Source organism: Clarias gariepinus, chromosome 3, assembly GCF_024256425.1.
Source record: "Clarias gariepinus isolate MV-2021 ecotype Netherlands chromosome 3, CGAR_prim_01v2, whole genome shotgun sequence".
In the NCBI taxonomy this organism is placed as follows: domain Eukaryota; kingdom Metazoa; phylum Chordata; class Actinopteri; order Siluriformes; family Clariidae; genus Clarias; species Clarias gariepinus.
This window is the reverse complement of record NC_071102.1, coordinates 17,271,126-17,343,214: the sequence shown is the minus strand read 5'-3', so window position 1 is coordinate 17,343,214 and position 72,089 is coordinate 17,271,126. Positions and strand designations below refer to the sequence as shown.

Genomic DNA, 72,089 nt, shown 5'->3' with positions numbered 1-72,089 from the left:
AATGACTGGTGGTGTTACAAATGTGATCAGTTAAATTTTTGCACTAAGAGATTTAAAAAAGCACACTTTACTCATGAAAATACGTAGTACCAAAACAATAAAAAAAAAAAACTGTAAGTGCTTCTTTAAGTTCTTTAATACTCAGGTTTCTGTCAAAATAAATTTTAGTGTCATCAGCTTATATTGGAAATTTAAGTTTATTTAAAAAGTATTTTAGTTTTCTTCATAATTAGGATAACCGGATTTGTATAGACCTTTATAATAATTTGTAAAAGCATTTTTTATCTTGGCGGTATGGTCGCCTTGCATGTCTAGGGTCCGGGTTCGATTCCTGGCCAGGCCCGATTCTCGTCTTTGTGTGCATGGAGTAGGCATGTTTTTCCTGTGCTTGGTGGGTTTCCTCCTTCAGTCCAAAGATATGCAGGTTAGGCTAATTGGCGTTTCCAAATTGCCTGTAGTGTGTGTGTATGGCTTGTGCTGGATTGGCCAAGCTCCAAGTAGCAACTTCACTTCTAAAAGCTTTTTCTCCCTGATCATATTATGACTGATTTAACCACAGCAGACTGGTTTACTATTTTATTTGTAGTAAATTCATTATATTTAGTTTTTAATAAAAGCAGTTTTTTTGTTTTACAGTTTTTTTTACAGGTATACCTCCCATTCTAACTTCTTACTTTCTTTTTTCAAAAAAATCTAATTGTCTATAATGTAATTTAGATTTATGCCTATGTCATGAGTCTGGGACTACGGGCTGATGGTATAGCCGTGGGCTTAAAGAGGCGGGCATAAACGCAGAGGTCTTTTCAAAATTAAGAGTCTTTTATTTACAAAACCTAACTAAACACAGTGGAACTAAAACAAAACACTGGCTCTGTAAACACAACACACAAGGGTTCAGGAAACAAAACACACACACGGGAATACTGGGAATGGGCATACTTGGGTTCTGGGAACCCGTCACGGTTAACTGGCGCTTAGTGAAGGAACCTCGGCTTTCTAACACAGGCAGACATTTTGGCTCTAATACCTTGGACAAATACATAGGCTCTAATACCTTGGACAAATACATAGGCTCTAATACCTAGGACAAATACATAGGCTCTAATACCTGAGACAAACGACAAACATGCTCTGTGTTAGACACACGGCTGTGGCTAGGTGCCGTGACCAGGGCCCCAAGGCCCCTCTTAAATAAATCACATTAACTCAAACTCAGACAAACTCCACAATACTCACACATAAGACCAAAGCTCCTTGACGTAAACTTACCCCTGGTATGCATCTACGAGCGACTCACACACACCCACGCTTCTATGAGCTACTGTCACACACACCCTACGCTCCTATGAGCGGCTTACACACACACACACTCCTATGAGCGGCTTACACACACACACACTCCTATGAGCGGCTTACACACACACTCCTATGAGCGGACCTTACACACACCTGCTCCTATGAGCGGCATTCACGCCTACGCTCCTATGAGCGGCTTCCACGCATACCCACGCTCCAACGAGCGGCATTCACGCCTACGCTCCTATGAGCAGAACTCATACCCACGCTCCTATGTGCTGGGTGGGGGGGGGGGGGGGTGGGCGAGCCCGAAAGGCCGCCGAAGTCGAGCTGTAGAGGCAGCTGCTGGAACCCGTTTCGTGCCCCAGGCAGTTGAGGCAGCACTGGATCGCTGGCGTAGGCCGGGCGACGGAGGCAGCACTGAATCGCTTTCGCATATCAAGCAGCGACTACAGCACTGGGTTGTCCTCCAAGCCGAGCGGCCGATGCAGCAGCGATCTGTCCTTGCAGCCCGCCATCGGCGACGGCTTTCGCTCGCTGTCGAGGTGTGGCGATGGTGGACTCCTGCGGTTGAAGCCGGGTGGTGGAGGCCGTCCTGGATCCGCTTTGTGGCCCTGGCTGATGAGGCAGCGCCGGATCATGTAGGCCGGGCGGCGGAGGCAGCACTGCGTCGTTTGTGAAACTCGAGCCTCAGAGGCAGCGCTGGGTTGTCCTCCAAGCCAGGCGGCCGAATCAGTACTGGGGTGTCCTTCCAGCCGGTGCCTCCCCTGCAGCTCTGTGATTCAGGAGTCTCCTCTGAGGTTCTCGGGGGTTGAAGGGACCTTTCTCGTGGCTGTCTCGTGGGCCCCTCTGCTATGCCCTTGTTAGGGCCGAGCATTCTGTCATGAGTCTGGGACTACGGGCTGATGGTATAGCCGTGGGCTTAAAGAGGCGGGGATAAACGCAGAGGTCTTTTCAAAATTAAGAGTCTTTTATTAACAAAACACAACTAAACACAGTGGAACTAAACAAACAAAACACTGGCACTGTAAACTATGAGCTACTGTCACACACACCCTACGCTTCTATGAGCGGCTTACACACACACGCTCCTATGAGCGGCTTACACACACACGCTCCTATGAGCGGCCCTCACACAAACCTGCTCCTATGAGTAGCATACATACCTCCACACTCCTATGAGCGGCACTCATACCAACGCTCCTATGAGCGAACCTCACACTTACTTGCTCCTATGAGCGAACTTCATTCATTCACGCTCCTATGAGCGAACCTCATTTATTCACGCTCCTATGAGCGAACCTCACTCATTCACGCTCCTATGAGCGAACCTCACTCATTCACGCTCCTATGAGCGAACCTCACTCATTCACGCTCCTATGAGCGAACCTCACACATTCACGCTCCTATGAGCGAACCTCACACATACTCGTTCCTATGAACGGCTTACACACACGCTCCTATGAGCAAACCTCACACATACTCGTTCCTATGAACGGCTTACACACACGCTCCTATGAGCGAACCTCACACACACCTGCTCCTATAAGCGGCATTCACGCCTACGCTCCTATGAGCGGCACTCATACCCACGCTCCTATGAGCGAACCTCACACATACTTGCTCCTATGAGCGGCATTCACGCCTACGCTCCTATGAGCGGCACTCATACCCACGCTCCTATGAGCGAACCTCACACATACTTGCTCCTATGAGCGGCTTACACACACGCTCCTATGAGCGAACCTCATTCATTCCCGCTCCTATGAGCAAACCTTATTCATTCCCGCTCCTATAAGCGAACCTCACACACGCTCCTATGAGCGGCACTCGTAGAGCATACTAAGGCCTAGAGCTTTGGTCAAACACAGGGGAATACACACGAACGGCATTAACAGGAGTGACATGAAACAAAAGGACAATAAACACACGCAACATACTCACACATAAATGGTTTAACCCAAAATTAACTGAAACCCTTAAACACAGAAAACAAACCCTCAGAGCCAGTACTAACAAACCCCAACATACAAACACAACAAAACAAACCAATAGCCCACTAGACAATAACAATGCTCGGTCCAGTTTCCCAGAACTAACAGCTACTTATAGTGTCTCTAATTGGCTGCCTCGGCGCAGGTGAGCTCCTTCCTCACCTGACCGAGGTGCCTTCTGGGAAACTGGGTCTTTCCAACAAAACTACAAACAAACATAACACAGCCACAGTGCCCTCTAGGGACAGTCCCTTACAGCCTAGTAAAACTTATGATCTCGGCCCTTATATAAGCTTTAAATGCTTACCATTTTACTGAAAAACTTTTTTTTTTGATCAAAGTTTTTTTTAATTTATTTTTAAACTTTACAGAAAAAAAACACAACAAAACACAATAAAAAAGAGAACACAAAACCAAACCCTCCCATCCCCCCCAACACCAGACAAACACAAGGATGCCATAACAATCAGATGTCCATAAAAAAATAATAATAATAATAATAAGTAATCTTCACACACACTTCCTTTACGGTACTATATTATTTGTGTTTATAACCTCAGCAAAAGTTAAGAAAGGCTGCCAAATACTATAAAATGTGTCAGTAGACCCTCTAACTGTATACCTAATTTTCTCTAGTTTAAGACAGTACATCACCTCCCTTATCCAGTGGCTAAATGTTGGTGGATCAGGATCTTTTCATTTAGTCAAGATTAATCTCCTAGCCAAAAGGGAACAGAAGGCCAATATTTTAATTTCCCTTTGGTTAAAACTGGTATTTTCTGGAGGCACACCAAACAATGCAACAAATGGAGTTGGCTCTACTATCTCTCCAAATACTCCAGAAAAAGTCTCAAAAATATTGGTTTAGAACAAGTAGAGTCTTGGACAAGTCCATGTAATTTTTAGCAATTGGGGCAGCCTGTGGTAACTCCTTAAGGGAAAACGATAGTCTGAATTGATTCCAGATTTTAACTGAATGTATAACAACTGGATTAGAGGTCAAACCAGAGATTGGTATACTAGAGTAAATGGTATTTTAGAACACAATAATGCTATTAGAGAAGTGGGCCTAACTGTCATTATTTAACCAGAACACCACGCTCTTATATTGGCTGCCCAGTAATAATACATGAAATTTGGAAGTGCCATCCCTCCTTTTGCACGAGGTCTCTGCAGTATACTTCTTTTAATTCTTGGTGTTTTTCTGTTCCAAATAAAGATTGAGATCTGATTATTTAATTTGGAGAACAAAGATTTTGTTAAAAATAACGGAAGGCACTGAAAAATATTGTCATGCACACTCGGAACGCGACCAGCACTAGGACCCGGAAGTTAAGCGGTCGCGAACCAGGAAGTATAAAAGAGGTAAACAAACCATAGCACCTCGCTCAGTCATTGAGTCGCCGATGCTACGTCGGATTTCTTCAAACCGTGAGTACTCACCTTCTTGGTTTAAAATCCTGATCGAGTGTGTATTTATAGGACGCGGGTTAGATTGTGTCTTTCCCTTGCTCCCCATTCGTGAGAGTCCTTAGATCAAATAGCGTGATTATCCTGCTCACTCGTGTTCGTCCGCGTTTGGGTTTACCATTCACGCAACAAAGGGCTAACTGCTAAAGCTACGTCTTCTGGTCACTCCAGGTTAGTTCTTGACAGAATGACTGAGCCGTCTGCGGTGAACCCAGCGGACTACGCGCACCTCTGCGACGTGGTAGATCAGCACGCCAAGCTTATCAACACGCTAACCGGGGAGATCGCTAATCTGCGCCGGGACCTCCAAGACGTCGCGGCCTTGCTGATAAATGGGATGGCACGGACGGAAAGTGTAATGTGTTTTTAACATCGCTTGATCTGGTGTTTGAGTTTAATGCCACCAGGTACTCCACCGATCGGCTACGCATCGCGCTTCTGGTCTCGTTGCTATCCGGGCAGGCAGCTGAGTGGGCCACGGCAGTTCTCCGGGCGGATTCAGACACCGCGCACTCATATAATGAGTTCACCCGCCAACTCAGACTCACATTGGAACACCCAGCGGGCGAGGTGGAGACCGACACCAAGCTCTACCATCTGCGGCAGGGAGGATCGTCCGTGAGCCGGTACGCTGCTGAGTTCCGGACCCTCGCCGTGCAGACCGACTGGGGAGACGCCGCGCTCCGGACATCCTTCTACGAGGGACTGGCTCCACGTATCAAAGACGAGCTCGCCGGGCGGGAGCTTCCTGCTACCCTGGAGGGGATGATCCAGCTCTCCCTCCGCATCGACCAACGCATCCTCTCTCGCCCGAAGCCAGCCCCTAGGACCCTGCCGCCTGCACCCACCTTCTCCTACACCACGCCACGACCACCTACTGTTCTCACCACCCCCACTACCGGATCTGTCGGATCTCCACCTCCTGCCGTGGTTGACACCGGAGCCGGGGAACCCATGCAACTAGGACGCGCCTCCCTGACCGTGGCGGAACGCGAACGACGGTACAGAGAGGGGTTGTGCGCCTATTGTGGGTCAGCGGCACATCACCGGGCGAGCTGTCCAATTCGTCCGGGAAACGCTCAGCCCCAGTGAGTGCGAGGAGAAACTCACCGGGCCCTCTCCACCTCTCCACCACGATCAACGCCACCATCGCACGTCTCACGGTCCAGGTAACTCTCCAATTTGGCCACAAACGAGTCCGAAGTACCGCGTTCATCGACTCCGGTGCCGCTGGTAACTTCATTGACTCAACTTACGCCAAAGAATTGGGGATGAAGATCGAGGCGTTATCCCAGCCGGTTCACATCACTTCAGTCGACGGTCGGCCCCTCTCATCCAGTCCCATCACCCACCAGACCCAACCAATCACATTCATAATCGACCAACATCAGGAACAGCTTCAATTTCACCTCACCTCCATCTCATCTCCTCCCATCATCCTCGGATACCCGTGGCTGCTGCAGCATGACCCCCTCATCTCCTGGAACCAGAACCGAATCCTCCAGTGGGGACCGACCTGCACTGAACTTTGCCTACAGGCCCCGGCTGGGACGTGTTCCACGGAGTCCGAGGCCCCCGATGTCGACATCAACGCCATTCCACCTGCCTATCGTGACCTGGCTGGAGTCTTTTGTAAAAGGAGAGCCACCTACCTTCCACCTCATCGTCCCTACGATCTGGCCACAGAGCTCCAGCCGGGTTCAGTTCCCCCCCGCGGCCACCTCTACTCCCTGTCAGTGACCGAGACGCAGGCGATGGAAGAGTACATCACCAACGCTCTTCGCCACGGAACCATCCGGCCCTCCTCGTCACCGGCAGCCGCAGGATTTTTCTTTGTGAAAAAGAAAGGGGGGGAAATTCGCCCGTGTGTCGACTATCGGGGGTTAAATAAGATAACCATCAAGAACCGACACCCATTGCCGCTCACCAACTCAGCCCTGGACGCCCTCTCTGGTGCCACCGTGTTCACTAAGTTGGACCTCCGGAGCGCCTACAACTTGGTGCGCATCAGAGAGGGCGATGAGTGGAAGACGGCCTTCATCACCCCCACGGGACATTATGAAAGCCTGGTCATCCCATTTGGATTATGTAACGCACCCTCGGCCTTCCAGCAATTCATCAACGATGTCCTGAGAGACATGTTGGGCCGATGGGTGTTCGTTTACCTGGACGACATTCTCATCTACTCCCGCACTATCACCGAACACACCCGACATGTCCAGGCTGTTCTAAAGAGATTGCTCGCTCACCAACTGTACTGTAAGTTGGAAAAATGTGCTTTTCACCAGCACTCCACCACGTTCCTGGGTTTTGTCATCTCGCCCCAGGGTGTGGCCATGGACCCGCAGAAGCTAGAGGCTGTGCGTCATTGGCCCCTACCCAGGACGCTCAAACAGCTTCAACGGTTTCTCGGGTTTGCGAACTTCTATCGTCGCTTCATCCGGGGCTACAGTACAGTTGCCGCACCACTGACCAATCTGACCAGGCCCGCGACTCACCCCTTCCAACTCACTCCGGCCGCCATCTCAGCATTCAGGGAACTCTGCCATCGCTTCACCACCGCACCTATCCTTCTTCACCCAGATGCCAACCAACCGTTCGTTGTAGAGGTGGACGCGTCGGATGTGGGCGCCGGCGCTGTTCTCTCGCAGCGAGGTCCAGACCAGAAGCTACACCCATGTGGCTTCTTCTCCAAGAAATTTAATCCCACTCAGCAGCGATACGGGGTAGGGGACCGCGAGCTGTTGGGCATAAAGTGGGCCTTGGAGGAATGGCGTCACTGGCTCCAGGGCGCCAGTGAGCCATTTGTCGTCTGGACGGATCACCAGAACCTCCTCACCATCCGAAACCTCAAGCAACTCAATCCCCGACAGGCACGGTGGGCACTATTCTTCGAACAGTTCGACTTCCATCTATCATACCGCCCGGGATCGAAGAACACCAAGGCGGACGCCCTATCGCGACAACAGGAGGAAGACGCCCCCCGGGCGGACCCCGTGCCTGTCCTACCCACTTCACGCATCGTGGCACCTCTCCAGTGGGATCTCGAGACAAGGGTTCGCCAGGCTCAAGCTGCGGAGGCCGGGCCGGCAGGGGCACCGCCTGGACGACTCTTCGTGCCCCAACCACTAAGAGCTGAGGTCCTCCAGTGGGGTCACTCATCACCCGTGGCCGGACACCCGGGAAATCGAAGAACCTTACAGTTCGTGAAACGGGCGTTCTGGTGGCCCTCCATGAAGAAGGACATCGAGGAGTTCGTTCAGGCATGCCCGGTGTGCCCCAGGGCTAAGGATACCAACCGACCAACCCCCGGAGAGCTCCAACCTCTTCCCGTTCCTCGACGACCCTGGACGCACATCGCTTTGGATTTCATCACAGGCCTGCCGGTTTCCGAAGGGAAGAACACCATCCTCACGATCGTCGACCGGTTCTCCAAGGCAGCTCACCTGGTGGCCCTCACCGGACTCCCATCAGCTAAGGTCACCGCAGAGCTGATATTGGAACACGTAGTCCGTCTGCATGGGTTCCCCAAAGACATCGTCTCGCACAGAGGGCCCCAGTTCACCGCCCGGTTCTGGAAGGCCTTCTGCCGTCTGATCAACTCCACCACTAGTCTGTCCTCCGGATACCACCCCCAGACTAATGGTCAGACGGAACGGACCAACCAACAACTGGAGCGCTACCTGAGATGCTTCGTGTCCGACCACCAGCGCTCCTGGGCCCGCTACCTCACATGGGCTGAGCTGTCTCACAACCTTCACGTCTCCTCGGCCACCAACTTGAGCCCATTTGAGGTATGCTATGGTTTCCAACCTCCGATGTTCACCCATCAGGAACCGGAGGTTGACGTACCCTCGGCCCAACAGTTGGTCCGTAGGTGTCGACGGCTATGGAGGCAAGCCAACCGTGCCATCCAACAGACCAACGCCAGCTACATCACCCAACATCGCCGTCGGCACCCTCCGGGACGGTTGTTCAAAGTAGGTGACAAGGTCTGGCTCTCAACCAAGAACCTCCATCTCCACACAGAATCCCGGAAACTTTCACCAAGGTTCATCGGCCCATACCGCATCAATCTACAGATCAACCCTGTCACCTACCGGCTCCAGCTGCCTGCGGCGCTCCGGATCCATCCAGTATTCCACATTTCACAACTGAAACCCTTCACCACTTTACCCATGGTTCCACCCACCCGCCCTGCTCCTCCTCCCCGAATCATTGACGGCGGTCCCGCCTACACCGTGCGACGGATCCTTGATTCGCGGCCTCGGGGCAGAGGCACCCAATACTTGGTCGATTGGGAAGGCTACGGCCCCGAGGAGCGGTCTTGGGTTCCAGCACGCTTCATCCTCGACCCCGAGCTCATCCGGGACTACCGTCACAGGGTATCCTCCACCGCAGGACCGTCCGGAGCCGGTCCTGGACAGGGGGGTACTGTCATGCACACTCGGAACGCGACCAGCACTAGGACCCGGAAGTTAAGCGGTCGCGAACCAGGAAGTATAAAAGAGGTAAACAAACCATAGCACCTCGCTCAGTCATTGAGTCGCCGATGCTACGTCGGATTTCTTCAAACCGTGAGTACTCACCTTCTTGGTTTAAAATCCTGATCGAGTGTGTATTTATAGGACGCGGGTTAGATTGTGTCTTTCCCTTGCTCCCCATTTGTGAGAGTCCTTAGATCAAATAGCGTGATTATCCTGCTCACTCGTGTTCGTCCGCGTTTGGGTTTACCATTCACGCAACAAAGGGCTAACCGCTAAAGCTACGTCTTCTGGTCACTCCAGGTTAGTTCTTGACAAATATACAAAAACTTGGGCAATACATTCATTTTTATTGTATTAATTCTTCCACCCAATGAAAGATGGAGGTGGTCCCAACGCTCAAGATCTTGTTTAAAATTGGATAAGAGAGGTGGATAATTGGCTCAGAACAAGTCTTTACGATCATGCGTAACACAAATCCCAAGGTATTTAAATTTTTTAGGGCTAATTTTAAAGGGAATTGAGCTTAAAGAAGACAGACTGACCCCATCACCAACAGGCATTTGTTCACTTTTCTGGATATTAACTTTATAGCCAGATATTTTGCCAAACTCCGTAAGTAGAGTCACTAACTTAGGTAAGCATGTTGTCTGCATAAAGCGAAACCTTATGTTCCAATCCTGCCCGTTGAATACCATGGATATCGGCTCTTTGTCTCAAAGTTAAAGCAAGTGGTTCCATTGCAACTGCAAATAGAAGTGGAGACAGAGGGCATCCCTGCCTCGTGCCACGTTGAAGCTCAAAATAAGCAGATATGCTGTTATTAGTACGCACAGCGGCTAATGGAGATGTGTATAAAAGTTTTATCCATGATATAAGCTTACGACCAAATCCAAACCTCTCCAGAGTATTAAAAAGATAACCCCATTCCACACGGTCAAATGCCTTTTCTGCATCCAATGAGAGAACTACCTCCGGTGTGCCAGGTGGAGAGGGGCCATAAAGAATATTCAAAAGTCGTCTGATGTTAAAAAAAAAAAAATAACGATTCTTAATAAACCCCGTTTGGTCAGGTGATATGATGGAGGGCAACACCCCCTCTAAACGTCGCGCAAGGACTTTAGCAAGCACTTTGGCATCAGTATTAAGTAGGGAGATTGGACGGAATGAGCTACACTCGAGAGGGTTCTTGTCTTTTTTAAGGATTAATAAAATAACTGCCTGACGCATGGTTGGTGGTAGGGATTTTACTGAAAGACTCTTCAAAAACTGATAACAGTAAAGGAGAAAGCTGCTCTGAAATTTTTTTAAAGAAATCTGTTGGGAAACCATCCGGTCCCGGTGATTTGCCACTCTATCAGGCTATTTCTTCCACCGTGAGATTTTCTTCTAATTCAGCAACATTCACTGGATCTATAGAAGGGATATGTATATTATTGAAAAAGTCCTCCAGGGAAAGAGGATCGACACATGAATCGGAAGTATATAGTGAATAGTAATAATTTCGGAAACATTTATTAAGGCATTAATTTTAAGGCTATCAGTATTTTTTAAACCTTGCTCATTGTTAATTACAGGGATAGACTGATTGGCAGTTCTTTGTCTTAGCTGATGAGCAAGTGTTCGCCAAGCCTTGTCCCCATGCTCATAGGACATATGTCTTGATTTAGAAATAAGATATTCAGCCTGCCTTGTTGACAGGAGATCAAACTCAGTCTGCAAAAGTATACGCTTTTTCATTATGTCTGCAGAGAGTACATAACTATATAGTCTATCTAGCTCCAGTATCTCATCAGCCAGTTCTTTAAAGCGTGCAGTGTCATTTTTATTCTTCCTTGCGCAATATGAAATTATCTGGCCTCGTAAATATGCCTTAAGTGACTCCCATATAGTTGAAGAGGACATCTCTGGTGTTTGCTTGATCTCAAGAAATAATGTAATCTCAGAGGAAATGAATTCAGTGAAAGCTTCCTCTGATAGAAGCAAGGAGTTTAACCTCCAGGGACGGTAGCTGGATTGTGTATTGGGGATACGAATTTTCATAATTAGGGGACCATGATCAGATATAACTATAGCTCCATAATGACATTTGGTAATAAAAGGAAGAAGTCTCTTGTCTAGGAAAAAAGCATCTATACGGGAAAAGGTCTTATAAACAGAAGAAAAGAAGGAATATTCTCTGGAAATTGGGTTACGAAACCGCCAAACGTCAGCTATACCATATGATTTAAGAAAAAGTTTAATTGAACGTGCTGATTTAGAAATGGGAGCTTTTTTGGACGAGCTACGGTCTAAATTGGCGGAGAGTACACAATTTGTGTCGCCACCAAGAATAAGGTGGTGTGATGATATATCTGGTAACCGAGAGAAAATATTTAAGAAGAATGCAGGGTTATCCCAGTTTGGTGCATAAATATTGGCCAGAATGACTGGGAGGAAATAAAGCTGGCCCACCACAATAACATATCGCCCCAAGGAATCAGCCTCTTTACTAGTCATAGTGAATGGTGTATTTTTCTTGATGAGTATGGCCACACCTCTAGCTTTTGTTGTACGTAAATGAGTCTCCTGAAGAAATGCGATGTCTGCATCAAGTTGTTTTAAATGTGCAAATACCTTTTTACGTTTCACAGGATGGTTAAGTGACTTAACATTCCAGCTCACGAAATTAACTGAACAGCCATCCAGCCCCTTGAAAGTTTGGATAGCTGCCATCTTAAGGGGAAGTATTTATATGTATGAAATCCATAAAAGCAACTTGAAAGTGAGTGAAAATTAACATGGACATCTGACAGAATAAGTCTGGTAGAAAAAAAACCCCGGATAACCCCCCCCCCCCCCCTCCCCCCCATCACCTACAAGAACATGGTGAACAAAATACCCTGCAAAAACAAATCCACACATTAAGTGTTTGTGTTGGGAGCTCTACAGAGCCAACAGCTCACGCTCCCGCCAAACCCAACATACTAAAGTTACTCAAATAGCGCATTATGATATGTCGTAAAATCTGCGGAATAAGATAGTAATAATAATGGTAATAACAATAAGGAAAACAGTTAAAGTAAGCCTATTGACACCGGCAAAGGCAATAATATTAGACGCTTCTCTTAAACTGCAACTAAGCAACACAAGCTTACAATTAAGGAAGAGCTATATTATTAATTAAAAGATATAATAAAATAGTAATAGCAACAATAATAATGATGATGATAATAATAATAATAATAATACCAATAAAATAAATAACACAAAAAAAAGTAGGGAAGGAAACCTTAACGATATATCAATAGTAAAATTAGTGATGTTCCCATCAGCAGCGAGACTATTAAGTAAATATTGTCATGTCAGAATTATCCGTGGAAAGTCTCCTGCTCATGACTGAACAGTACCCTGTACGCCCTCTGGGAGGAGCTAAAAACAACGCGAACTAAAAGGTCACTGCTCCACTGCAGTGAAACACGGTCTAGGCTGGAAAACGGTATAGATGGATAAGTTAAGTGTTTTCATAGTTTTCAAGCCTCTGTGGGGATAATGTTCTTTCTGATATACCTCATGGCTTCCTCTGCATCTGTGAATACCTTTTCTCTCCCGTCGTGTGAAACACGTAAACGGGCTGGGTATAGGATGCCATACCGGACGCCCTGACGATTGCTCAGTAGTTTCCTAGCCTTGATAAATGCAGCCCTGGCCTTGGCAACACTTGCAGTATAATCTGGAAAGATGGCGACTGATTCTCCGTTAAATCTCAGCGGAGCCCGAGCGCGCGCACGGCTCAACACCTTGACACAGTCTTGGTGATGTAAAGTTTAGCCATGATGACACACGCTTTTCCATCCGATCTTCTTTGAGCCTGAATTCTATGCGAGTGGTCCACAAGCACATCCTTCTCCAGTTGTAGTGTTTCTTTCAACAGCCTCGAAACAAACACACTAGAGTTTGATCCCTCCGTCTCAGCCACCCCCACTATCCTGATATTGCATCTTCTCATCCTTCCCTCCATGTCCTCGCATTTCCCTCTAAGCTCGGCTACCTCTGTTTTCAAACAAGTGACCACAGATTTTAAAGTTGTCACCTCGTCTGAGCACGTTGGTAGGCCGCCTTCCACCTCCTGTATCACGGTCTTCATCTCCTGTATTTCAGAGTGAAAGGCCGCCGCATTGTTTATGATTTCTCTTTTAACGGATTGTATTTCGTTCATAAGGGCGCTGAAATCATCGGCAAGCGCATTTTTTAGTTCAGCCTTAATTACTGCCGAGATGTCTTCTTTTAATGAGCGAAGAATCTCGGATTTCAAGGCCTCAGGATCCATTTTCTCCGGACTGCCCGGAGGGGGTGGTGTTGCTCTGGACCAGGTGACGGTGGAGCACGAAGATGAGGCGATGTTGGGCCTAGTATTAGATGATGCGCTGTATTTATATTTGCATAGTTTTTCCGCCATTGACCCGCATGTTAATTTCCCCCTTAATTTAAAGTAAAATCATATAAATTTTTATACTGTATAGTGTTTTCGTAAAATAAAGCGCTTATTTATATAAAAAAACAAGAGTTCGGCGAGAGCACGAGCCAAACACATCCTACCCCATTGCCACGCAAGAGCGCCCCCCACTTTACTGAAGAACTTGACTGATTTGTATTTATAGAAAAGTATTCTAGTATTTAAGAAAAATCACAAAATCAGAATGTTAAAACCATTTCAATTGAAAATTAAAGGGGGGGGGGGAAATAAAGGCATCTTAAATATTTGGATAGTTAGTGATATTGGAGCATGATTAGTTAACATTATATACTATACAAATATACTATCATACCAACATCCTATCATTTTGGATAGCAAGCTGGTTGAGATTAAAACTAAATCTAGCCTGGAGTATGTTTTGTATGTTAGACAAATAGGAGCATTCTCTTTTGTTGGGGTTCGAATATCTCCAAATCTCAGTTAAATTTAAATCCATCATAAATTTGTTAAAGTTTTTTTAATTGTTTTGGTACTATTTTCATAAGTAAAATGTGCATTTTAAAATCTCTTAGTACTCTCTCATTCTTTCAAATCTGATGTCATGATTTCATTGCATTTGCACATATTTTCATTCCACTTAATCATTGTTTCAGAACACATGATCATTGTAATATATATTGAGAACATTTGCTTTAATCACCCAAACAAAACAGTAAGATCTTTTTTCAACGTAGTACTTTTACCAATTATTTCATTCAGGAGCAAATAATACAAGGTAAGTGTTTCAAATTGTCCTTGGTGCTGAATGAGTGTAACTGAACTGTAAAAATTTACACAGCAAATATTACACTTATGTTCAGACAAAAAAACAATGGGAAATGGGAAAAATTTCCTGGCATGACAAATCCAGGGTTGACATTGCTCACCAGTTATATCCAGTGGTGTCAAAAGTATTCACATTCATTACTTGAGTAGAAGTATAAATACTAGGGTTTAAAAAGACTTCTTTAGAAGTCTCAACTCAAGCTTTTTACTCAAGTAAAAGTATAAAAGTACTGGTTTCAAAACTACTTAAAGTATAAAAGTAAAAGTAACGTGAGGGGGAAAAAGCATTAAGGATAAAAGCTTAGCCTGTGCCACGGGCCTATATACTGAACTAACACCTCATAAAAAAAAAATAAAAATGTGTTGATTTTTTTTTTTTTTGTATTTTTTAACGGCCATAGTGATTTGGAATACTGTACTGTATATGGCAATTGAAAAAGAATGCATTTTAGTACAATGCAAATACATTAAAGAGCCATATATGAGTACTACTGAGCATTAACATGTTTTATGGAGAAGAAGATATGATAACTAGTTGCCTATAAGTATTTTAATGATGCAAAAAGTCAAACTTCAGAGGCATGTCATCGGTAACCTTTATTGGAATGTAAATGTACATCCAAGCTTATACCCCTATTTTACATACATACTCACAGCGCCAAAACCCCACGGTGAATCATGATGAACTGTACTTATGGCCACTACGCGAAACCGCGTAGGTGAGATAGGGGTATTCGCTGCAGGAATCTGTGAGGGCAACATACAAGAAAACTAGTGTACCCAGGGCAGGCTTAGTAACAATTAATCTTGCATGGTTGTCTGCAATAAACATTATTAATCTAAGTGATTAATAAAGATATATATATATATATATATATATATATATATATATATATATATATATATACAATGTCAGCTATATATATATATATATATATATATATATAATTCCTGTTACCTTCCTGGTGCTGTTACCTTCCTCGCGGGTGCTTGGTTGTGACATTTCGCTTGAATCTAGAGTCTCTATCACGGACAACTTCGTCTACTTATAACAACCTTATCAACCGAAAATGTTATTTTATTCAAACGTCCCTGCTGGAGTGTGTCACGTGACGTCATGTGCAGGTGTGATGAATCGCGTACCAACCAATAGGGTGTTGGAATTGTATGTTTATACTTATCATCCAACCACAATCAAATTTGCTCCATCCGCATGGCGTGATTTATCCAGATGTATTTTTTTTTGTTTGTTTTTTGAATGACAAGCTGAAATAAAAGTAAGTATAAAAGGAGTAACAAGGCTATTTTTAAAATGTAAGGAGTAGAAAGTACAGATAATTGCATGAAAATGTAAGGAGTAGAAGTAAAAAGTTGGCTGAAAAATAATTACTCCAGTAAAGTATAAGTACCCCAAATTTTTACTTAAGTAAGGTAACAAAGTATTTGTACTTCGTTACTTGACACCTCTGGTGGTTATATCATGACACGTTTTATCCATGGCTTGAAGAAGGGAGACATTCTCATGGGGATGGCGATCATACACCTTCCACCTTCATGTAGAAAAGAATTCCTCAATTGGGTTGAGGAAAGGAAAATATGATCATAAAGCGCGGATATGTTTGAAACCATTCCCGAACCAGCTGTGTATGGTGGAAGCTGACATTGTCCCACACAATAACATAGATGATGTCTTCTCCCTGACAGGTCTGCTCAAGCTCATTTAAAAAAACTGTCAGGTGTTCAGTGTGGTATGACCCTAGAACTGGTCTACAGCCTACCACACTATCTTCAGATATAGCTGCACACATTGAGATGTTTCCCCCACGTTGTCCAGGGACTTAAATGGTTGCCCTTTGTCCAATAAGGTTACGTCCTCTGCGACTAGTTTTTGCCAGATTGAAACTGGCCTCTTTAACAAAAATATACTTGTGATGATTCACAGCAGCATCCAGCTCCATCACCCTCTAAAATTATAATTTGGTTAGTTTTTTTTTACAACTAATAGTTGTCAGTACTGGTACAGTAATTGCATGCCAGTTTAGTGTTGCACCTGAATGTATTCTGAATGCAGTTGTTTCGCCCCCTGACATTGTTTCTCGCAAAAGGAACTAAGTAAATTTGTTTCATGGAAACCTGGTGCTTTTTCAAAAGCCAGGCAATCGTTGGAAGGTTAATTCATGGCACATTGGCAAAGGTGTCATTGCTGTTCTCAATTGCCTGTTTGATTTCAGACAGCCGTATGTCATTCCTTGCCCTGACCATTTCCACCACAGCTAACTCCTGCTGGTCAGTCAAAACACGTGGGTGACCACCACCAGGTTGTCTTCTGTTAATTCTGAGGACAACCATATACTGAATGATTCATTGATTAAACATTATTATCAGTTGAATTAAATGACAGACAAATGTATTAAACTGAATAATAAGAGATGCAAATTAAAAATTTTACAGTGATAACATTATAAAAGGCAGTTACTGTGAACGAAACATTTATTTAAATGAAACACTTATTTTGTGTAGTGAAAAGGATACTTGTGATTATGTGTATTGTACTAACACAATTGAAAATATGTTTAAAATGTTTGAAAAAAGTGCACTTTTGATGATCTGTTATGATATATCTTAAGTACTAAGAGTTTTAAAAATGTACCAATTGCTTGTGAAAACTGCCCCAAACCAATTGAAAAAACTGTAATAGTCTTACTTTTATGATAGTGAGTATCAGTACCAGTTGAGCAATTATTTATTGGATCTAATGCATAATTAAAATCTCCCCCTATTAAGTAGTATCCACTGAATGCTGATAAAGTAAGAAAGAAATGTTGGTAGAAAGAGGGATAATCTCTATTAGGAGCATATACAGAAACTAAATTAACCTGGGTGGAAACTATAGTGCCACGAAGTATAATAAACCTTCCTGATGGATCTATATATTCATTCTTTAACTGAAAGGAGACTTAATATTGTTACTCCCCTCGTCTGTGAGGTGAAACTGGCCGAGAAAGAAAATGTCAAGAGTAGACCTCACCCCACACAACTATTTGTCAGGGTGAACTAACCTGGGCGACCAGATGACTTAGCTTTAGCGATTAGCCCAATGTAGCGTGGATGGTGAACCCAAACGCGGATGAAAGCGAATAGGCAGGATAACCACGCGATTTAGTTTAAGGACTCTCACAAAAGGGGAGCAAGGGAAAAACACAAATTTAACCCGCGTCCTATAAACACACACTCAGAATCAGAAAGCAAAACCCAATAAAGTGAGTACTCACGAATCGATGGATGGAAAGCCAGAACCGACATGGGCTGAACTCAATGACTGAGCAAGATGCTATGGTTTGTTTACTCCTTTTATACTTCCTGGTTCGCGACCGCTTCACTTCCGGGTCCTAGTGCCGGTCGCGTTCCGAGTGTGCATGACACTATTGCACATTTCCCAAATGAAATGTACATATAAACCCCCAAGAACAACTGACTCTGGTTATGAAAAACATTTTATCCACACTGTGGGGGGTAATGTATAACTGTCTACACATCCTCGCGTGTAAGCTCACTAAACAAAACAGGGATAAATCAACCCTTATAAAGTACTATTCACTCCATCAAAATGCTGCCGACGCCGCTGGGTCTCTGCCAGCAGGTCTGGAAAGAAACTCACTTGTTGATTTCTGCATCTCATCTCTTTCATTCTCCGGGCAGCATGCAGTGTCTTCTGACAGTCTTTGTTATGCATGAACTTAATAATGACTGTTCTGGGCCTTGAGGAGTGATTTGGTTTAAGCTGTCCGATCCTTGTGCCTTCTCAATGGCCGGAGCTGAGGAAAAGTCCTTGCGAAAGACTTCAGAAAGCCAACCTTCCAAAAAGTTGCAAGTTCCCTCTGACTTCTCAGGAAGGTCAACTAACCGTAGATTGGAGCACCTTTCTCTTTTTTTCTGTATCCAAGATTTTCTCCCCAGCCTCCCCAATTCTCTTGGAGTGTGACAATAACTCTCCCTTGATGCTAGTAATTGCTTCCAACGTATCAGATTTTTAACAAAATCCTCTTTAAATGGCCATAAATATTTCCCTATTTATTGGCACATTTGTGGCGAACTCATGTTGTTCATCTGTAGCTTTAACAGACAGTGTCAGCCCCATTATTAGCCGAATTAGAATGTGTTGTTACGTTTAGTAATTGCTGTCCAGGTTTCAGAGTTTTAGGTGACATAGCCTCTCCTCAAACTTTCCCAACATCTTAGAGCAAGAAAATAACGATTACAGTCGATTTTAAAAGGATTTTTTTTTTACATTTAAATGCGAGCCCAATACGCACAACCTCCTACCAGCACGACCATAACTGGAAGTCTTTTCAGTTCTTCTTTGAAGTTTGTCAGAGAGTGGACGTCCATCAGCCTATGGAATTCTGCAGGAGCACAATGTATACACAAAAAGAAGAAACCAATTTTGCCAGGGCCCTTTAATAGTGCTCAATGTAGTCTTCTCTTTGGCTTCAGGTGTCAGGGACACCTCTTAGTAGCTTATGGTGGGTGTTGAGCGATGTCTGGCAAGTTGGATCACTGATGAAACCCCTAATATCACTTCTTTACACACTTGTAGTCTTCTGCTTCATCTGCTGGGAACACATAATATTTCTTTTATTAGGATGGGCTAAGGGCTGTGCTTCAGTCCTAGTGTGGCCATCCCTCCTGCTCTGCTCTCCTCTTAGGCGTATAGAGGAAAGCTTCTACATTATCACTGGGGTCAGTTTCTGGAGCAGTAGCTTAACCTTTCCATGGGACTCCATGGCCAAGCAGTACTTGGTTGGCTCCTGAATTGAATGGTGATATTTAAGATCTGATATTTGTGCTTCATTAACACATCTCACATTTGTCAAACATGTATTTCTAAAGCCCCATGTTTAATCAATCCATTTTGAATTAAGTTCACTAAGGCCTAATGTATACTGTAAAATACTGTATTGTGGTTGATTGAGGGAAGGTTTGTGGTGCGCTTGACTTTGACTTGACCATGCCAAAACTCCATTCCTTTACTTTTCAGCTACTCTGATATAGATTTAATTTTGTGCTTCAGATAATTGTCCTTGTGCATGACCCAATTTTATATCCAGAGGAGTCCATGGTCGATTCAGGAAATGCAAGGTTCCCGGATCCTGTGGCTGCAAAAACAAGCCCAAATCATCACCCCTCCACCGCCATGCATGACAGACATGTTCAGTCTTCTTCTAATTGTGAGTGTTAACATTTAACATGCTTATTGAGGCCTGTAGGAACTGAGATGTAGCTCTTGCATTTCTTTGAGCATTGTACAGTCTGACCTTGGGGTGATTGTGCTAGAATGTCCACTCCTGCCGAACTTTGTGGGATGTTGTTGGTACTTTGTTTCATGAGTACATGAAGTATTGATAGTGGTTATTAAAAAAATACATAATTAAAGTGCAATGTTTAAATAAAAATATGTTTTCATTCAACAAATATGTGATTCATATTGTTAGGGTTATAAATCATAGACATAGCAATAATAATTAGCACTTTAAGTTATTTAATTAGTGCTTCATATGTTTTATGATAAAAACAACACAGACAGAACATAGGCAATTTAGAATGATTTGTGTTTCATTCATGAGTGTTTAAGGTATCAAATATGTTTTCTTGTTAAACGTGCTATCATGATTGATTTTGAGTGTGGGTCTTGGCAAGCCGCTGCTCTTTTCTCTTTCCAGATCTGAGGATCATACTTACTACATTTACTTATGGTTACAGCTCAAGAAAAGTAAGAAACAAATACCTTAAAATATTAAAAGAGAAATTAAAAGAAAAAAAAAGATTTACATTACAGAAATAAACAACATCCCTACTGCCTAGTTTTCTTTCAGAGCATGTTCACTCCTTTTATGCACTGGACACACAGCCATGCAGGACTTTATTGTCTCTGACCTCTCTTTATTTGTAATTACTGTGTATTTATTAAACACAGTTATAACTTTAGTTTCAACCATAGTTCAGCAAAGAAAAAAACATTTACTTTCATTTCACAAACCTGCCATTCACTTTTAAACTGCCCAGGAAGGCAAAAAAGAAAGGGGAATCCTAAACATAGTATTAGAGCCAAGAGGGTGATTTCTCCACCACCAAAACTGTCTACGAACTCATTGTAAGCAGACGCTGACTAAATGGCTGGTACTCACGAGTAGCTAGCAATACTATTTAATGCTAACAGACACACAGAAACACACATTCATAATTTCCTGTACTGTGTAAATCACTAGCTGAGGATTGTACTCATACTGGCACAAATTATTGTTGATGGCCGCGTATTGTTTAAACATGATATAACACTGTAAGTGATAGAAAACTACGTGCTCTATCGGTTACAGCTTCGTTTTTTTTTATTTTGCACAAGAATTTATCAGAAAAGACAGATCAGACCAAAAAGACTTAAGAAATTAGCATTAAAAAAAATAAATGATTGAAAGTTTCTGTCTCGGAAGAGCAAAATATACAGGAAACCATCTGTTGCTCGTGCATTGAATGTTTATTTCTCCACCATAAGCTGTCTCCAAAGGCGTTTCAGAGAATATGGCAGTACATCCAACCGGCCTCACAACCGCAGACCACGTGTAACCACACCAGCCCAGGACCTCCACATGCAGCAGGTTCACCTCCAAGATCGTCTGAGACCAGCCACTCAGACAGCTGCTGAAACAATTGGTTTGCATAACCAAACAATTTCTGCACAAACTGTCAGTAACTGTCTCAGGGAAGCTCAACTGCATGCTCGTCGTCCTCATCGGGGTCTTGACCTGACTCCAGCTCGTCGCCGTAACAGACTTGAGTGGGCAAATGCTCACATTCGATGGTGTCTGGCACGTTGGAGAGGTGTTCTCTTCACGGATGAATCTCAGTTTACATTGTTCAGGGCAGATGGCAGACAGTGTGTGTGTGCGTCGTGTGGGTGAGCACTTTGCTGATGTCAATGTTGTGGATCAAGTGGCCCATGGTGGTGGTGGGGTTATGGTATGGGCAGGCATCTGTTATGGACGAAGAACACAGGTACATTTTATTGATGGCATTTTGAATGCACAGAGATACCGTGATGAGATCCTGAGGCCCATTGTTGTGCCATACATCCATGAACATCACCTCATGTTTCAGCAAGATAATGCACGGCCCCATGTTGCAAGGATCTGTACACAGTTCTTGGAAGTTGAAAATGTCCCAGTTCTTGCATGGCCAGCATACTCACCGGACATGTCACCTGTTGAGCATGTTTGGAATGTGCTTGACCGGCGTATACGACAGCGTGTACCAGTTCCCACTAATATCCAACAACTTCGCACAGCCATTAAAGAGGAGTGGACCAACATTCCACAAGCCACAATTGACAATCTGATAAACTCTATGCGAAGAAGATGTGTTGCACTGCATGAGGCAAATGGTGGTCACACCAGACACTGACTGGTTCTGAGGCCCCAGACCCCCAATGAAGCAAAAAACTGCACATTCCAGGGTGGCCTTTTATTGTGGGCAGTATAAGGTACACCTGTGCACTACTCATGATGTCAGATCAGCATCTTGATGTGGCACACCTGTGAGGTGGGATGGATTATCTCAGCAAAGCAGAAGTGCTCACTATCACACATTTAGACTGATTTGTGAACAATGTTTGAGAGAAATGGTAATATTGTGTATCTGTAATGAATTTTAGATTTTTAAGTCCATCTCATAAAAAATCAGAGCAGAAACAAAGGTGTTGCGTTTATATTTTTGTTGAGTGTATTTTGAATAGAAATTCACTCACAGGGTTTATAGCCCATTCTATTTTGAAATTGATTACAGTTTTTCTCATTTGCTAAGACACACCAGCTCAGTGAAACTGGGATTCACTTGATCTTTATCATCACATTCTTAGCACAGGTGAAGTCTTCTTTTTCAAACACTTTTTCATTTGTTTCACACATTTTTCACACCATTTGTCAAAACAGTCACCACAGATCTCATTGAAAGATCCCAAACTCCATTGGATTCACTGTGTTAAACAAAAGGAAATTATCTATTAACAGCTAATAGAAAGTACTTGCAAAATTATGAATATCCAATGCACCTGTGTGAAACTTGTTTGCACAACTCTTCAATCAGCAATCAATCCTCATCCCTCTACAAAAGATTCCACCTCTGTATTTGCAAGCATGGATTAAAGAGGCCATGGGCACGGAAGGAGAGTAAGAGGCTATGGCAGGGCCCAAGGAAGAGGAGTTCGTATGTCAATGGTCAATAATTGTCCTTTACAGAGGCTGGACAAAGGGTCCAGACCATTCTGAGTCGGAGCACTGTGGCATCTATTGTCAGGTTTTTTCGGAATTAGAACAGGTAATTCACAGTGTTACTGTAATGTATACCACTGTGTATTTCAGCTTTACTGCATTGCCCTGTTAGCAGAACAAACTGTGTCATACAGTAATGTCAATTTTGACATGCTTTTTGCTTTTACTTTATAGAATCCACACATTACCACACACTGGTGGCAGAGGAAAATATTTTGTATTGAACAGGAGTCTGTCATTGTAGATATGGTAGTGGCAAACAATCAGACTGCGTGAAATCCAGGCAACAGTAATTGCAGATCAGGGAGTATTTAGAAATATAAACAGTGTGAGTTTGGCAACTATAGATCGATTCCTAACACGAAACCCTGTCAGAATGAAGCAGGTGTTCAAAGTTCCATTTCTAAGAAACTCTAACATCGTAAAGGAGGCACGATTCCAGTATGTGCAGGTACAGATTTTTTTATTGTAATACCTTGTTTACCATAGTTACATGTGACTGGAAAAATTTGCTTCATGAATTTCCCCCTTTTCTTAGAGAATAATGGAGTTTGAAGCAGAAGGGGCACATCACAAATTCATTGTTGTGGACGAAGCTGGCTTCAACCTCTTTAAAGTGAGGAGATACGGGAGGAACATCATTGGGCAGACGGCCACTGTCACAGTGCCAGGTCAGAGGGGTGCCAATATCACCATGTGTGCTGCCATCTCCAATGATGTGGTCTTTTGCCACATACCAACTATTGGCCCATACAATACAGAATGCCTCATCACATTTCTTGATGCATTGAAAGAAATACTCATTCCATCCGAAGAGAGAGGGCTGTTGATGCCTGGCATGACTCTGTATGTCATAATTTGGGACAATGTGGCTTTTCACCATTTTCACCTTGTGAATGAATGGTTTGCAGTACAGCCTTGTAATATGACGCAATTCCTCCCTGCATACTCGCCTTTTCTCAAATTCAAATCAAATCAAATTCAAATCAAATTCAAATCAAATTCAAATTTTATTTGTCACATACACCATCATACAGAGTACAATATGCAGTGAAATGATTTTGTGCGACCACAGAGTCGCGACGGCAGCCACCTAACCGGCGCCATCATAGAAGATAAGAAATAGATACATTAGGATAACGAGGGTAAAAAATCCCCTCCCAGACTGTCCTTCGAAAAGGGCAGTGTGCGATCAGGGGTACAAAAATACCTCAGCAACAAGCACATAAAAACATGTAAACACAAGACATAAACATTGCAACGATTAGGGTACAGGGGATAGGAAATGTCCAATGTAGGCAAACAGCTCCAGTCCCTGCAGCTAGAGAGCGCTGGTCCCGATTCCGCCTGCCCACACTGAAGGGAATAAGCACACGAAGGCGTTGGATATGGGGAAGGTAGAGTGTCTATCTGTAGCTGTTATGTGTGTGCGTGATCTGCAATTACTGTTGCCTGGATTTCACGCAGTCTGATTGTTGCGTGCGTATCAGTTTGTAAGCCTGTAACATCCCGTAATAGTCTGCGCCAGGTGTCCTTGAAGAGGGAGGGAGTAGGATTCCAGAGCGTCTCGTTATCTTGGTCTTCGGGGAGTTTGTTATGACTCCAGCCACGGCCTTGAATGCAGTAGCTGGAAAGAAAAAAGGGGCAGCCGAAAAAGAAAATCATATTTTCCAGGTTTCGAACAATATCTGCCAATTTCACAGATATTTAATGTCCATCACTGGTCTGCAGGTCTGTCCAAATCACGTTGCATAGCTGCTAGTCTCTCCAAGATGTTATCCAATTTGCGGTCCAGAACCACAGTCTGATTACCGACAGCTCTCGTCACCACTATTTCCCAGCCAGCCAGTCTCTTGGGGTTGAGACTGACTGCTTTTAAGATTTTTCGATATCCAAGTATCCCACCTAATCCAATCAGCAGAATCCCAGTTATCAGAGTTCCGAATAGGTAGATATCTTCAACATCCTCCAGAGACAGTGCGGCCAGGCACACAATGCGCCACTTCTCCCAACTGTCCATCGTGTATCCAGCAGCAAATGTCCCAGCAGGACAAGTAGGTTCCCCAGAACCCACATTTCTCGTCGAGAAGATCGTGTCAATTGCATTCAGAGACCAGTTGATCAAATCCATATTCCTTTTTAATTTTCAAGAGCAAGACGAGGAGAGTCTCTGAATAGTATTCACAAGACAGACAAGAGAAGCAAGCGGGGAGAGATAAGGGAGGGAGAGCAGATGCGACCGCCTTCGTCAAGAGCCGAGAGGGTTTTCTGAACCCAATCATGGAGTTCTTCTCTGCTTGGAGGTGGCAGGTGTATGACCATATGAGCAGATGCCCCTCCTGGAGGCAATAAATGCTGGTTGCCTGGCAATAGGTGCAGAGGACTGCCAGGGATTGATACGCCATGCAAGGAGGTATTTCCCTCGGTACATTGCAAGAGAAAACATTCAATGCGATGTTGATGAGAACCAGTGGCATAATCGACAAAAGCGAATGGACTAAATGTAAAAGATAAAATATCTTAATATTTTTTAGAAAGGTATTTCCACCCATAAGTTTCCTTTGGTAGTTTTTTTTTTTTTTCAGTGTCCATTTGAGTTTGTAAAGTATTATATTGAATATTGATGGCTGTATTTTGTTATTCATCGTGTAATGATTGATTGAAAAAATCAATTAATTTGACCACAAGTTGTGGTGTTTGATGAAAATATTTGCTTATGTTGCATGTTTTTAATGTTTTCTGAGTGCTAGAGCATTTTGCTAACAAAATGAGTCATTTTGGCCATTGACCTTCATTTTTATCCTGTATGTTAACTGTTTTGAAAATGTGATGTCAGAGTGGGAAAAAGTGTTTAATCAATTGAAAAAAAATTTAAAAATAAAATTTAAAACTGTGAATAAGACTAATTAGTGTTATTGCAATTTTTGTCTACTAAACTTACATTTTTGAGGAATGTAAAGAAGGTTTTTACATTTTGAAAGAACCAGACTAATTAGTCTGATATTGACTATTTATTACAGCTCTATACCGTACGGTTTTATCTTTAAAATTTACACGAAGCTCTTTAAGTTACCAAAAACTGAATTTAGTCCCACTCATTTTAAAGTGCTGAATCTATGTTAGCGCCCCCAGCAGGCTCGGATGACTTTCTCCCCTCTGTTCTCCGGCTGAGCGTGCTTGCCTGTGTGCCCAAGCCGCCATATTGTCAGTCTCAAAGACGCAAAAGGTAATGTATGCAGCTCATTTAAAATATTTAATTAGCGTTTAACCTGAAATTGTGTCTGATAAAAATGCAGCTCGTAGAACGGCTTTTTTAGATTAGCACTATTCCACACGTATTCCCTTTAAAAACAGATCGCCGTAACATTAGAAGTTAGGCTAAGTTAACAAGCTATCAACCGCGAAAGCTAGAATTTAGGCTCCTGAGCTCGGAGGCTTTGCCGAGCTCTCGGCGCTAGCATTCAGGCTACAGCAGCGGTGTGGTTGCTGGTTAGACTTTCCTGTCTACTGTTCGATAAACCACCTCGTGTAGATCAGGTGCTTCATGGCGGCTATATGAGCAGCTCAGGGACCCGGTCGAGCTGTGCTTTCTGGGGTAAGTAGAGTTACTCTCGGCACTCTTTGGGAATGTTAAAGGCAAATCGAGCTGTCTGTGAGTTTGGACTAAAAGTCCCGATTCTGTTTTTGTTACAGGATTTGTTCTGGAAATTTGCCTTTTATGCTTTAAACGGCGTTTTGTCAAGCTGCGCTTGTCAATGTAATCTTTGCTATCTTAATCAAGCAGCAAGAGTGCAGGTAGTTAAGCTCATTCAACACGACTAGTTACAAGAACTACCAGCCCAAATCTGCTAAACCTTTGGTCAGACTCTGTAGAGCAGAGAGGAACCGATTAGAATAACAGGACGTTACATTATAACACAATGTTGAGTTCTTTAACGTTACAGTTTAATATCACTCTACAGGTGTGTATGTATATATGTGTGCATATTCTAATAATAAATTGGACCGCCGTGACATCGTTTCGATAAGATTATGCAACGCCACAACATTTACAGTATTCCCGTCCTGAGTTGCATTACCTTTTCTCTGGTAAAGCCTTCTCCAGCACATCCCAAAGATTCTCAGTGGGGTTAGAGTCTGGACTCCGTGGTGGCCGATCCATGTGTGAAAACGATGTCATATTTTCTCTGAACTACTCTTTTACAATTTGAGTCCTAGGAATACTGTCATCATCTTGGAATATATCAGGGAAGAAAAAAAATCTATTAATTGACAAAGTTGGCGATTTAGTTCTTCAAGTCATACACCATACGATATGCAGTGAAATGCTTAGATGACTGCCCGTGACCTTAAAAAAGTCTATAAAAGACTATTAGTAGGAAATAAATATGAAAAAGAAAATGGAAAGTAAATGTAAGTAAGATGAATAAAATAACTGTACAGTACAAAATATACAATATAAGAAAAACAGCTGTACAATATAGAAATATACAATTCGTGGAATTTTTGTGTGGGAATGAAGTTGAATATAAATAGAAATGTCCAGGAGGTGTGCAAATATGCCAGAAAGTGAAGTATGCCTGAAACTTCATTTTATTGCCACATAACGTTGCTGAGCCTAGATCTGAGCAACTAAAGCAACCATTCTTTGTACAGTGGACACTATGCATGATGGGTGCATCGCTTCATGCGCTTCCCTTCTTACTCTGACACGCCCATCACTTTGGAATAGGTTCAATCTGGAATCGTAAATAATAAAAATGCTCATACTGTATGTTCACTATTAAACATACGGTAGCAGTGATTCTACTGTTTTTTTTTTATTTGATTTCATTAAAAATTTAAGTGATCTCTGATCACACTCATTCAGGATGTTTTTCTGACCGCATTTCTTATCGATTCTTTAATAAATTATATTATATATTTATTATTATTTGCATCCGTCAATTCAGGGGTGAAATGTACTTGCAGTGGCAGCCAGCAAAGCAGAACGTCTTTACCTGCCAGCACAAAAGTAGTCTTTTAGTCTACTGCATACAATAAAAATAGAATATTTTTGTTTGTTTGATATTTCTTATTAATTTCACATTTCAGCGATCCCAACCTACAAACCCTTCCCTTCAACTACCCATATGTGAAGAGTAAGATGTAGTAAAACTAAATCCTGTGTATTTAGATGGCACTGTTTGTAAGAGCAGGTAGCCCTTAAAAACCAGAGCATTTATCCACTTTTTGCATTACTGTATTTTAATAAATATATATAGGGTCATGATTGTGCAATATAGAGTTATCCTCGACATTCTTTTTTTCAACACAGCAGAGGCAATATAATGAACTGAATTTTTTATAGGATTTTAACTCACAAAAAAAAAGAAACAGATTCATTCAATCACTTTTCATGGTTGTTTTAGCTTGTTTTTGAGACAAAGTAGTACTACTATTAATAATAAAAATATTATTAATAATAATGTGCACATTTGGTGAGTTCTGCATTTTTTTTTAAAGCGTTTCCATATTCTGATAGCAGTAAAATTTACACATTTTAAAAGTAATAACTTTGGTTCCATTTAACATATCAGAAAACTCAAATGCACAATGTGATGTCTGAAGCCTTCTCTGTCATCGCACATAAGAAGGTTTCTTTTTTCCTTCTTCTTTTTATCATGAGTGGGAATCACCGTCATTGGGGTGTTTTTATACTCCATTAACATTACTCAGGTAGAAAGTAAAGCCCAATCCCAATTCTATTTTCTACCCCTCCCCTTACCCATCGCCCCTTCCTCTTGTCCCTAGAAACGAAGTGAAAAGGGGAATGGTTAAAATATTTCCCCTAAGAAATGGGACACCACTACAACACTGTTATACGTCATCATACGTATCCGTTAATTTACATGTACACATATGGCCGTAAGCAAAACAAACGATGCGTTATCAAATGCTCGGCAAACTGCCGTGCTACTGAACTTTCATATTTGTTTGTAGCATGCAGTAAAGTGTATATGAAATAAAAATATATTTTTGTAATATCGTGCAATCGGTGCTATCCGCTAGTAAACTTTAGCGATTTTTTTTGCAAACGTTTCTTTACAAAACATCACCATAAACACAAGACTAAAGGTAATATACATATAATGAAAACTTGTCATAAAAATCCTTATTAATGGCAAAAATTTGTTACATTTATGGGTCTGCTTGCTCGAGTGAGCAGCCATGTTGAAAATTTTGCTTAGCCCTTCGTTTGAAGTGAGGTCCTGAAAAATCTTTGTTTGGAGGGCTATCTGGCCCTCCCCCTTACCCCCTACCCCTCCAACCAAAAGAGAAATGAGACACCCCTACCCCTTCACGTGAACGCGCCAAACGGAGGGGTAGGGCTAAGTGTAGGGGTAAGAGGTAGAATTGGGATTGGGCTTAAGTCTGTCATCACTCAGGCCCTTAGTTCAGACTAGCAGCTGTACAGTATATAGCAGGCTAACCATGACAACCCAGCTGTTTATTAACGTTAGTCTGACTGTCCTTTTTTAGCCAGGTTTCTTACATGGTACCTTATAACTTAGACAAGAGTTGGGTTTCTTTTGTGGACTCCAGATTGAAGAAATACTTTTGGCAAACCAACTGTTCAACCACACAGATGGTCATATGTTGTGAGCACTGCATGTACGCAGCCAATGTGTGTGCGTTTCGGTGCTGTTTCTGTTTCTGTATGCACATTCTATAATTACAAAGACTTTTCCCATTTTAATTTAAAAACAGTGAAAGATATTATATTGGGCTGCCATAAAAATGTGGCACAATCATTTAATCTTGATTATCTTCTTTTCATCACTGTTGGATGCTATAATGCCATAATTGTACAGATTGCAAGAAGGACTTGAGACACAAACAGGTTGCTCTTTAGATTTTTAAAAAGATTTTAGTTGTGTGGTACTGTATTTGGCTTGGTCAGTTTCTCCCTCAATATTGACTTACCCTTATGACTGTATGTTCACATGTGGCTATTTAAAACTAATTTCCTTCGGTTGGCTCATGATTTTTGGCTTGCACTGTTTTTGGCCGCAGCGTGTGATATCAAATTTAGCTTCAAAATTAAATAAGCTATTTGTCCTCCAAGGTAGTTGGAAGTCAAGATCCTGGAATTTCTGGAATGATGATTATAACAGTAGACCATCTTTCTATGGTATTTTACTTTTTTCGCCTCTTCTGAGGATGCTGTGTTTTTGATGACAATGACATACACTACCGTTTAAAAGTTTGGGGTCACTGTCTAACTCCATTATAGTTGTTGATTATTTCTTTCTACATTGTAAAGGAATGCTGAAGGCGTCCAAAAATGCATTAATCTCCTTTGAACAGTTAATGGTGAGATGTATCTGCTACTTATGCCCCGTAAAGACTTCATAATGCCTCTAATCTGAGGTGCAGTTAATGGGTCATTTTTCAGGCTGATAACTCCTAAATGAACTTCTCGTCTGCGGCAGAGGTAGGTTTTGGTCTCGTCCCTGGGATGGCCTTCATGAGAGCCAGTTTCATTATGGTGCTTAACGGATTTTGCAGATGCACTTGACAATACTGTTCTTGAAAGAACTATTACAGAAAGACTGACCTCTGTGTCTTAAAATAACAACTAACTGTTGTTTTTCTTGTTGTTACGTAATTACCTAATTCCATATGTTATTTCATAGTTTTGAAATCCCCAGTATTGTTGTAGGATGTAGAAAATAAATCATTAAACAAAAACAAAGAAATTTGCAAGTGACCCCAAACTTTTGAATGGTAGTGTATTTAAGGTAATCACTGAGGACAAGATACTAGGAGTGGTTTACTGATCCTGCTTTTATAATCACTTTAATCAGCACATCATAAAACCTCTGATCAAGGGCACTACTTGGTGTTTGGAACAAGGGATTGTACACCCTAGTGTGCAATGAAGTTGATATTCTAAAGCAGATTAAGTGAAAATATAAAGTAAATCTTTTAAGTTCCTCGTAACTTGTAAGGACCTACCTCCATGGTGTATTCTTCTCACCTTTTGGTAGGGCTGGGCGATATGGCAAAATTTATACCACAATAGATTTTTTAATTTTGACTTTTTAACTTTACAAACAAGAAATGTGAAATAAACTATCAAATAAATAAAACTCTCAGGAGTGTGTGTGTGTGTGTGCATGCCTTTACAGCCCCCCTCCCACCCCCAACTCCTTTCGGGTAAAGGCTAGTGTGTGTCTGTGTGTGCGAAGCGCAGGCGCGCGCACGCTTTTCGGCTTCGCACACACACAGCCACACAAACTCTGCCTTACACAAAAACTCCGCTCTGCCGCGAAACACGAGAGGGGAGGAAAAATGGATCTTTACCCTCCGAGACTTGCTTTTGCTTTATACGCGCATTGTACAAACACGCTAACAAACACAAAATTAAATATATTTCTCACACACATGGTCACAGTGTTATAGTAAACAGAACACGCGTGCAGGGATGTTGATTATACCAGTAGGAGACAAGCACTAAGACCCAACAGGGGAGGCGATTACCCACAATTCCACAGCGCAAGAGAGAGAAAAATGGTTGGCTCATATATTCAAATGAGTTATTCCATCTCAAATCAACCAATGAAAAAGAAATTTTCCACCATCACCTCTCAGATTTTGCTGATTTTTTTCACCAATTGTTGATATTGCCATGAAAATAAAAAAACCCAATTTTTTTGTCCCAACTCCCACTCGTTAAAAAATGGCAGCCATCTTAATTTTTGGCCTCAAAGTGCTTTAAGACATGCCACGCCCCTTTTTGAAATCCTTTTTTCCTTGATAACTCACTTGCTATATGTCATATGGAGATGAAACTGTGTATATTTATGTAAGTTTTTATGTAGATTCAGATTCTGCAATCAGAATCTGGCTATTCGATGTGGTTATGGAGATATTTCTGAAAAAAACATTTTTTGGGGGTACCCCTTTTCGACCCCCCAGAACCCAAGGTCTGCATGTATATATGTTACTCAAAAAAATAGGGGTTACTTCACATCACCTTATCTTGAAAATAAATAAAAACCAGGGGTGTGTTATGCCCTGTTTTATAGAAATCAAAAATTAATTGTCCAGGTTTTGCAAATGTTTTACGATTTGATACACATTTTATATACAGAGAATGTACATGGATGTACACAATAGGCCTTATCTACCAGTAAATGTGTCATTTTATGGTGGTACATGTAAGATACATGTATCACTGTCAAACAGTATCTTTTAACTGAACCATTCAGGTTCATACTGATCAGAAAGTTGAATTATCTCCAACCAACTCCATGAGTGACCTCGCACTCAAGGAACTTGGTGATTGCATCATCTTTTTCTTGGTGCTAATTAAGTGCAGAAAAACAAAAGCAGGTGAGTGTGTTTCATTTATGTTAATTTATTAACTGAAGCTTTCCAATGTAGTTTATCTTAATCACAATCTGATTACAAAGACTTGATGGCAAAGCTTGTCTGTTCTTTGGATTCTCGTGACTATATGTTGCACAGGTGTGAGCATTGCCCCTCTAAATCAAAACTATCTAATTATCTTGATTAGGGCAGGGCAATATGGCCAAAAATATTTATCACAATATATATTTGAAAATTTGCGATAATGATATAACTGACAATATGATTGACACGAGATAAAGCAGCTGTTTGTATGCGCATTAAAGCTATATAAAATCTTAACAGTGCAAATGCAAATTCCACACCACTGAAGTTGCACCATTTTTACAAACCAATTCTGGTTCATCTGTTTCATTCAACGATCCGCTTTCGCCTTTCTTATTCTCCGCCGCCGCCAATCTTTTTCCAAGCGTTTGGAAACAAAGGCACTACACATGCGTGTTTTACCCATATTCTCTCGCGATATTTCATTTTCTTATCATTGCTTAACATTGTACCGATATTACCGTGGAAAGTATAATCTGGCCCAGCCCTAATCTTGATGGTATATTTGAAAATGCTGATTTGGACCCAGATGACACTGTTCAGTTCAAGCAGTGGATTTCATTGTGAGACTTTGTGAAAAATGTGACCCCTGCACAGCTCATCACTATACAGCCAAGGCCCAAGCTGCTTATTTGAAAGAACTGAAAAAGAACCTTCCCATTGAAAAGGAGGCTGTTATTCTCATGGATTTTGCCGAATGTTATTTTTTATTTGTCAGGATGCTGTTCAAGGTTTTCATTGGGATACATCCCAGGTGATTCTGCATCCTTTCGTGGTTTACTATAGGGGTGGTAGTGAAAACGATGGTTCACTAAGTTGCAAAAGTTTTTGTGTTGTCAGTAATGAAAGGGAACACAATGCTATTGTTGTTCACAAGTTTATTAAGGTTCTCATGAATCCACTGAAAGTTCTTCTACCAAATTTAAATCATGTGCATTACTTCTCAGATGGTGCAGCCAGCCAGTACAAGAATTATATATTTTTTTTTTTTACAAATTTGTGGAGGCAATTCCTATCAAAATGACTTTGGTAGCTACAAAGTGCATGCCTTTCCTAGTTGATATTATTTGTGTCACTGCAACTTGACAGGTCTTGTACATGTACCTTTTTGTCTTATTCCATGAACTCATTTTTGTGGGCCTTGTTCTTTCAGAATCAGATACCCAGGGTGATGAAAAAAAAACTGTGATTAGTCCTTTTAGTGTAGAGAGATGAATGTCATTATCAGTCTTTGACTAGACATGCATTACAGAAGAATTTGAGGTAACTTTTACTTTGAAAGGAGCAGATTTTATGAGTATGCATTAAGTTTTCCACAGATATTGCAGTGCATTTCTGTGTGTCAAATCATTTAATGTTGCAAAACCTGGACAATTAATTTTTGATGATTTCTATAAAACAGGGCATAACACACCCCTGGTTTTTATTTATTTTCAAGATAAGGTGATGTGAAGTAACCCCTATTTTTTTGAGTAACATATATACATGCAGACCTTGGGTTCTGGGGGGTCGAAAAGGGGTACCCCCAAAAAATAGTTTTTCAGAAATATCTCCATAACCACAGCAGATTCCGATTGCAGAATCTGAATCTACATAAAAACTTACATAAATATACCCATCATTCATATTATATGTTTCATCTTCATATGACATATAGCAAGTGAGTTATCAAGGAAAAAAGGATTTCAAAAAGGGGCGTGGCATGTCTTAAAGCACTTTAAGGCCAAAAATTAAGATGGCTGCCATTTTTTAACGAGTGGGAGTTGGGACAAAAAAATTGGGGGTTTTTATTTTCATGGCAATATCAAAAATGGCTGAAAAAATCAGCAAAATCTGTGATTATGTGGTGGAACCCTCTGGTTGATTTGAGATGGAATCACCCAAATGTATATCGGAAATGTGTTTAAAAATCGTATCACCGTTATCGCGATATATATTGATATCGAATTATTGTCCAGCCCTACCTTTTGGCTATTCATGTGCAGCCCTATTCCTTAATAAATAAAGATGTATTACAGCCAGAATTGAATTGAGAATCTTCACGTTATCAGAAGGCTGCTGTACCTGAGACAACTCAATACTCCGTGGTTAAATAATTATTTAAGCAGCAAAGTGTAAAACCTTATAGATAATGTGAATTCCCGCCTCTGGCATGTTCTCCACATACTTGGTGGGTATCCTCTGGGTATTTTACTGTATTCCCATCATAAACGTCTCCCTCATGCTTCAGTGCCTTAATTCAATTCATCAGGCTGTGGCATGGTGGTGGAATGCTAACAACAATTTATTAAGTTTTTCATGATCATTTGTCTGGGTTCATGTATGCTTGACCTGGTTTTCTGTGACAAGGTGTTAATTACTGAATCTTAACTTGGTGATTATCTTTTCACCTCTTATAGGCCTGATAGAAACACCATCAAATTCTGATAATGTCTGGCCCAGTAACCAGCCGATCCCGGGTTTACCCAGATGCCAACACACAGAGACCTCGGGAGTACTGGGACTACGAGTCACATGTTGTGGAGTGGGGGTAAGTCTGCTGGTAATTTATTAGTGGTGACTAAAATATAGTACAGTGGGCCAAATCAGTTGCCTGTGTTCATGCCATCTTGTTATTGATCTTCCTTTGAACCCATTCAAGAAAGCAAGGAAATGTGAACTAAACCTAATATAGTTAAATTATTACAAAGAAAATGCTGCAGATTCGTGTGTGAAATATATCTGGAAATCCTTCATGTGTAACTTTTGACAGTTTTGATATCACAAAAGTGGATCATCCCAGCCTGCCACATTTAATTCTTTTGATTGGGAGCTCTTATCTCTTTTTTGCTCCTTAACACAATGTCTTTAAAATTACGTGACATTTTAATATATTATTTTTATACACAGTAACCATCAAAATTTGGACACACCTCCTTATTCAATGTTTTTTTTTTTTTTTTTTTACATTGTATATTAATATTTAAGATTTTAAAACAACAAATTTGGAATTATTTAGTCAAAAAAATCTCCAAGGACCCAGAATATGTTTTATATTTTCGATTGCTTGAAGTAAGCAATTTTTTTTTTTTTTAATGACCGCTTTAAACACTCTGTAATCGTTTTCCAGGTAAGAGTTCCCAGAGGTGTTGAGTTTTGTTGACTGCTTTCCTTTCACTCTCTTGTCCAACTCATCTCAAACCATCTCAGTTTGATTTAGAGTTTCTCCTGAAGTAATGATTTCTTTGCCACAATTCGACCTTGAAAGCCTGACCCACGCAGTCTCCTCTGAACTGTGGATGTTGAAATGTCTGCCGCTGGAACTCCTAGAAGCATTTGTGAGGTCTCTAATCTGTGGTGCTGTAAATCGGTGGTTTCTGAGACTTTTTTATTCTAATAAACTTTAGGGCTGCAACAACGAATCGATAAAAATCGATTGCTAAAAGCATTGGCAGTGAATTTCATAATCGATTGGTTGTGTCGCGTGACCCGGAGACATTAGATTATTAAAAAATAATAAATAAATAACGTTAGTTAAGAGCAGGGGGTGAACACACTCGGAGCAAAAATTTTAAAAACGAGCTGAGGTAGAGGAGAGATATATGGCAGAGGCAGAGAAATCCGTACCCGGGTAAATGTCTCCACCGCTAGGTCTGTGTGGTCATCTCTTACTGGTATAATCAACATCTGTGCACGCGTGTACTGTTCACTATAACACGGTGACCCTGTGTGTATGTGTGTGTGTATGTGTGTGTAAAGCATATTTTATTTTGTGTCTGTGTGCGTGTATGTACAGCACGCGTGTAACCAAAAGCAAGTCTTATTAGAGACCTTAAAAGTCTCTTTCTTCCTCTGCTCAAGGCTTAGCTGGCTCCTTGGCTGCTCTTTGCCTGGTGTGTGTGTGTCTGTCTGTGTCTGTCTGTGTCTGTCTGTGTCTGTCTGTGTCTGTCTGTGTCTGTCTGTCTGTCTCCTACTTTCGCCTTCACAGACACACACACTGCTCTGTTGCGATTCTTTTCAAAGGTCAAGTGCAGGTTCATTAGTTTTATTTTTACTTTACAGCAATGATTCCATTTTAAAATTTTAATTTGGTTTACGAGTGTTTTGGAATACGAGCCACATCCGGACCAAATTATGCTCATAATCCAAGGTTCCACTGTATATATTTAGCAGATGTAAAGCATACATGTCTGTTATTTGTTAGTCCATTTAATTTTATTATTATTATTATTATAACAGCTCAAGGAGCAACATGTTTGTGCACTTTCTAAAGATTGTAGTTCTGTTTTTGAATAAAGGGTTGGAAGTTGGGTATCTCAGTGGTTAAGGCATTGGACTACGGTTCGGAAGATCTCCGGTTCAAACCCCACAACCACCAGGTTGCCACTGTTCGGCCCTTGAGCGAGGCCCTTAACCCTCAACTGCTCAGATGTGTAATGAAATAAAAAAAAATAAAAAAAAATGTAAATCGCTCTGGATAAGAGCGTCTGCCAAAAGCCTAAATGTAAATGAATGCTTTTATTTTTTTCCTTTTATCTGATCGATTAATTTCTCAATTTTTTTTTTCGATTAATTAATTAATTATTTAAATAATCATTAGTTGCAGCCTCAATAAACTTATCCTCTGCAACAAGGGTATCTCTCCGTCTTCCTTACCTAGGACGGTCATCATGATAGCAAGTTTCATTACAGCGTTTGATTTTTTTTTTTTTTTTTTTTTTTTGGCGACTGCACTTGATACATTCAAAGTTCTTGAGATTTTACAGATTGACTGACCTTCATTTCTTAAAGTAATGATGGAGTGACTTTTCTCTTTACTTAACTGAGTGTCTTATATCTATTTGTACAGTAGCTGTAGTAGCACTAATAGGGCTACAGACTCTGTACCCACTCTCCCTTGTAAAATTTATGTACAAGGCAACATAAATTGTCAGTTTTGTAGTCTGTTTGGAATTATAGTGATCCTGTCCCAAGATTGAAGCTAATCTTTCCGAAATCATGGTAACTTTGAAGCCTGGCAGGTGTTTAACGTCAACAAGTGCCAGAATTCAAGGGTTGTCTAACAGGTGCCCGTTCAAAATTATCGAGTTAGCAAAAGACCTACAGGCATTCAGGTTCTGTTGTGCATGCACAGAAGAGCGAGATTTTGGTGTCCTCTGTCAGTATACGTTAATCTCCTATGTGGTAAAGATGTCTCAATCCAAATGTGCAAAGAAAAGGTCAGTGTTTCTATCTGGCCACCACAACATTTTTTTTCACTTTGGATGTCTTTAGTTGAAATTAAATAAATAGAATAACACTTTAGTAGGTGGGTCCAGACTTTTGACTGGTGGTTTATACAGTCCAAACAGAGAAAAACTAAGAGAAGGCACATTTTGTGATAAAGGAGATTGCATGTAAAAATTAACATTCAATAAATAATTGTAATGTTGATGCTAACTAGAAGGTGATTTGAAAATAGTTTGTTTTCCTGGAATGGTTCGTGCAGTTAAATACATACTGGGTTTTACAATAATCACACTCTGACACCCCATGCTCACTGTAAAAAATGTTTTACTATTACTTTGTTTGTTTATCATTATTTTTATGTATTTAGTTGCATTAAATTTGTTTTATTATTAACACAGATTCCTGTGTTTGTTTTTAAAGGAACCAAGATGATTACCAGCTTGTACGTAAATTGGGACGCGGAAAATACAGTGAAGTTTTTGAAGCTATCAATATCACAAACAATGAGAAAGTAGTTGTAAAAATACTCAAAGTAAGTACATAGAGCTGGTTGTTTATTTGTCTGGCCCTCTGTTTAATTATGTTTAGTTTATGTAAAGAGTGTAGAAATCATGACCAACTTTCAAACTGCTGTGAACTGTGCTTTGATTAAAAAGTTTCTGGTGATCTTTTTACATGTTTTATTTAAATATTTTAGTATTTCACCTTCCGTTTTTTGGGGGGGTCGTCATTTTATACAAATAAAAAACATTAGAATCATTGTTTAAACATATTTATTTAGATTTTTTGTTGAAATACAAGCCAAATAAATCTATACTGAGCAAATTTGTTAAATAACTGGATTACATATTATTGATGTGTGTTTGAAATTTACAAAATCAATGCATTTGTGGATTGGAAGGATGGAGAAACTAGAATTGGAGTTTGTCATTTTACTATTTTGAGATTTATGGTATTTGGCAGACGCCATTATTCAAAGTGACTTTTTTTAAAATCTCATTATATATGAGATGTGAGCATTTGAGGATTAAGGGTCTTGGTCAAGGGCCCAACAGTAGCAACTTCATGGTGCCGGGGTTTGAACCTGGGCTCCTCCAATCAGCAGAGCAACACTTATTATGTCAAGTTTCATTCACACATCAATAATACATAATACAGTCTAGGGCTGCAACTAACGATTATTTTGATAATTGATTAGTTGGGGGATTATATTTTCGATTAATCGATTGATCGGATAAAACCTAATTTGATATTTTTTTTAACCTTCATTTGATATTTCGCTTATAACTATTTAAAAAAAACATAAATCAGGGTATTATTTATGTATACAAATAAAATGCAAAAGCCACATATAGAGTTAATAATGTTTAATTTGGACATTTTAAACCTTAAATGAAATGTAGTATATAATATATTCAGTGTATATATATATATATATATATATATAGTTAAAAAAATACACTGATATATTCAGTTGATAAGATATAAACAGCTAAACTTTGTAGTGGACTATAAAAAAACTGTAGAAATGCAAAAAGCTAATAGTCACAAATATACTGTTATTTGCATTTGCTGAAAACCACAACAATCACTAAATGTAATATTCTACTGTTATTCACACCGTGTAAATTAAGCTGATCTAAAATAGTGCCATTTAACTAATCACTATTGCTCATGAGGTGATTGCGCAATGTGATGCTAGCGAGTAGCACGTGAACAGATCTAGCGCGACTGTCCCGAAGTTAGCAAACAGTTTAAACTAAAAGCACTCAAACTATACAACTTTTACACGATGAAGAGATGCAGTTTTTACCGACTCTGCTGACGTTTCGCTATCCGTAACACCAACACGTTTTCTCTTTAAGTGTTCGTGCATGACATGCCATGAAAGCTCGGTCTTGCATAGCGTGCAGGTTACCGTCTTCTTAGAGGCGTTTAATGTAAATCACTCCCATACCTTGGAGGACTCGGGGCGCGCGCTTTTTCCTGCCGGCGCTTCTGTAACCTCCATTGCGCGAGCGGCTGTGTGTATTTGTGCATCTTGGGGTCGCGCTTCTCAGTAACGTGCGCAGCCCAACTAATCGATAATGGCATTCGTTGACAACGAATTTCATTATCGATAATTATCGATTTTATCGATTAGTTGTTGCAGCCCTAATACAGTCATTTAACTAATCTGCTCAGTATAGATTTATTTATAACCCCATATTTGGTTTGCTGAGCTACCGCTTTACCTTACACAATGTACCTGAACAGACTAGACCTCTTACACTACATGTCATCGCAGTTTTTATTTTCCTGTCACTGATGAGTCTCTTTGCCAAATAATCTTGTTTGTATTGTGGGCTGCAACTTAAAAAAAAAAAGGTTCGTAATTAAAAAAAGGTTTTTAACTTAATCTGTCTGGCACAAACCCAAATTAAGAGAGAAACTTTCTTTATGAGAGAATTCCTTTTTCTTCTTGCAACAGTACAAGGCTCCAGATTAATTCGATAACATTTTGTGAGATGAGGGGTTTCTTTCATGCTATGTGATAAATGCTTGTGGAGATTAGCCACATCGCTCTTAATGTAGCCAGGATTTTATTTTGAGCTCCTTTTACTGGAGACAGGATGATGGGTGCAACACAATCAGTCCCTGGAATTGAAATGTTTTGGACTCATTTTTGTCTCTCTTTTTTTCATTCTGTCTACAGCCAGTAAAGAAAAAGAAAATAAAACGAGAAATAAAGATTTTAGAGAATCTGCGTGGTGGCCCAAACATCATCACACTCCTAGACATCGTCAAGGATCCAGTGGTAAGAAATTGATGTTTGTTTATTATTTGGGACAGGTGTTACTGAGTAAAATTAAAAGAATAGGTACTACTAGAATATTTAGATTTTATTAGTTAAAAACACATTGAAATTGAAACTTAATAGGAAAATAAATTGGGATAAGGACCATAATGTTTTTTAAGGCTACTTGATTTTTCTTCTTTCTTTTTTTTTAGTCTCGAACACCAGCTCTGGTTTTTGAACATGTTAACAACACAGACTTTAAGGTACAACTGTTCATGTAAAACCTAGTTATAAATGGCATGTGTTTAAGGCAAAGAGAATACAGCTTTGTTCTTTATTTTTCCACAGCAATTGTATCAAACACTATCAGACTACGACATCCGGTTCTACATGTATGAGATCTTAAAGGTAAATTATATTTTCTTAGAATAGATTTTTTTTTTTAAATGGCAAGTAGCATTTACTTAGCAAAATCGTTGCAGTTTTATGCAGAATAACCTTGTTAAAGACTTTTTCACATAAAGAAATGATAATGCTCAGAAGTTTCTGCTACTTGCATTGCATAATTTGCAATTTAATCTGACACATTCAAATTCCATACAAACCTAAATAATTTTTTTGATTGTGTAAAGCTGCTTTTGAACAATGCCAATTGTTAAAAGCGCTATACAAATAAAATTTAATTGAATTAATTTCATTTACCGGTGTAGTTCCATTATTCCATATTTCTGATTGACAACTTGCGAATTAGCTTGTCATGCATGTTTATATGTTACTATATTACAGGTCCGAAATATAATTGCGGTGTTGATTATACCAGTGAGAGACACGCACTAAGACCCAGCATGGGAGACGATTACCCACAATTCCGCAGCGCAAGAGAGAGAAAAACCGTTGGTTCAGTTGTGATCACGTGACGCTCGGCATCAAAACAAGAAGCGCATGCGTGATACATGATACTCGGTACTCATAAACCAAGATTTGCTCGATTTTCAAGTCAAGATTTATTCAAAATTGTTGCTTGTCTTGCGGAACTCTCGCAAACCACGTTACTTGCAATCCGAGGTTTCACTGTGTGTAACCTATGTGTGTCCTTTAATCCTAAAGGATTATTAGGAACACCACACTACTACGGTGTTTGACCCCCTTTTGCCTTAAGAACTGTCTTAATTCTCCATGGCATTGATTCAACAATGTGCTGAAAGCATTCTTAAGAAATGTTGGCCCATATTGATAGGATAGCATCATGCAGTTGATGGAGATTTGTGGGATGCACATCCAGGGCACGAAGCTCCCATTCCACCACATCCCAAGGATGCTCTATTGGGTTGAGATCTGGTGACTGTGGGGCCATTTTAGTACAGTGAACTCATTGTCATGTTTAAGAAACCAATTTGAAATGATTCGAGCTTTGTGACATGGTGCATTATCCTGCTAGAAGTAGCCTTTAGAGGATGGGTACATGGTGGTCATAAAGGGATGGACATGGTCAGAAACAATGGTCAAGTGGCCCGTGGCATTTAAACGATGCTCAATTGGCACCAAGGGGCCTAAAATGTGCCAAAAAAACATCTCCCACACCATTACACCACCACCCTCAGTCTGCACAGTGGTAACAAGGCATGATGGATCCATGTTCTTATTCTGTTTACGCCAAATTCTGACTCTACCATTTGAATGTCTTAACAGAAATCGAGACTCATCAGACCAGGCAACATTTTTCCGGTCTTTAGCTGTCCAATTTTGGTGAGCTTGTGTAAATTGTAGCCTCTTTTTCCTATTTATAGTGGAGATGAGTGGTACCCGGTGGGGTCTTCTGCTGTTGTAGCCCATCCGCCTCAAAGTTGTGCGTGTTGTGGCTTCACAAATGCTTTGCTGCATACCTCGGTTGTAACGAGTGGTTATTTCAGTCGAAGTTGCTCTTCTATCAGCTCGAATCAGTCGGCCTATTCTCCTCTGACCTCTAGCATCAACAAGCCATTTTCGCCCACAGGACTGCCGCATACTGGATGTTTTTCCCTTTTCACACCATTCTTTGTAAACCCTAGAAATGGTTGTGAGTGAAAATCTCAGTAACTGAGCAGATTGTGAAATACTCAGACCGGCCCGTCTGGCACCAACAACCATGCCACGCTCAAAATTGCTTAAATCACCTTTCTTTCCCATTCTGACATTCAGTTTGGAATTCCGGAGATTGTCTTGACCAGGACCACACCCCTAAATACATTGAAGCAATGCCATTGTGATTGGTTGAATAGATAATTGCGTTAATGAGAAATTGAACAGGTGTTCCTAATAATCCTTTAGGTGAGTGTATATGTCATCAGAAAACTCAAATGCACAGCCTGAATGAAGCCAAAAGCTAAATGAAGCCTCCTTCAGGGTTAATCCTTCTGTGTGATTATTTATTTATCTATTTTTAAATTGAAAAGCCGGTTCACTTTCTGAAACTGTGTGCAACCGTCACTACGGCCTTTCTAAACTTTTTATGGCAGCTGGCATGCGCTGCATTTACAGTCTCTTAGTACACCGCACTTGCGCCACTGCTCTGGCTCCTGTACCTGTTTAACTAGTAGCGGACAGTTCGCTCTCGTGCTAGCAGAATAATCAATCACGGATGAACAGTTTTTAAAAAAAAAGATTGTCAAAGATACTTGAGCGGTTGACAATATACTCTGCTGGCCTGCCCAAGTAAACTCTGTGTGGGGAAACACTGTTATATCCTTGGTTCTTTAAAGTTTTAGGCTTTTGGTAACTAAAACAGGGGACTGAGTAATGATTTGTGCTCTTGATGCTCTTACATGTCAGACCTACCTAATGAATTTATTGGTTCAATCCATTGCTAATAAAATTATATGTTCTGCATTGGTAAAATGATTTTAGGATTCATCATAGCAAACTATTTGAGTGAGCCTACTTTTGAGGGCAGTTTTGCCTACCATGGTTGGAGTGCGGGACCCTATACAAATGTGGCCATTAAGACTGCGCGCGTTTTCCGGTGAGACGCCGCAATTTAGCGCGCGGCGTGCCGCGACTTGCCGTGAGCAACATTCGGGAATTTAAAGAAATGTGTTGTGCTTCACTGAATATCCGCCAGATGGCGCATGGAAGGACTTTATCTAAAAGCCGGACCAAGTACTGTACAACGAAGAACTGTGTATAATTACTTATAATAGCCTAAAACAATATTGTTTCCAATGCTGAAGCAAACATGAATTTTATTTTGCTTCACAACAGATCTTTTATGATGAATGTGTGTATATGTGCTTCATATTATTTTCATAATAATGAAATGAGATGCCCAAATTAATGCTTTAAAATTCTTAATAAGTTTCTTATATATTTTTTGTAATGTTTCAACAGGGACAAAACAGTGAAAGACATGGCAATGTCTCGGTTTAAATGGTATTAAAATTAATTACATTTCCTGATAGTAGGCTATCTAATAGTCTTAACTATGCGAATGTCCTGATTTGTGAATATGCCAACATATCTTATTTAAAACGTAAAAATGTGTCGACATCATCAGAAAACATGAATGAACGATATATATTATATTATTAAGTAAATATTATTTTATGAACACGAACTTCTTCTGGCTTTTTATAATAATCATCATATTTGCTGTTTGTGTCCACTATTTAATAACTATTTCATCCATAATTTAACCACGGCTGGAAATAATAGCTGGAATGTGATGTGATTGTGAATTCATGACTGAAATAAAGCTGTTCGTCTTTTGTAAAGTACCTTCACTTTACAAAAGGCAGCGTTTTTATTAAAAGGTTGATAAACGCTTGTTGTACAGTATATACACCGCGACAGCGCGCTCAGTTACTCACTTCTCACCTTTCATGTAGGTCTGTTTGGACTTATTCGTTTTAAACCCCTCAAAAATGTGTGTGTATACAGCTCAAAACCTCCATCAGTTATTAAAGATAGCACCTATTTAGAAAAAATGCCCCAGTGATTTTGGAGCTTCAGGAAATCTCCCGGCGCTCTGCGCATAACACCGGGCCAACTCATGTTGAAAAGAATTTATAAACGGTTTCTAAACGTGGGCTATTGTTTTTTACTTATCATATTTGTTAATTTAATTTAAATGGGGTTTGAGCTCAGGACTTCGATTCGGCATCGTGATTCTCCTCTTTAATTTACTACATAGTTTTAATCAGCGCTCAGCCGCAGGCATGAAGTTTTCCAGAGTGCACCGGCAGAAGTAGACTAATGATTATGAACGCGTTGGGAAAACAGCAAGCAGACTGACTCTGACCATTTTTAAAAAAACGTTTGCGTTCATTTTCTGACGCGCTCAAGTTCACCAAAAACAATACAGAACAGCGCAGCTTATTTGCTTTCAAACATTTACAAAATCACAACGTTTTTTCGTTATTGTGAGTGCGCTTAAATAAAAGTTGAGTCTTATAAAGGCATATAGACTTGTATAGTTTTATTATATAGTTTTTGCACATTAATCAGAGTCCTCATGTGTTACATTTTTGAGGACAATAGTTTTTTTCAGCCTGTCACGGCGTGCGCCCAAATCAATATCGCTCCTCGCTCACTAGTTAGGCGGCCTCCCCTTTAGATATGCGAAGAAGCAGGGCTGCGGAATTAGGCAAGAATAGTGAAGAAGAGCTCTCCTTGCTAATGATCCCGGGTTCATCCGCGCTATAAAATACTCGGGGTTTGTTGGTTTACAGTGGATTTTACTATGCGGTGTGAGTGAGACGCGCGCACAACAACGCGGAAGTGCGGCATGCAAGCGGGGCAAATGGAACGCGCCCCAGGGACTTCAAAGAAGAGCCAGCGCGAGCGGACGGAGGCAGGAGCTGCTGCCCGCGGATGGCCGTCGTACTCGTATTTTATAGCGCGGGGTACAAACAGCATGCTCAACAGCATATCATGTGGGCATTATAAGATTTGTATTGAAAACTTCTAACTAAAAAGTGGCAGCTGGCACGCCTTAAAATAGACGCAGGTTAATTTTTTTTATAGTCTAAATTCCTAAAATCCTCCTCTTTAGTGCCTCCTATTCCTATTAATCCTATTGTCTTTTTAGTGTCACTGCGTGTGCTTACAATGCCAGACAACATTCAAATGCAAATTATTCACTCTCCCCAAGTGTGAATCAGCTGTTCTCACCTATACATATTAACCTATACGTTCTCACCTAAAGTGTTTAGGTAAAATTCCACCTATACAAGTGTGACAAATATGCAAAGAAAAAAAAATAGAAAGGGGCAAATATTTTTTCATGGCACTTTACATGTAGTCAGATTGTTCCACTGGGCTGAAACTGTGGCAGGTGGAGTTATAGCACTTTTCAAATCACACTAACTATACACTGATATGAATAACTTTAAATGATGAATGCTACGTTAATTTGATCTCGGGCTTGCTCCACATTATAAAAGCAAAGCGCGGAGTTTAGTCCGAGATCAGGGAAGTACGTGATGTGGTGGAAAATAGGCAGTGGCGGTTCTACAATGAATTGCTCCCCGGGCGAGACAAATCCCCCCCATTCCCCCCCCCCCACCCGTCAGCGCCACTTCTAACCAACCAAACCCCCTGTCTGACGTCTGCTCGGTCTTGTTAATTTGTTTTAAAACCCCCAATTCTGCAAAATTCCCCAGCAGCGAAACCGGTTTGATGACTTCACACCAGTCGTAAAGGTGAGATAGGGGATTACAGTAACTGTGGGTGCGCTTCACCTCGGAGCGCGCTGTCGCGTTGTATTCAATGAATAGACTAAAACTAAATCATGTTTGCTTCAGCATTGGAAACAATATTGTATTAGGCTAACTTTATTAAAGATTATACACTTTTGTAATTTTTTGTCCACACACGTGGGCATCTTAAACTTTTTAGATATTGATCCTTTCTCGATGCAGCGAATTTTCTGAGCAAATTAATAATAATTTACATGAATGAAAAGCAGGAAGAAGAAAAGGTTTCGCGAAAATAAGAAAAAGCTTTAGAGGAAATAAGAAAAAGCTTTAGATGCTGTGAAATGCTTTAAATGAACAGATTCTGCCTATAACAGGTCAGGGACAGTGAGGCTGGATCCAGCAGTGCACCACATCCCACATCATAATACATGCTGATGATGACCAACACGTCTCCCCTGATCTACCAGAGCCAAGTAAAAAGAATGGCAATTAAACAGAATAAAATTAGTAGCAGCATTAACTTGTGCTAGTAATTATTATGGTGGTCAATATTAATTGAAATAATGTTTCTCAGCATTATTTCGTATTAATATTGACTACCATAATAATTAAAATAAGTAACTAGTTTACTAGCGTGAACTACTGCTGCTACTGATTTTATTTCAGCTTACCTGTTCAGTTTTATTGCCATTCCTTTTAAAATATTGTCTTTATAGATTTATATGTTGTTTGTCTTGATGTTCTTTTTTTTTTTCGTTTCTTTATTTTACTAATATGACCCAATATATGATCAGTGATACTTCAAATAACATGTTTAAATAGCATTGATTTCTGGATTGTGTTATATTTTTATACTAGTAACTGGTGTTAAAAATGTATCCCTACATTAATGAGCCAATGTATTATGGTGTGGGCTGCTGTGGGCCAGGAAGTCCAGGGACACTTTTTGGTGCCAGTCCGCCCCTGGCAATAACGAATGGAGAGAGCGCAGTCAAAGCCCGGAGATTCTGCGTTCCGCGGGGGGGCCAGTCGTGAATAGCTGACACTCAGTGACAGCCAATGAAATTGAAGCATTTTTGCCGCTTTCCACGTGGTGTGGCGTTGCTTAAATAATATCCGTATAATATCCGTATATCCTATAAAATCATCCAGACCATGGTTCGAATCCCGCTCTGGGTGAAAATGTAATAAATGTGAATCCTTTGTTTTACACTTTTTGCTTATGATTATCATTAAATTATAGCAACTGTAAGGTGAGTGCTAATGTGTTTCGTAGCTTAAGAAAAAAGCATGAAGCATAACTTAATAATGTAATGGCTATATCGTGGCATTTTAGCATTACACCGGCATTTTGAGCACTGGCTGGGAATCAAACTCGGGCCTTCCACATGGCAGGCGAATCACCTACCACTGAGCCACCAGTACACTTATATACTCGGAGCGCATAAAACAATAAAACAATACTGTTATAGGCTAACATCATACATCTTTGTAGCCCTTTTGCACACGCGCGGGTGCGTTACAATAATAATAATAATAATAATAATAAATTCGGAGAACTACTACTAATAATAATAATTCTGAATGAAAATGATGAATAAATACATATCAGTTTGAGCTTGACACGTTTATGAGCTCTGTCGCTTGCTGTCAATGGGCGCCTAAGAGACAACATTTTTCGGCTTCAGTAGACACTTTAGACTGAAACACGACTGCCCCCTACAGGTATTGAAGGGCATTTTCACAGCTTGCCGCGGCAAGTCGTGGGATCCCTTTTCCGAAAACATGCCTTTTTAAAGGCCAGATCTGTAGAAGAAGAAGCTTTTATATGTCAAAAGAACATCAGTACAATTCATCTCTTTTAACATCCCAGGTTGCTTTAAAAAGCTTTTGTCAAGGTGCTTTAAAACTGGGTCCAACAGTGGCTAGTCCAACTGGTGGTGCTGGGGCTTCAACCTGTGATGTTCTAATATGTAACTTGGCATCTTATTTGTTGTTGCACAGAATGGTTTTTAGTCATATTTAAAAAAATTAAAAAAAAGAAATAAACACTTTTGTTCTGTGAGTACTTGGTTTCTGGTGTGTGTATGGTCCAAGTTAGGTTTGTCTAGAGGTGGAGTTAACTTCAGGTTTATGAGTTTGAGGCTCACACAGTAAGACTGATCTTGAACAGTCTTTATTGTTTTCTTCCCTGTGTGTATGTATGTGTATGTATTAGGCCTTGGACTACTGCCACAGTATGGGAATCATGCACAGAGACGTCAAGCCTCACAATGTTATGATTGATCATGAGCACAGAAAGGTATTGATCCTCATTCCTTTCTAATGAAATACCAGTTATAAGTATCCAATATAAGGAGCTAAGTTTACATGGACTGTAATATTCCACTTATATCCTGAACAATACCTCAATAAAAAATAACAATGCACCTCAGTTGGAGCAGTTTAAAACAGTTTTCAATTTGAGAATCCATCCAGTACGTAAATATTAGCCATGTAAACACTAATAACAATAATTTCTCTCATGTTGGAATAATATAAAAATGTACATTCATTCTGTGCGTTTGCTCCACTTGAGGGTACATTCGGTGACATGACAAGTTTCATGTGAAACTTGTGTGGGTTCCATCAGTGTTATCATTAGAACAACTCTTTCACAAGTCTTTGCTCGAAATTTCATCCCCTGGCTCCTAGTTTTTGGTGGAGGAAGGGGCACTGACTGGCTTCCCATTTCACATGCAGTCACACGACGCTCTAACTAATCATAAATGAGACTAAATTCTGATTAATCTGTTATTACAGATTTATTTCGTCAATGCCGGCAGAACCATTTATGCATGTTGTAAAATTATTTTTATTAAATCCTTGTAAACACACATTGGATCAGCATTCGTGTAAACATTTGTCCATACATTGTCATGCAGACCGTGCAAAGTTACCAGTAAAACAAGATTATTAAACCCTTTGTTCCAAGTTTCTTTAAGAACCATACCATAACTTTTTTTGTTTGGTTTCTCAGCTTCGTCTGATAGACTGGGGCCTGGCTGAGTTCTATCACCCAAGTCAGGAGTACAATGTCAGAGTGGCCTCCCGATATTTTAAAGGACCTGAACTGCTTGTTGACTACCAGGTTTGTGTTGGGACTGTAATTAAAAAAAAAAAAGTGTGTCATGGGTTAACTTAAAGGCTTTAAAGTTCGGTTATAATTTTTTTATATATATATATATATACGGTGTATATACGCAGAGTATACCTTTGTGTTTACTTGTTTCTGGTGTAAAGGTAAGGTGCAAACATACGCACACAGGACAATTCACTTGGTTCATCAAACCAGACCTCTCTCTTTCATTGCACTGTGATCCATCTATGAAGGTTACATGCTCATTGTAGGAGCTTTGAGTGGTGGATACAGGGCAGCATGAGAACCTTTCTGCAGCGACACAGTACCTTGCACCGCAAGCTGTCATGCACTGGGTGTGCTGAAACATTTCTATCAGTGCCAACATTAACTATTCAGCAGTATGACCTACAGTACAGCACTTCTGTGGGATAGAAGTACACAGGCCAGCCTTCCTCACACATCAGTTAAGTGCCTTCTCTGTCTCATACTGGAAAGACCCCAGCAGACCCGCTGATTTGAAGTTGTTCTGACCAAGTTGTCTAGCCATCAACAATCTGTTCGTTTTTAAGGCACGTAGATCCTTACACTTGCCCATTTTTCCTGCTTCTAACATATCAACTTCAAGAACTGAATGTTCAAATGCTCCCTAATATATGCCACCTCTGACAATGTTATTGTAAAAATGCAATGTTGTTTTCCTTACATGAAAGTGGTTTTTTGTATACATTTTAACTCAAGCCAATTTAATAGCTTCATGTTGAAAGGTTACATCATTACACAATCAGGATTATGCACAACTGTCATTCTTCTTTTTTTTTTTAAATACTGAGCAAAGTGATTTTTCCTGTTAATTGTTTTTGAAAGATGGAAAAGTCTTTGTAAAGTTGAGCAAAGTTATTTTCACATATTTTAATTGACTTTTTTTAAAACTCTTCAGGCTTTTCACTTTCATTATGGTAGTGAAGGATTTACTCAATTGTTACACACCTTCTTGTGTTACAGATTTTGTTATTATAATTTTTTTATCAAGGTATTTATTTTCAAACTATATAAAAAGAACAAAAAAAACAGCAAAAGAAAACACACTGTACTCTCTGGACTCAAACTTCCTATCTCCCCAACACCAGACATAATTATAAGGATACTATACCAATTAGATGCCTGTAAAAAAGAAAATAATAGCATAAATAATATTCCCCACAGCCTTTACAATACCATATTGTCTACATTAATTTCCTCAACAAAAGTTAAGAAAGGTTGCCAGATATTATAAAATGTTCCAGTAGGCCCCACTAACTGTATATCTAATTTTTTCCAGCTTAAGATCACTTTCCTTATCCAGTGGCAAAATGTTGGTGTAGGGTCTTTCCATTTGGTCAGTTTCAGTCTCCTTAGCCAAAAGAGAACAGTTTTAGTCCAAAACATGCATACTGGCTGCATCTATCACATGTGGAATCTACAGTACATCAATTTTAATTCTAGAAAGTCTGATCTTTTGACGAATGTAAACAATGTACAATCTTAAATTACACCATGCCTAAGGCAAAATAGATGAGAAAATTCCCTGTATTATTTTTTGCCTGATTTCCTCTAAAATTGGTTCATCTAAAAAAAAATTTCAGCATATTTGAATACCTTTTATTTCGGTCTTATGAAATGCATAAATAGACTGGGTATAGGATGCCAAACCAGCGCCCAGCTTCCTAGTAATTTTCTAACCTCCCTGAATGCAGCTCTGGCCTTGGCAACGCTCACAGTATAATCCAGAAAGATGGCAACTGTCTCTTCATTGAATCTTAGCGGAGCCTGACTGTGCGCAAGGCTCAACACCTCGGTACAGTCTTAGTAATAGTGAAGTTTAGCAGTGATGATGCGGTTTTCCATCCAATTTTTTGAAGCCAGAATTCTATGCGAAGAGTCCACAAACACATTCCTTTTCATTTGTAGTGTTTCTATCAGCAGCTTTGAAACAAACACAGTAGACCTTGATCCATTCATCTCAGCTACCCCAACTATCCTGAATTTGCCCCTTCTCATCCTTCCCTCCATGCCTTCACATTTTCCTCTTAGCACGGCCATCTCTGTTTTTAAACCAGTTATCACAGACTGTAAAGTTTGATTTGTCTGACCACGTCTGGACTTATGCCTTCCATATCCTGTATCCTGGTCCTCATTTGATCTATCTCGGAGTGAAACACCACAACTTTATTCATAATTTTCCTTTTAGTCCAACTAAAACTTATTGTATCTTTTTTTTTAAGGAAGCTGAAATGATCGGCAAGCAGACTTGTTTACTGCACAAGATGTCTTTTTTTTAATAATCAAAGAATCTTTAATTTCAAGACCTCAGCATCCATTTTCTCCAAGCTGTCCGGAGGGGGTGGTGGTGTTCGAGATCAGTGGAGCGCCATAAACCAGTTTACTATCATTCACTAGCGACCTAATTTAGTTAAAACAAATAAAATTAAATAAGACAAATGGGTTTCAGTATTCAGTTTTTGACAAAGAGATTTTGTATTGAAGTATCAAATATAATTTTAATATTTGTGATGGCTAGTTTGACTCTGCAGAAAAACGACTTTAATCCCCTTGAATTAAAGCTAAAAGTCTACACTTTTATTTTTGTAGTGTTGTAAAGAGGAATAAATTGTGTTACTGTTTAAATTCTTATGGAGCTGACTGTGGACTATGTAAACAACTTTTTTTCATCATAAGCAATACTAGTCGGTGTATTTCTTCCTGTGGTGGAGATTGACTGCTTTCGTATTTCAGATTGGGTTGTGTATTTTATCAAAACTGGCCTGTAATTTATTTGTTTATTTATTTGTATAGCGCTTTTAACAATTGTCATTGTCGCAAAGCAGCTTTACACAATCAAAAGAATAATTTAAGTTTGTAGGTAATGTGAATGTGTATGAATCAAAATCGTCAGTCTCTCATAATTTGATGAGTATTTTACTCTCATTTAAGTCAATCTTTTTAATATACTGTATTGTTGTAGATTTAATTGTGAATGTTCATGTCAACAAAATATATAGTTTAGGCAGATTAAAATCAATGTTTATTCTGTTCTTGTGATTGGCAGATGTATGACTACAGTTTAGACATGTGGAGTTTAGGCTGCATGTTGGCCAGTATGATTTTCAGGAAAGAACCATTTTTCCATGGCCATGACAACTATGATCAGGTGAGAGACTGGTGTACTTGGTATTAATAATTCTTTATCTCTGAAAGTCCAGAAGCTTTGATTTTTTTATTTTTCTATAATTGATCACTGAATGTTTATTTGAAAAAGTTTGTTTTAACTCACTAAACAGCCAAATGTGTTTTGGCTTCTTGGAACGAATAAAAAAATACTGTTGCTCATATATTTAAAGCAGAATGAACCAAGGCATTGATATTGGTAATTGGCATAGAATTATGATAATTCTCAAGGTTGACTAGTGTTTATTGCAGTAGTGCATTATTTGCTACTTTACTTTTTTTGCTAAAATAACTACTTTTACAGCTTGTTCGAATTGCCAAAGTGTTGGGCACAGAAGACCTATATGACTATATTGACAAATACAACATAGAACTTGATCCACGGTTTAATGACATACTCGGCAGGTAAAACTTGAACATTTGGTTTATACTGTAGTACAATATTTATTTTTGACCCTGTTTGTAATAAATGTAACAATTAAGATTTTTTTTCTTCTTAAATTTACCTACTTTGTGCTCTTTTCCTTTAGACATTCCAGGAAGAGATGGGAGAGATTTGTGCACAGTGAGAACCAGCATCTGGTCAGTACAGAAGCCTTGGACTTTCTGGACAAGCTTCTGCGTTATGACCATCAAGCACGCCTCACAGCTCAGGAGGCCATGGAGCACCCATACTTCTGTGAGTCCCACATACATGTGCTTTACATATACAGTGCATCTAAAAATGTATATTGTCAAAGTCTTTAGTTTTTGTAATTTAATTTAAAAGGTGAAACACTCATGCATTTTAGGGGCAGTGGTAGCTCAGAGGGCTAAGGCACTGGGTTACTGATCGGAAGATCTGTGGTTTGATCCCCAGCTCCACCAGGTTGCCATTGTTGGGCCATTAAGCAAGGCCCTTAACCCTAACTGCTCCAGGGGCGCTGTATCATGGCAGACCTGCGCTCCGACCCCAGTTACGCTGGGGTGGCCAGGGGTGCTGTATCGCTGGGATATGCGAAGAGGGAATTTCACTGTGCTGTAATGTACAGTCGTGGCCAAAAGTTACAGAATTACATAAATATTGGAAATTGGAAAAGTTGCTGCTTAAGTTTTTATAATAGCAATTTGCATAAACTCCAGAATGTTATGAAGAGTGATCAGATGAATTGCATAGTCCTTCTTTGCCATTAAACTAACCTAATTCCAAAAAAAACCTTTCCACTGCATTTCATTGCTGTCATTAAAGGACCTGCTGAGATCATTTCAGTAATCGTCTTATTAACTCAGGTGAGAATGTTGACGAGCACAAGGTTGGAGATCTTTATGTCAGGCTGATTGGGTTAGAATGGCAGACTTGACATGTTAAAATGAGGGTGATGCTTGAAATCATTGTTCTTCCATTGTTAACCATGGTGACCTGCAAAACGCGTGCAGCCATCATTGCATTGCATAAAAATGGCTTCACAGGTAAGGATATTGTGGCTACTAAGATTTCACCTAAATCAACAATTTATAGGATTATCAAGAACTTCAAGGATAGAGGTTCAATTCTTGTTAAGAAGGCTTCGGGGCATCTAAGAAAGTCCAGCAAGCGCCAGGATCGTCTCCTAAAGAGGATTCAGCTGCGGGATCGGGGTGCCACCAGTGCAGAGCTTGCTCAGGAATGGCAGCAGGCAGGCGTGAGCACATCTGCACGCACAGTGAGACGAAGACTTTTAGAAGATGCCCTGGTGTCAAGAAGGGCCGCAAAGAAGCCACTTATCTCCAAAAAACAAAAAAAACAAATCAGGGACAGCTTGATTTTTCTGCAGAAAGTATGGTGAAGGACTGGGCAAAGTCATATTCTCCGATAAAGCCTCTTTCCGATTGTTTGGGGCATCTGGAAAAAGGCTTGTTTGGAGAGAGAAGAAAAGGTGAGCGCTACCATCAGTCTTGTGTCATGCCAACAGTAAAGCATCCTGAGACCATTCATGTGTGGGGTTGCTTCTCATCCAATAGAGTGGGCTCACTCACAATTTTGCCCAAAAACACATTGTCCAGCATGATGGAGCAGCATAAGGCAAAAGTGATAACTAAGTGGCTCGGGGACCAAAACGTTGAAACTTTAGGTCCATGGCCTGGAATTATGAAAGAATGGGTTGCTATCAGTCAGGATTTGGCCCAGAAGTTGATTGAGAGCATGCCCAGTCGAATTGCAGAGGTCCTGAAAAAGAAGGGCTAACACTGCAAATATTGACTATTTGCATAAATGTCATGTAATTATTGATAAAAGCCTTTGAAACGTATGAAGTGCTTGTAATTATATTTCAGTACATTACAGAAACAACTGAAACAAAGATCTAAAAGCAGTTTAGCAGCAAACTTTGTGAAAACTAATATTTGTGTCATTCTCAAAACTTTTTAGGCCACGACTGTATATGTGACAAATAAAGGCTTAACTTAACTTTCTAGCATTCTAGATTTATTATGCATAAAGTGCTGTATCGAAGCATTTTTATGAACATTGAAAGAGAAAAGTCTGGTAAGAAAAGGGCCACAAGCAACAGGGATGACCACAGTCTTGAGAAGATTTTCAAGCAAAGTGGATTCAAGATCTTGAGAGAGCCTCACAAAGAGTGTATGAGGCTGAAGTCAGTGCATCAAGAGCCACCACACACCGACACACATCTTCGGACTAAAACTGTTGTATTTATAGTATCAAGCCACTCCTGAACCAAAAACATAGACGTTTGTATCTTACCTGGAATAACTAGAAAGATAATTGAATATTTGCTCTATGGTTCAAAGTTCTTTTTTCAGGTAAATGGAATTCTTTTTTGTTTTTTCTGAAAATCAAAGTCCCAGAGTCTGAAGGTAAAGTGGAGAGGCACAGAGTCCAAGTTACCTGAAGTACAGTATGAAACTTCCACGGATGGTGCTTTGGGTTGCCATGTCATCTGTCTGATGTTGGTCCACTGTGTTTTCTCAACTCCAAAGTTAACACAGCCATCTAGAAGGAGATATTATTTATATTTGGCTGCTAAGGGAAGAGATGCCAACTCCCTTTTCCAAAAGAAAAAAACTACGACTAACTGGTTTGCTGACCATGATATTAATGTTTGATTGGCCAGTAAATAAAAATACCGTATCTCAAATATTAGAATATTTCCTTAACATCGTTTAAAAAAGGATTTGCAATATGGAAATTCTGGATTCCTTTTGCACAAATGACTGCATCAGTGAGGCATGGCATGGAGGTGATCAGCCTGTGGCACTGCTGAGGCATTATTGAGGTTACTTTGATAGCATTTTTCAGCTCATCTGTGTTGTCAAGTCGATATTTCTCATATTCCTATTGGCTTGACTTGATTGCCCAGAGATTCAAGGTTCAGGTCAGGCGAGTTGGCTGGGCAATCAAGCACAGTAATACCATTGTACAGAATACAGTTAAAAGTAGTTTTAGCCCTGTCGGCAGGTCCTAAATCTGTGGGTAGTTGCTGCTAGAAAAGAAAATCAGAAAATCTTTATATAGCTTGTTAGCAGATGAAAGCATGAGGTACTCTGAACTCTCCTGGTAGACAGTGGTGTTGATTTTTGACTTGATAAAAAAAACAGCAGGGGACATGCCACCCAAGTCATCAGTCAATTCGATTCAATTTTATTTGTATAGCACTTTTAACAATTCACATCGTCACAAAGCAGCTTTACACAATCAAAAGAATTAAGTTTATATGAAATGTGTATGAATCAAAATTATATGATTGTCCCTCATGAGCAAGCCGAGGACGACGGCGACAGTGGCAAGGAAAAATTCCCTGAGATGGTAATAGGAAGAAACCTTGAGAGGAACCAGACTCAACCCATCCTTATTTGGGTGAAAACAGATAGCATGTATTAATGTGCATAATATTATGCAAGACTGGAAGTTCAGTATAAGAGGAGATGTGTAAGATTAAAGTCCGGTTTGTTCCTGGAGGCTCAAGTAGACTGTAAGAAATTCCAGTCCTGACCTATTGAGCAACTAAAGTCACAAGTCCTCAGAGAACAACTGTCTGCATCAGTCGAGGACAGGACCACCTTCATGGAAAAGTGGAGCCATCCCCAGTCACCATACGCATCCCAGGCAGACCACACGGGGCATCCATGTGATGAGATCTCCAACCAGAAGCAGGACTCCAGGACGAGTAAGACAGAGGGCAAAGGAGGTCTGAATCAATGGCGGCTCAGGAGCGACATGAATAGCTCGACAGAGATAGGTAGAGGAAATGGGAGAGAGATAGGAGAGAGCAAAAGAGATAGAAAGATGGAAGTTAGGTACGGTCACAGTCGAACACTGTATAAGGTGAATGTGACACTCTATTTAGTGCAGAGTGCAAGCAGGGACTCCGGCAAGACTAAATATGACAGCATAACTAAAAAGGGAGAGCCAGAAGGAAGTGCAGACATCCATTGACTGTGGAAACTTCACACTGGACGTCAAGCAACTTAGATTCTATACCTCTTCATTCTTCCTTTATTGCTAATTTTACTTTCACCTGAAAAGAGGACTTTGGACCACCTAAGTAACAGTCCAATTCTTTTTCTCCTTAGTCCAGGTAAGACACTTTTGATGTTATCTCTGGTTTAGGAGTGGCTTGATACCAGCAACTTATTTAGACCATTTCCTAAAGACTTCTTTGCATGGTGGCTCTTGATGCACTGACTCCAGCCTCACTCCACTCCTTTTTAAGCTTTCACAAGGTCTTGAATCAGCTATGCTTGACCATCTTCTTAAGGCTGCAAACCCTGTTGCCTGTGCACCTTTTCCAACCACACTTTTACTTTCCATTCAACTTTCCATGCATATGTTTTAATCTACCAGCTTATGTGACTTCTTCTCTTTGTGGAGGGCGTTAATGATCCACTACTGTCCTGTCAAGTATTCTTGTCTTTTTTTTTTTTCTTTAATTTTTTTTAGACGCTTTAAACCGCATTAATGTAGGTTGGGGACTGGTTAATGCAGAAATCTCACGTAATGTTGTGAATTTTTTTTTTACACTGTTTAGTGGTGAACAAATCCTCAAATTTTAACCGTTTCAATTGTAGCCTGTCTCCTGATACAAAGTTGTTTGTCCCTTCACAGATCCCATTGTAAAAGATCAGGCAAGGTTGGTTTCTGCGTCTGGGCTTTCCACTGGCTCCACTCCTGCCAGCACATCAAGCATTATGACTGGTACAGTCATCAGAAAATTTAAATCTGATAAATTTTCACATTACGCCAATTACATGATAACTACACTTTACAAAGTTGGATTTTAAGCTTGTGTTGTCCTTAAACAGTCATGTTCAACTCTAGTCCATTCTGCTGTATAGGAGGTGTCACATCCATCTCATCGTCTCAACCTTTGGCCAACATTACTGCTTCACCTGTCATCCCTTCACCCCCACAAGTCCCGGCTGCTGCTGGTGCTCAACCCTGATGAGGATTGCTCAACTCTTTGTTTACAGGCCTTGTTTTACTTTCATGAAAAGGATGGATTTGTTTTTTTTTCTTTCATTTATTTCTATTCACTAAGTATACATTAAGATTTGGGCACACACCAGTGTCCAGCTGAAATGTAGCTGCTGTATTTTATGAAGTGTCTAGAGAAGCACCTACACTGTAGAAATTAAGAAAAACGGATAATAAAGTGAATTTTATATGTCCCTAATTTTTGTTGCTTTGATTTGATTTAAAATTTTTCAATATAGTACCCCTGTTTACATCACGCCATGCCACTATTGTCTCTGTGCAAGGACCTGTACGTCATTACATCATTTCATTGTTCATACTTACTAGTTTTGATTAGGATTGGATCTGGTATGAAATTGATATGGCTCTAAAGCATACCAAAATATGATCGTATAAAATGTAACACAACGCTTACAGTGAAGAAAGTGAAGAATGTACAATCTGTTTGTTTTTGTACCTCATCGAGTGCTTGTCATGAGCTAATTATGTCTATTGACTGTATCCTCTAGATGCCATTGTCTGCATCCTTGCTACACTGATGTGAATGCACTACAGTATTTCTGATATAAAAAGCGATGAAATAAGTTGGGCTCCACATCTAAATCTTAGAAAGATTGATAATTTGTTTAATAATAAGCTTGCTTTAAGAAGGAGAAATATCTATTTATTATTGTTATTCTAGCAAGTGAGGTCCATGTTTGTTTTTGTTAATGTTTTAATGTCAAGAGAACAGTTGGCCTAGTTTCCAATTGAAAATCAACTTTGTTCATTAATCTTATTAATACATAATTGTTTGAAAACGCTTAATAATGCTTCATAGCGTGCACTTGTGACATATTTCCAAAAACACATTTTTGCCAAGAAGATTATTCCTTTTACTGGCCTAATAAAGTTGGAAAATAATCTTTTATCGCATAAGATAACAAGAAATAATCCAGTTTATGTACTGAGATAATCCAACCGTGATTATTTATGGCAATTAACAGCTTATAAACTCTTTAATAAAATGCTAAATTATTGACAATAAAACGGACCATTTCATAAATGCATAATCCTGAGTAAGTGCAATTTATCTAATACCAGTAACAAATTATATACTGTTTTTATGCATAGTGCATTTTTATAATAAGATTTAAAATAGGTGTGTCTATGTTGCTTATATGTATTGTAAGTTGCTCTTTTATTTGTCTAGTTGCCAATCTTACTTAATGTTACAGTTTGCTGCTTTTTGTCCTCAGGCAAATCTTGTATTGTCACTGAAGAGTGGGTTGTTTATTTATTTATTTTTACCTCAACTGAGTTGCAGCAGATTTGCTGAGGATCTTTTTAGTCATTACAGTTTTAGGAGGGAAAATAAGATGTAAAGTCTGTGGATGTTTTTGTATTGCACAATGTGATGGGTGCGTTTGTACGATACATGAAGTGTTTGCTCCCAATCAGTGCAAATACTTTTTGAGATTTTCTTTTATATATATATATATATATATATATATATATATATATATACACTCAACAAAAATATAAACGCAACACCTTTGTTTCTGCTCTGATTTTTCATGAGATGGACCTAAGATCTAAAATTCATTCCAGATACACAATATTACCATTTCTCTCAAACATTGTTCACAAATCAGTCTAAATGTGTGATAGTGAGCACTTCTGCTTTGCTGAGATAATCCATCCCACCTCACAGGTGTGCCACATCAAGATGCTGATCTGACATCATGAGTAGTGCACAGGTGTACCTTAAACTGCCCACAATAAAAGGCCACCCTGGAATGTGCAGTTTTGTCTCACAGCAAAATGCCACAAGCATTGAGGGAGCGTGCAATTGGCATGCTGACAGCAGGAATGTCAACCAGATCTGCTGCTCGTGCATTGAATGTTTATTTCTCCACCATAAGCCGTCTCCAAAGGCGTTTCAGAGAATATGGCAGTACATCCAACCGGCCTCAACCGCAGACCACGTGTAACCACACCAGCCCAGGACCTCCACATCCAGCAGGTTCCCCTCCAAGATCGTCTGAGACCAACCACTCAGACAGCTGCTGAAACAATTGGTTTGCATAACCAAACAATTTCTGCACAAACTGTCAGAAACTGTCTCAGAGAAGCTCAACTGCATGCTCGTCGTCCTCATCGGGGTCTTGACCTGACACCAGCTCGTCGCCGTAACAGACTTGAGCGGGCAAATGCTCACATTCGATGGTGTCTGGCACGTTGGAGAGGTGTTCTCTTCACGGATGAATCTCAGTTTACATTGTTCAGGGCAGATGGCAGACAGTGTGTGTGGCGTCGTGTGGGTGAGCGCTTTGCTGATGTCAATGTTGTGGATCGAGTGGCCCATGGTGGTGGTGGGGTTATGGAATGGGCAGGCATCTGTTATGGATGAAGAACACAGGTACAATTTATTGATGGCATTTTGAATGCACAGAGATACCGTGATGAGATCCTGAGGCCTATTGTTGCGCCATACATCCATGAAGATCACCTCATGTTTCAGCAAGATAATGCACGGCCCCATTTTGCAAGGATCTGTACACAGTTCTTGTCAGCTGAAAATGTCCCAGTTCTTGCATGGCCAGCATACTCACCGGACATGTCACCCGTTGAGCTTGTTTGGGATGTGCTTGACCGGCGTATACGACAGCGTGTACCAGTTCCCACTAATATCCAACAACTTCGCACAGTCATTAAAGAGGAATGGACCAACATTCCACAGGCCACAATCTGATAAAATATATGCGAAGAAGATGTGTTGCACTGCATGAGGCAAATGGTGGTCACACCAGATACTGACCGGTTCTGAGGCCCCAGACCCCCAATAAAGCAAAAAACTGCACATTCCAGGGTGGCCTTTTATTGTGGGCAGTATAAGGTACACCTGTGCACTACTCATGATGTCAGATCAGCATCTTGATGTGGCACTCCTGTGAGGTGGGATGGATTATCTCAGCAAAGCAGAAGTGCTCACTATCACACATTTACACTGATTTGTGAACAACAAAAATCATTACTTTTGGGAGACTTTAATCCCTTATGATTTTTGTGATTTACTAATACAAAATAATACTGTCTTAACTAGTTAATACTAGGAAGTCAGGGCATAATCTCCAGCATGCCTGCTCATAGCAACAGTCAACCCAGCAGTACTTTTTACTAAGTGACATTTCACAGCAATCAGCAATAACCTTATGACCACCTCATAACATGGCCTAGCCCTTACTCCCTATGCACATCAGTGAATCCTGACTGTCCATGACTCTTTTGTTGGTTGACCGGTTTTAATTCCTTGCACTTCTTTTGGTCGAGAGTATCCCACAAGCAATGCTAGAATTGCTCTGACCCAGTCCTCTTGGCATCACATTCTGGTCCTTTGTCAAGTAACCCAAATCAATGTTTTCCCATTCTTTTTTGTTTCCAACACATCAACTTCAGGGATAAAACTGAAGACACTGCCTAATATACCCACCCACTTTCAGGTGCCACTGGCACAGGGTACTATATCTGTAGCTACTGTAACAAATTTGGAAGGAGCTACTCGATATTAAGCAAGTTATCATAATGTTACTGTATGGCTGATCTATGTACCTAACACTTCACCCACACATTTACTTGTGGGTGAAGTAACAAATTTGGAAGGAGCTACTCGATATTAAGCAAGTTATCATAATGTTACTGTATGGCTGATCTATGTACCTAACACTTCACCCACACATTTACTTGCTAAATCTCTAACACTCGCTCTACATATCACAGAGGTGGGAAGGTAATTGAATGTTATCTGGCTAGCTTGTTGATTAAAAAAGATAAACATGTATCCATGTTTTTTTCATCCACTTTGTACCTTGAATGAATAGTGGTCAAAACTGACTATACCAGCTTGCAGCTTAATTAATATAATTAATTAATGATACAAATTAATTTTTATAATTGTCAGACCAAAACATTTATTAGAGGACCGACAACTCTAATTGAAGATGTTGTACAATAAATGGTAAGGTAAACAATAGAAAGTGGAGAGTTTTGAGTAGCAGATTCAGTGATCATGAAAGACTCAAATCTTCACGTGCTTTTGGGGAGATTCTTTAAGACACAGTAATAGCAATCACCTTTAATTAAAGAACCATATTTTGAAAGTGATTGATAAATTGCTGTTATTCATAATGAGAATCTCACACTAGGTTGGTAAACCAAAATGTGGCAAAAGTGCACTTCTTTTTTCCCAGGTTCCTTCTGGCCTGTTTTTGATGATATCAAAGATTGGATATGCATGAAATTGTTTAATCTAAATTAAAATAAAACTGTGACAGTGACTTTTGGATTTATCATCTCTCCGAGTTCCCCTGATCTAGTTTCTTTTAGCTGAGAATTCTGGCTAAAAAGATCAAGCCTATTTTTGAGAATGTGATATATGCTTTTAATTCATCAAATTTTTAATTTCTATGAGGCTTCATCAGCCTGTTTAATTGTTTGTTTGTTTTTTTTTACTTAATTGTGACACCATGAAGGCTTTGTACCTTTCTCAACTTTTACTTCAACACACCCCTTAGGACGTTCAGATCATCTGACCAGACGCTGACCAGACTCCAACCTTAGAGAAGTTAGTGCCTTTGCAGTTATAACTCTAATATTGTTAAAGAGTTTAACCAGACTAAAAACATATTTCTTCTCATAGTTTTTTATATCTGGTTGAGTTTTTTATTATTATTATTTGTATATATTTTATGTTAAACATTTTAATCTTATTTGCTGTGTTTTCTTAATTTCTCTTTATGCATTTTGAGTTGTATTTCTTTTTGTTTAAATATTGTAATATAGAATCGCAACAGAGCAGAGTTTCTGTGTAAAACAGAGTGTGTGTGTGTGTGTAATGTGCGTGTACACACACAGCGCCTGCGTGCGCAAAGGGAAACACTTATCTGTCGGGATTTATTTTTACTTTTTTTAAAGGTAAAGTGCAGGTTAATTTGTTTTATTTTTACTTTATGTTTTGTATTAATTAATTTTATGTATTTATTTTTTTGGACTGTAGAATGAATAATTTGAGTTTCCATTATTCCTTATGGGAAAATTAAATTTGGTTTACAAGTGTTTTGGAATATGAGCCCGCTTCCGGAACAAATTATGCTCGTAATCCGAGGTTCCACTGTATTATGGTTTTGAAATTTTAGTTCAAAATAGTTATAGTGTTTTAGCAATCAAGAAAAAACTGTAAAACAACATTATCAGAGCAATGGCGATGACATTGTGGTCGTCATCATCGTGCTAATGGCCATATTGTGCTAAAGATTCAAGATTCAAAGAACTTTAGGGAAATTGCTTTGTCTTTGTCAAACAGTTGCATTGATTAATAAAAATAAAAAAATCTCGAGACAAGAAAAAAAGTACTTTAAAATTCAAGAAATAAAAATTTTAAAAAAAATACAATAAATAGAAGCATTAGAATTAAATATAGCACATTTTTTACATATTGCACTAAACATATAATTTATTATATTTCATAATATTTATAATAATTGTTTATAATAATTAATAATATTGCACTTGAAATGTAGTATAAGTGAATAGAAAATAATATTGCACAAATGTACTGATAAGATATTGCACTTGGACTTGGAACTTATCTTGAGTTGTGGGAACAGTAGTGTCCGAAAGTATTATTGAGCATTAACTACTGACAGTCCCTATCTCTTAGTGAAAGCGTTACAGAGATGAGTTATATAGTTTAATGGCCATTGGAAGAAAAGATCTCCTGTGGCGCTCTGTAGAACACCTGGTCATGATCAGTCTCTGGCTGGAATTGCTTCTCTGGTCGGAGAGAACACTGTGTAATGGGTGAGAAGAATTGTTCAAGATTGTGTGTATTTTGGACAGAATCCTCCTCCTTGCCACGACATCAACAGAGTCCAGCTCTATGTCCTGCCGCTTTCATGTTGCAGTCCCAACAGACCACAGCATAGAAAATGACACTCGCCACAACAGATTCATAAAACATCCAAAGAATGGTATTACAGATGTTGAAAGACCTGAGCCTTCTCAGAAAGTACAACCGGCTTTGTCCTGTCTTATAGAGTGCCAATGTGTTAACTGACCAGTCCAGTTTGTTATCCAGATGCACTCCCAGTTATTTATATTCAGAGACCATGTCCACTGTCTCGCCCTGGACAGATATCGGAGTCACAGGGGTTCCACTTTTTCTAAAGTCGACCACCAGCTCCTTCGTTTTCTTGAGTTGTAGGCGATTACGCTCACACCAGAAAACCATCCACCACAGACTGGTACTCGGAGATGTCACCGTCCTTAATACATCCAACCACCACAGGGTCGTCAAGTAATGGAGACAGAACAGTCCCTTGAGGAGCTCCAGTGCTGCAGATCAATGTGTCAGATGCAGTTTTGTAATCTGACATAATGGGGACGGCATGTCAGATAGTCCATAATCCATGAGACCATAAAAGTGTCAATTTGCATGGTCCTTAGTTTCACCTGAGGACAAAGTGTATCCAGGATAAGTCTTTCAAACACCTTCATGATATGTAATGTTAGAGCGACTGGCCTGTAGTCGTTCTGGGCAGAGGGTCGTGGTATTTTGGGGACAGGAACAATGCAAGATGTTTTCCAAAGGGCAGGGACTTTCTGTACAGCCAGACTTAGGCCAAACAGGTGCCGTAGGACCCCACATAGTTGAGGAGCACGGACTACAAACGCGCTCCTTAACAGTCACATGACCGGGGTTACACCACACATTGTTGATGTAAACAGCCAGCCCCCCTCCTTTCCGCTCTCACTCTTCATCCTGATGCTCTGTACCGCGCTGAAGCCGTCCAGTGTAATATTAGAGTCAGGCACATCACTATGTAACCAAGTCTCAGTAAAACAAATCAGACTGCTCTCGCGAAAGGCATTCAGCTCGTCCATCTTATTGTCCAAAGATCTAACATTTCCCATGATAAGAGACGGGAGATACGGCTTGTACTTTTTCAACCTCTCCTTCTGCTCTTTTCGTCTCTCCTCATCTTTGCCTCCTCTGCGCTGATTTCTTCCACCTCTTCGTCCTCTCTGTGTCCTCCTCTGTATCTCATCAGGGATGTTTAGAGACCGAAACACAACTGGGTCTCTGATGCCAGCTGGCTTCAGTGCGATCAGCTGTTCCCTAGTGTAAAAAAAATAAAGTTATAAATAGATTATAGCAGAAAAGTATTAAAAAACAAATAAAACACAAAAACCAGAGCAACTGCACCAAGCTGCTGCACACTTGCACATGCGCACCAACACACAGATGACATTTATAGATCTGTTGTTATTGTGCTGATGTCCAAGTGCTTGGAGAATAATAATCCTTAGTTGAACAAGAAGGCCCTTGCACACTTATCAGCACTATTAAAACATCATTATCAAAGCTATGGTCTTAGCCTGGTACAAGTTCAGGAAAGCAGACTGTTACAAAGGTTGTTATTTATCATGTATGCCGGACTGTATTAAGCCTGCATACATGATGAAATTATGCAATTCCCAAGGTCTTAGCGTTCTTGAAGTTTATGAAAGCGGAGATTTTACAAAAGTAATGAATGGGCAAATAAAATGAGTTCATATGCAGTTTTTATAGTCGAAATATGAAAAAGACTGTTACAAAAGTTGTTAGTTAACATGTACGCAGAAATGAATGAATGTGGTAAAAATGGTCAGTCCTTTCACTTTTTGCTGTGGATGCTGCAATAAAGTATGTTCTGATCATTGTACGAGCTGAGGAAAGCGGAGATTTCACAACGGCAATGCATAGGCAAGTAAAGCATGCAAAATGAGTTTGCGTTTAAAATGTGAAAAAGAAAAAGAATAACAATTCTAAAATGCATGAATATAAATGATCACTCATTTCAACAGAGTGCTATTTATATAGACCAATCTCTCTTCTTAATGAGGATGTTAAAATCCTTGCTAAAGGCTTGGCTCGTAGATTAAAGAATGTTCTACCTTCAATTATATCTGAGGACCAGACCGGTTTTGTCAAAAATCGCTATTCTTACTTTAACATTCAACGCCTTATGGATATCCTGTACACAACATAGAGGAGTTCCCTGAGTGTGTCCTTTCTTTGGATGCTGAAAAGGCTTTTGATCATGTGGAATGGGAGTATTTATTTAAAAATTCAATTTTGGTCCAAGTTTTATCACTTAGGTTAAATTATTATATTTGAGCCCTATTGCCTCAGTTCTGACAAATGCTCAGCAGTCTCAACCATTCAGCCTTCAGCCGGGAACTTGTCAGGGGTGTCCTCTTAGCCCATTACTTTTTAACCTTGCCATTAAGCCACTAGCAGTTGCATTCCGTAGTTGTAGGAATACACTCAGCTAAAGGATTATTAGGAACACCTGTTTAATTTCTCATTAATGCAATTATTTAATCAACCAATCACATGGCAGTTGCTTCAATGCATTTAGGGGTGTGGTCCTGGTCAAGACAATCTCCTGAACTCCAAACTGAATGTCAGAATGGGAAAGAAAGGTGATTTAATCAATTTTGAGTATGGCACGGTTGTTTGTGCCGGATGGGCCAGTCTCAGTATTTCACAATCTGCTCAGTTACTGGGATTTTCACGCACAACCATTTGTAGGGTTTACAAAGAATGTTGTGAAAAGGGAAAAACATCCAGTATGCGGCAGTCCTGTGGCCGAAAATGGCTTGTTGATGCTAGAGGTCAGAGGAGAATGGGCCGACTGATTCGAGCTGATAGAAGAGCAACTTTGACTGAAATAACCACTCGTTACAACCGAGGTATGCCGCAAAGCATTTGTGAAGCCACAACACGCACAACCTTGAGGCGGATGGGCTACAACAGCAGAAGACCCCACCGGGTACCACTCATCTCCACTACAAATAGGAAAAAGAGGCTACAATTTGCACGAGCTCACCAAAATTGGACAGTTGAAGACTGGAAAAATGTTGCCTGGTCTGATGAGTCTCGATTTCTGTTGAGACATTTAAATCGTAGAGTCAGAATGGAGCTTCGTGCACTGGATGTGCATCCCACAAATCTCCATCAACTGCAAGATGCTATCCTATCAATATGGGCCAACATAACTAAAGAATCCTTTCAGCACCTTGTTAAATCAATGCAGCGTAGAATTAAGGCAGTTCTTAAGGCGAAATGGGGTCAAACACCGTATTAGTATGATGTTCCTAATAATCCTTTAGGTGTGTGTATATCTGGGATTTGGAGGCAGGGAGAAGAACATAAATTTCCCTTTATGCAAATGATCTTATACTTTTTATACCAAATCCAATCTCCTCCCTGCCACCTGTGCTGTCATTGCTCAGTGAATTTAGCTATTTTTCAGGATATAAATTAGGTATGGGCTTAGTTTATAAAGCACAACGGTCCTCTGGGCTTTTTTCTTTCCAGTCCTATCGTCAGTCCTAACCATCTTTTCCAACCTTCTTTACATGATTCAAAGTTTTAGGAATGTTACAATAAGGGCATCAATCTTTGCAAAGATCTTTTTGTTGTCCATAAGTTTGCATCGTTTGATCAGCTTTCAGAAAGGTTTTACCTACCCAATTCTATTTTTTTTTTCAGATATCTGCAAGTAAAACACTTAATTCGCTCTTTAATACCAAATTTCCCTGAGGCTCCTCCTGCAAATATTCTAGATAATCTCCTCTGTTTGTCCCCACTGCATAAAGGCCTATTACATTTACATTTACATTTAGGCATTTGGCAGACGCTCTTATCCAGAGCGACTTACAAAAAGTGCTTTAATGTTTACAACATTGGATACATACTTACACTGGGTTAACTAAGTTAATAACTAAGTACCATTAGTCCAACACAACTGAGTTTTTTTTTTTTTTTTTTTTTTTTTTGTGGGGGAGGGGGGTTAGTCCAAGTACTGGAGAAACAGATGAGTCTTAAGTCGTCGTTTAAAGATAGTCAAAGTCTCTGATGTACGGACATCTAGAGGAAGTTCATTCCACCATCTAGGTGCCAGAACAGAAAAGAGCCTGGATGAATGCCGCCCTCGATCCCTGAGAGATGGTGGGATGAGGCGAGCAGTGCTGGAGGATCGGAGGCAACGTGGTGCAGTGCGTGGTGTAATTAGCGCAGAGAGGTAAGTGGGTGCTGGGCCATTTTTGGCTTTGTAGGCAAGCATCAGTGTTTTGAATTTGATGCGGGCAGCTACAGGAAGCCAGTGCAGGGAGCGGAGGAGTGGGGTGGTGTGGGAGAACTTGGGAAGGTTAAAAACGAGTCGTGCTGCTGCATTCTGGATCAGTTGCAGAGGACGAATCGTGGACAGAGGCAGGCCTGCCAGGAGTGAGTTGCAGTAGTCCAGTCTTGAAATAACAAGGGACTGAACAAGCACCTGAGTAGCCTGTGAAGAAAGAAATGGGCGAATTCTTCTGATATTGTAAAGAAGAAATCGACAAGAGCGAGTAAGGTTAGCGATGTGTGGGGAAAATGACAGATGATTGTCCACGGTTACCCCAAGATTGCGGGCGGTGGTTGAGGGAGTGATTTGGTTGTTGTCCATGGATATCACAAGGTCTTGACCTGGAGATGAGTCACAAGGGATAAACAACAGTTCGGTTTTACTGAGATTGAGCTTCAGCTGATGAGCAGCCATCCAAAATGAGATGTCTGCCAGACATGCTGAGATCCGGGTGGAAACCTGAGTGTCAGAGGGAGGAAAGGAGAGGACAAGTTGTGTGTCGTCTGCATAACAGTGGTATGAGAATCCATGCGATGATATGACCTTACCAAGAGACCGGGTATAGAGGGAGAACAGAAGAGGACCAAGTACTGAGCCCTGCGGGACACCAGTAGAGAGTCTACGTGGGGCAGATGTAGATCCCCTCCATGTTACCTCATATGACCTATCTTTAAGGTAAGAAGCAAACCATTGCCACGCTGTTCCACAAATTCCAAGGCTTGTAAGAATAGATAATAGAATCTTGTGGTTCACGGTGTCAAATGCAGCTGACAGGTCCAGGAGGATGAGGACAGATGAAAGTTTAGCAGATCTAGCAGCTATTATCCACTGTTTATGGTGTCACACCCCTTTAAGTAAAATTAAAACTGCTTAGGAGAAAGATTTAAATTTGTCACTGTCAGATGATACTTGGAATTAAATTCTTAAACTTGTCAACTCAACCTCCTTATATGCCCGCCACTCTTTATTACAGTTTAAGGTTGTACAGAGGGCTCATTTCTCCAAACTTAAACTTTCCCGTTTCTACCCAGATGTTGATCCTTGCTGTGATAAATGTAAAAGCGGAGAGGCGTCCCTTAATTATATGTACTGGACATGTCAGAATTTGGTAAAATTCTGGAGTAATGTCTTAAAAACTTTGTCGTACACATTGAAATGCAACTTTGAATCAGACCCTCTGATTGCTCCTTTTGGTATCACTAGAGAGGAAGATAAGCGTCTAATTAGGGGAATACAGACATGACAGGTGGGGCGCAATGAACGGGAGGGAATTACTGGAAAATAATAGGAAAGTACCTATTCTAATTCATGCATTTCTTTATCGACAATAAAGATGAAACACTCGAAACTAAACAATCACACGCAAAGAAATGGATCATTAATACAAGTAAATTAAAATGACATCAGAGAAAAAGTGGAACCATAGTACAACAATAACAGTTTAATGTCAGCATGTTAATTGCAGAGAAACAATAGATAAGGAAACATTCGGTATTATATATGTAATTTCATTTATTCCAATGTGTATGCTGATGTTTCTGTATTTTTGTTAAAAATTTATATTTTATCAGGCAGTACTAGTCTGGCATTTCTAGTTTCCAGTGTGCCAACAAAGTTGCTTTTTGATCCTTCAGACGCTGAACAAAAGGGAAGATCAATATCTATGGTGTGGTTGGTGGGACAGAGAAGAGACCCGTGTGTGTTTTGTGTCTTAAACTGCTGGCAGCAGACAGCATGAGACCCAACAAAGTAGGAAGACACTTAGAGACAGCACACCCCAGTCACGTTAATAAGCCATTCGACTTCTTTGAAAGAAAGCTCTAGATAAGTGACAAAGTAAGCCTGTTATAACAATTGCACATGTATTTTATCTGTTTTGAACTTGGTGTTATTTGATTTTATTGGTTTAGAAATTGATATGTCAATAAATAGTAAACTTGACCAATTTCATTATCATTTTTTTGACAAGTGGGGATTTAAGTGGGGAATGACAGAAAATGTATGAGAACCACTGCAATAGATGAAGTTTTCTACATGTTCATAATAAATCATTACAAGAAAGCTGATTTATTCTCTTATGTGTTGAAATACAGTTAAAAAAGCGGCAATGTTAAAATCAATGACAGAAGTTGCTAACTTGACGTTTATATACAGTAATAGATCATGTTAATGAAATGTGTTTACTACTGTAAACACTAAAAAACACAATTGTGCGTAAGTGGACTTATGGATCCTGCCGTCTGTTGGGGTCTGGCCACAGGATCTCATCAACATCAATGTCTTCTCTTGCTAAGCATTAGGGAAAATATCCCCTTGTGTGCCGAATCCATCCATTGATTGACCTTACCTCAATGTCTCCGCAGGCCTGTTCCATTGCCTGCAGAAGAGGCATGCGGGCATTTGGTTGGCGGTCATATACCAGGCAGGTCATATGCCATCTCCAGGCGGAAAAAAACTCCTCTATATGGTTGAGAAATGGCAAGTAAGGTGGCAAATACACAACTTCAAATTGATCATGGTTGGTGAACCAGTTCCGGACAATAGCAGCCCGATGGAAACTGACATTATCCCAGACAACAACAAACCTGGGCTGCACTGGTCTGTCCTGTACAACTGCATCATGAAGTGCATCTAGAAATGTGATTATGTGTTGCGCATTATATGGACCCAGTTTGGAATGATGGTGCAGTACCTCTTGGAGGCTTATGGCAGCACGCAATGTGTTATTTCCCCCGCGCTGCCCCGGGACGTGCACAATCGCCCTTTGGCCAAGTATATTACGTCCCCATCGTCTACTTTTGCTAAGGTTGAATCCAGCCTCGTCAATGTAAATGAATTCATAAGCTGAGCAGCTCCATCCATATCCAAGATTCTCTGCAACAAAAAAATACATACTGTATTGTGGATGGCATTACTCAAAACACACAACTACACTACTACACATACAGAACCGCCCCACACCACCACACAGGTACCTGTGTAGCTTTACCAATATATCTATGTGGTACTGATCTGCACCCATTCTGTATTGTAAATGTAAAGGACTGTAACACTTACCTGTACATATTCATGTCGAAGTCCTTTGACCCTGACACTGTTCCTCTCAAATGGGACCCTGTACAGTTGCTTCATGGTCATGTTGTGCTTTACCAGGATACATCTGATAGTGGTAATGCTTACTCTAATTTATGTTGTTGAATACCTGTCTATCTTCAAGTATTTGTTGCTGTAGCTGGTGGAGATGGATTGCATTGTTTGCTCTCACTAGGTTCACAATGGCAAGTTCCTGCTGTTGTGTGAACAGGCGCTGGCGTCCACCCCCAGTAGGTCTTCTAGCCATTCTGTAGAAAAATGCAACCACAAATTATTGGTTTGCTTTTTTTTTTACAGTACTGTAAGTACTTTACTGTGTATACCATACATAGTACTGAAACATCTTAACACTATCATCGTATGTTTCACAAAACTGCTACTTTTTTTCAAAAAGGAGCATTAGTCACCCTGAAATACAGTACATGTGATATGGCAATGTGATATGGTACAGTATTGTAAATACTCTAGATACAGTCCGAGTAGAGTAGAGAGTTGAAGAAATACCTGTTTTCCAGTCGGAATGTCCTTATTATGGAGGAAACTGTGAAATGGCTTAGATTAGGGTGGACTCTCTGCCCAGCTTCCCTCATAGTCAGGCCATGGTTTATGACATGATCCACCAAAGTTGCTCTTATGTCATCATAAATAACGGTCCTTGCTTGGGCTTGCTTTGACCACGTCATCCTCTCTCTTTCTGTCTTCGTTTTCCTCTGCCTCTAGCTCTCCCTGCTTCCAAAGTTCCCAAAATGTCTTAAGTGAGGTGTTTTTGTAGCTGGCTGATTGGTATTCCGTTTTGTAAGTAGGTATTTTCAGGTGTGTGTCTAACTATTTTCAATTGTCCAATGTGTTTTGTATTTTGAATAGATGTGTTTTCTCAATGGTACCCTGAGATTTAATTTTTGAATTAAGTGCCTTGTGTATGAAATAGTGTGTAGTGTGCAGGAAAGGAGCGAGTGTGTTGCAGAATTGCAACTAAAGTGCTAAACAGCACTTTTGTTTAAGGTATGGTTACACTTTAAGGTATAGTAACAACAACTTCAAGTT

At 40.3% G+C, this 72,089-nt stretch overlaps 1 protein-coding gene across 3 annotated transcripts; it reads left to right on the top strand.

Annotated features, from left to right (window-relative positions):
* The first annotated feature begins 25,986 nt into the window (after positions 1–25,986).
* On the top strand, positions 25,987–58,209 carry zgc:86598 (STKc_CK2_alpha domain-containing protein). Of its 3 annotated transcripts, none has more exons than XM_053492275.1 (13): positions 25,987–26,072; positions 34,708–34,838; positions 37,937–38,048; positions 40,212–40,313; positions 40,508–40,558; positions 40,644–40,703; positions 48,186–48,269; positions 48,987–49,097; positions 52,174–52,275; positions 52,597–52,697; positions 52,823–52,971; positions 57,376–57,465; positions 57,606–58,209. In XM_053492275.1, exons 2-13 carry the CDS (start codon positions 34,738–34,740, stop codon positions 57,710–57,712), a joined length of 1,170 nt encoding a protein of 389 aa, XP_053348250.1. In that variant the 5' UTR covers positions 25,987–26,072; positions 34,708–34,737; the 3' UTR covers positions 57,713–58,209. The 3 variants fall into 3 exon arrangements, with proteins under 3 accessions (XP_053348250.1, XP_053348252.1, XP_053348251.1); XM_053492276.1 differs by lacking the exon at positions 25,987–26,072 and adding an exon at positions 26,331–26,441; XM_053492277.1 differs by lacking the exons at positions 48,186–48,269; positions 48,987–49,097.
* Positions 58,210–72,089: the final 13,880 nt, after the last annotated feature.

Excerpts from the sequence above, each read along its gene's own strand:
- zgc:86598 (XM_053492275.1), top strand. The coding sequence starts at position 34,738 with ATGTCTGGCCCAGTAACCAGCCGATCCCGGGTTTACCCAGATGCCAAC. Across the intron at positions 40,559-40,643 it reads TTAACAACACAGACTTTAAG|CAATTGTATCAAACACTATC; the intron begins GTACAACTGTTC and ends ATTTTTCCACAG. Across the intron at positions 49,098-52,173 it reads AACTGCTTGTTGACTACCAG|ATGTATGACTACAGTTTAGA; the intron begins GTTTGTGTTGGG and ends TGTGATTGGCAG.